General features: G+C 49.2%; 3 protein-coding genes across 3 annotated transcripts; all 3 read left to right on the plus strand.

The window, feature by feature from the left end:
- Nucleotides 1-3,722: 3,722 nt before the first annotated feature.
- On the plus strand, nucleotides 3,723-29,317 carry LOC116487534 (very low-density lipoprotein receptor-like). The gene is made up of 5 exons (XM_032184532.1): nucleotides 3,723-3,832; nucleotides 3,994-4,146; nucleotides 20,298-20,517; nucleotides 21,614-22,885; nucleotides 29,270-29,317. Exons 1-5 carry the CDS (start codon nucleotides 3,723-3,725, stop codon nucleotides 29,315-29,317), a joined length of 1,803 nt encoding a protein of 600 aa, XP_032040423.1.
- Nucleotides 29,318-31,848: 2,531 nt separating this feature from the next.
- LOC116487536 (interferon-induced very large GTPase 1-like) lies at nucleotides 31,849-39,156 on the plus strand. Its single transcript, XM_032184533.1, has one exon. The coding sequence runs from the start codon at nucleotides 31,849-31,851 to the stop codon at nucleotides 39,154-39,156; it is 7,308 nt and encodes a 2,435-aa protein (XP_032040424.1).
- A 9,879-nt stretch (nucleotides 39,157-49,035) lies between these two features.
- LOC116487537 (interferon-induced very large GTPase 1-like) lies at nucleotides 49,036-55,551 on the plus strand. Its single transcript, XM_032184534.1, has one exon. It carries the CDS (start codon nucleotides 49,036-49,038, stop codon nucleotides 55,549-55,551), a length of 6,516 nt encoding a protein of 2,171 aa, XP_032040425.1.
- Nucleotides 55,552-71,079: the final 15,528 nt, after the last annotated feature.

Here is a 71,079-nt window from a genome sequence, read left to right on the forward strand (position 1 = left end):
CCTATTCTTCGGGGTGCACTGACCCTGAGCATGGAAGTGCTGCTTAAATGTAGCCCAGCTGTCACAAGCACCCTTGCCTTCTAGCAACCTATCCCATGAGATACTCCCAAGCAGGTCCCGGAAGAGGTCAAAGTTGGTTCTTCGAAAGTCCAGGGTAGCAATCCTGCTTTTAGCCTTACTTCCTTTGCCTAGTTCCATCTGGAACTCCACCATCTCCTGGTGACTGAATTCCAAGCTGCCCCAACCTTCACATCCCTAACAAGGCCATCCCTGTTGGTAAGAACGAGGTCCAGGAGCACCCCCTGCCTTGTCGGCTCCTCCACCACCTGCATCAGAAAATTGTCCTCAACACATTGTAGGAACCCTTTGGACTGCTCGTGCCTGGCCGAGTTGCTTACCCAGCAGATGTCTGGGTAATTGAAGTCCCCCATGAGGACCAGCGCTCGTGATCGTGAGGCTACTAGCAGCTGCTCGTAGAAGGCCTCATTGACTTCCTCCTCCTGATCTGGAGACCTGTAGTAGACCCCCACCACCGTATCTCCCATACCAGCCCACCCCTTAATTCTCACCCACAAGCTCTCCACTTGTCCTTCACTCTCCCCCATCTGGATCTGGGTACGCTCTAATTGCTCCCTCACATAAAGGGCAACCCCACCCCCTTGCTTCCCCAGCCTGTCTTTCCTAAAGAGGACATAGCCCTCCATGACTGCGTTCCAGTCATGCGAGCTGTCCTACCACGTCTCAGTGATCGCACCGAGATCGTGGCCCCGCTACCAAACACAGATCTCGAGCTCATCCTGTTTGTTTCCCATGCTCCGTGCATTGGTGTACAGGCACTTTAGGGAAGCAGCAGGTGCAGTTACTCCTGGGGGGATGCAAGAAGAAGATACTGGACAGGGGATCGGGAACGCTACCTTCTCTGAGGAGCCCTCAGACAATCCTATGGGAGAGCTCAGAATTTTTTCCCTGTCTTCAACAGTGACAGCAGTGATGACTTACCTTACCTTCTCTGTCACCTTTAGCTCCCCTCCCTTCCCCCATCAAACCTAGTTTAAAGCCCTGGTAATCAGACAAGAGAGCTTGCTCCCCAACACACTTGCGCCCCACTTGCTCAATTGGTGTCTGTCCATAGCCCACATACCCAACCTCTCAAAGGACGGCCCAAGATTAAAATACGCAAATCCCTTGTCCAGACACCACCCCCTCAGCCAGTCATTTATCTGTAAAAGCCTTGCAGGTGCCAAGGTCAGTGTAGAAGGAGGGAGAGAGGTGCTCCAGGTGTCGGAGCAGAAGTCCCCTGTGGCCTGTGGTGAGGACCATGGTGAAGCAGGCTGTCCCCCTGCAGCCCATGGAGTACCACGGTGCAGCAGGGTTCCACGCTGCAGCCCGTGGAGGAGACCACGGTGGAGCAGGTGGCCCTGCACCGATGGAGGCTGCTGCCTGTGGAAGACTCCTGCTGGAGCAGATTCCAGGCCGGACCTGTAGCCCGTGGAGAGGAGCCCACGCAGGAGCAGGTGACCTGGCAGGAGATGCTGCCCGTGGGGGACCCAGGTTGGAGCAGTTTGCTCCTGAGGGACGGACCCCGTGGTACGGACCCATATCTGGAGCAGCTCTGGAAGAGCTGCTGCCTGTGGGAAGCCCACGCCGGATCAGTTCATCAAGGACTGTATCCCGTGGGTGGGACCCCACAGCACAGGGGAAGAGAGTGACCGAGAAGGAGCGGCAGAGAAAAATGCTATAGATTGACCATAACCCCCATTCCCCCATTCCTCTGAACTGCTTGGGGGGAGGAAGTGGAAGAGGGTGAATGGGGGGGGAAGGTGCTTTTGGTTTCTTTCCTTTGTTTCTCGCTTCTCTAGCTTGTTAGTAATACGCAATAAATCTTACTGTCTCCCTATGCTGAGTCTGTTTTCCCCTCACAAATAATTACTGTGTGATCTTCTTGTCCTTATCTCAACTTTTGAGCCCTTTTCATCGTACTTTCTCCCCATTCCTCTTTGAGGAGGGGGAGTGAGAGAGCGTCTGTGGTGGAGCTCGGCTGCCCACTCGAGCAGAACCACCACAATGATCTATAATATGTCTTCCATCTCAAACCATTCTAGGATTCTTTAGGATTTGGAGCCTTGGTTTCTCATGGTCGAGTAGATGACCTGGCAATGTACAGAATATGCCTCTGGGGCTGTTTTCAGAGCATGATGCAGGGAGCAGTCAATGCTTGCCCAGGGCCATGGTGGAAGGGCCCTGGGGGAGCTGCCAGAGGAGCATGAAGCCCACTGGGGTGGTGTTGGAGGATGTTGTGGTTTAACCAGGCAGGCAGCAAAACACCACACAGCCATTCACTGGCTCCCCCCACCCCCACAGCAGGATGGGGGAGGGAACTGAAGAAAAAAAAAGTTAAAGGGAAAAAAATATCCAGATCATCTCAGAAGCTCATCTAAGCGCACTTGTTGAGTGATCTCCCTGTCCTTATCTCAACCCATGAGCCCTTTTCATTGCATTTTCTTCCACTTTTCCTATGAGGATGGGGAGAGAGAGAGCAGTTGTGGTGGAGTTCAGCTGCCCAGCAGAACAATACCACCACAGTCCCTTCCAATCCAAACCATCTTGGGATACTATGAAGTGCTAAAAACCTGTGTGTTGAGAAGAAGACAGTTTAATAGGACAGGAAAGGAAGGGATAATGATGATGATGGTGATAATAATAAACCAACAAATATCCAAAGCAAGTGATACACGGTGCAATTGGTCACCAACCACTGACTGAAGCCTAACCCTCGCTTTAGCGGCGGCTGCCCCCCACCACAGCCAACTCGCCTAGATTTTATTGCTGAGCAGTACGCCCTCTGGGATGGGACATCCCTTTGGTTCCTTGGGGCAGCTGTCCTGCTTCTCTGTCCCCTACCCCTGAGCAGAGCCCATTTCCCCTGAGCAAAAAGCCCTGTTGCCCTCCTGGCATCTCGCAGCCCAGCAGGAGATGGGTGAAACAGCAAGCAGGAGGCCAAGGTGTCTCCACATGTGGCCCCTACCCTGCCCAGTGCATGTCAGCAGGGACCTACTTGCCCTCCCTGGTGCTCTGCAGCTCCAGTAGCATCTCAGCCCAGCTCCTGCACCATCTCAGCGAAGCCCCTGCACAGCCTCAGCCCACCCCTGACCCCACTCTTTACAGAGCCACAGTTTATTGGTTGCACGGCAGGGAGATATTTTTTGCTTTCCTGGAAGTCAGACTGTTATCTTTCAGGCAGTGCCAGAAAGTGAAACTTGACAGTTGCTGGCTGTGCTGGGGCTGAGTCAGGCTGCTGGGGTAACCACATCCCCAGGCACTCCTCCAAGGAAGGCAAGGGGAAGTGGAAGAAGCAGGCAGCTTTAAAGCAGAGCCATCACAGAAATGGGAGGGAGAAGAGACAGAAATCATAGCAGAGTCAGAATCCACATGAACCCTATCCCTGAGAGAGGTGCAAGGTAGCAAAAGGATTTCAACTGTCACTTATGTGAGCACATTCTCACCTGGCTGCTCTGATGCTGGGATACTGGGGCTGGTAGCTAGGAATCAAGAGGCAAGGAAGCCAAGTAGCTGCAATCCCTCTCTAGGAAAAGGGTCCTTGCAAAGTGATTGGGAAAGGGCACAAGTCCTCAGCATCTGGGGATGTCCCACGTCAGGTGTGAAGTAAAGGTATCCATCCCCTCAAGGAAGGTACTGTACATCAGCCAGGCAAGTCGACCACCATGGAGAAAGGTCTCCAGTACCTGAGGGAATCAGCTGTGCTCGAGACGGTTTATGGTGATCTGAACGATGACCAGGTACCCAAAGATCCAGATGAAATTTGTTCCACATGGTGGAAGTTTATACAGAGCACCACTGTTGTGTGCCAGCATGCTGGCAGTGATGAACTGGATTGATGGGATGGGACCAACAGTGTTTAGTGTCCGGCTAACTCCAGAATTATGAAGACAGTGGACTAATGGCATGCAGGCCCCTGTTTGCTTTCCCTTGCAGGGGCGTCCAGTCCACCTGGAATCGATTGCCCCAGGGGTGGAAACGCAGCCCCACTGTTTGCCTGGGACTGATCCAGGCTGCACTGGAACAGGGGGAAGCTCCTGGGCACCTGCAATACCTCAATGCCACCACTGTGTGGGGTAACACAGCAGAGTAAGTGTTTGAGAAAGGGAAGAAAATAAACCAAATTCTTCTGTAAGCTGGTTCTGCTATAAAGCAAAGCAAGGTCAAAGGACTCACACACGAGATCCAGTTCTTGTGAGTAAAATGGCAGGGTGGATGTGATCAATTAGATAACAGCTATGTCCCCACCAACTAACAAGAGAGAAACACAAGCTTTCCTAGGCCTTGTGGGATTCTGGAGAATGCATGCTCAGTCAGTTTGTGACTCTATATTAAGAGACTCGCAAGAGGGACTGTGATGAGTGCAGCCCTGAGCATCAACAAGCTTTTTTGAATGGACTAAAGAGGAAACTGCTCGTGCAGCAGCTCTTGGGGCTGTCTGTGCGAGGCCAGCTATGCAAAACCTGCTTTACACTATACCTAGGGAGCAAAGTGTGATGGTTCTACCCCGCAGGGCTGCTGAGCTCCACCACAGTCGCTCTCTCTCTCCCTCTCTTCAAAGAAAAAAGGGGCAAAAATATGATGGAAAGGGCTCGAGGGCTGAGATAAGGACAGGGAGATCAGCCAATAATTATTGTCACGGGCAAAACAATCTCAGCACAAGGAGGTAAATACAATTTATTGACCTAGCAGACTGCAGCGCTGAGAAACTAAAAGGAAACTATGGACACCTTCCTCCCACCCACCCTCTTCTGTCTTCTCCTCCCAAGTGGTGCAGGGGACACGGGAATGGGGGCTGCAGTCAGTCCCTGATGTTTTGTCCCCGCTGCTGCTTCACGGTCCCCCTCTGCCCCTTTCCTCAAATTTCCCCCTTTCCTGCTTTTCCCCCTTTCCTCAATCTGTTCTCACAGCATTGCTCACTGGATTGGCTCTGGACAGCAGCGGGTTCCTTTGGAGCCATCTGGAGCTCACATAAAACATAATACAGTGAGTATTAGCAGAACAATAACCAGGTGAAACATCTTGTTGAAGATTCCTGTGACAGCTGGTGACCATCCAAACAAAATGTCCCACCAACGGTGTCTCTCATCTCTCTTTACTCTTTCCATCACTTGATGTATTTCTTGTCTTTTGTCCATTTTCTCGAATTTGTGTCATCAGCCGCTTCAGGTCCTCATGTACCAGCAATTTCTTCACCAAGGTGAGGTTCATTCCAATAGGAGTAGGCAGCAGTTCATGAAGCAGAATATAAGAAGCAGAATTTTAGGTTGGATCTTAGGAAGAACTTCTTTACCGAAAGGGTTGTTAGACATTGGAACAGGCTGCCTAGAGAAGTGGTGGAGTCACCATCCCTGGAAGTCTTCAAAAGATGTTTAGACGTAGAGCTTAGGGATATGGTTTAGTGGGGACTGCTAGTGTTAGGTCAGAAGTTGGACTCGATGATCTTGAGGTCTCTTCCAACCTAGAAATTCTGAGAAATTCTGTGATAATTAGATGCAATAAGTTGATAAGAAGTGGCAGGAGCTGAGTATTTAAAATCACATCCTAGAATTTTGGTAAAATTGCAAACACAAACATTAGAGTGATTACTGGTATTTACCATTGTATTATCTATGACTATAGAATTCCAATGAGTTCTCATGCAAACACAACCTTTCCCAATATATACAAGTACAGTTTCAAGGCTTTCATTAGGATGTATCTCAAAGTGGCAAATATTTTGCTCAGTGTCAAGACAAATGTCTTGGGCACAGATGAAACCTTTTTGCTCACGCACAGCACATGCATTTACATCAATTGTTTGCCACTTTCCTCCCTTTTGATGGGCCCATACTTTATGCTTTATCCTAAGGAGCATGGTTCCATTACGATTGAGTCCTAATGCAATGATCGGATATACATTGTATACGGTGGCATTACTTATGGTAAGTATAAAGGCATAATGGGTAAAGTTGACTAATTGCCACCATGCTTGAAACTCTTTTTCAAATTCTGAAGCATTATCCCAAATCAATTTTCGAATTTCAGTGGGCAAAGTTTTTCCTTCTCCCTCTCTACTAATAGCTGCTGCTACAGATTTTATCCATAACTGAGCTTGGATGCAGCTCAAGGCAAGGGAGGTATTGCCTTGGGTTTTTCCAAGGGCATTTACAATTAATTGATGATAATTTTCCACAATTTGTTCCCAATGGGGCAAAACGTCTGATAGAAGCCATTGATTTGCTCCTAAAGCCAATAAGGATGATTTTATTGGTGGTTCCAGTTTCCTTAGGTCATCTGTAGTAGCAGTTATTCTGTTCATTAGGACCTCAGCATCAATGCTATTTAATATACCTAATCCTTTTCCCAATAACCCAGTTGCATCCCATGGCATGCGCTGAGATTGTTTCAGAGAACGTCCATGTAACCATGCTAACCAGCCGCTGTAGACAGTTCTCAAAAAGGTGGTACATTGTACTGGGTCTGGCTGGAATGTTAACTTTCCCGGCAGCAGCCCATACAGTGCTGTACTCTGCACTTGTAGCTAGAACGGCAGTGTTATCACCCCAGTGTTGTTTCTACTGCTGAGCAGCAGTGGCACAGCATTGGGCCTTTCTCTAACCCTCCTAGGGGGTGGGCAAAAAGTGAGGAGAGAAACATCACTAGGGCAGCTGACCTAAACCAATCAAAGGGATATTCCATACCATGTGATGTCACACTCAGCAATAAAAGGTGGAAACAGGAAGAAGAGGGGAGGGGTGGGCTCTCGTTGAGAAGACGTCGGTCCTCCTCTCGAACACCGGCTGCGTGCGTTGAGGCCTTGCTTCAAGGACGTGGTCAATCATTGCTCATTTGTGGAAGTAGAGAGTAATTTCTTTCCTCTGCACTTTCATATAGCTTTCATTTTTTTTTGTTTGTTTGTTTTCCTCCTTTTTTTTTTTTATTTTTCCTTTTCCCCTCCTTTTTCCCCTTTCCCTTTTTTTTCCCCTTAGTTAAATTGTTTAGTTCATGGTAGTCTTTATTTAATTATTATAATTATTTCCCTTTAATTAAATTATCCTTATCTCAGCCCGTGAGTTGTTCTTTGCTTTACTTCTCCCCCTCCTCATCTAAAGGAGGGGGAGTGAGAGAGCGGTTGTGGGGTTTAGCTGCCCAGCACGGTAAAACCACCACATACATTTTGAGTTGATTTCAGAAATTTTAATGTGCAGCGCTAGCTCTACCCTTTTTAGGGACCAACTAAGGTTAAAGAGAATTTGTTGTTGCCCCACATTTTTAATTATGTAAGGAGCTGTGTTGAAGATGGAAGGAGTTAAACTAATGGGAGGCTGAGTTGGTTCGTTTTCAAGTATCTGCGGAGGCAGAGGCTTCTTACCCTTTGTACTCGATGATGTTTCTGTATTAACCATGAATTCAAATAGTAATTCTGTGCCTCTGTAACCCCAAAGACAGTACACAATTATAAGTTTGGTGAAATTACCAGCAATCAAAATTTGGTTCAGTTATTTTGGTATTTCAGTCGGCCGATTATAAGTGGATCCATTAGTTATTCGGCAACCAATTTGTATTGTCTGGCCAGACGTGGCTTCAAGTTCAGCCATTCTTAGAGAATCGTTCCAACTCCATTCATCTTTTGAAAATATTTTGTTTCCACGTAGAACTAAAGTAGAGAGATTTAGGTCCTTTCTGTTTTGAGATGTTCCAGTGACTGTGCTATACTGTGACAATACATGGTTAGATGCCACGGTGAAACACCTCAGCTCCATGCACAAACACAGTAGCTAAGTTTCCTTTAAGGCCTGTAATTGCATCAAGGTCAGGGTAAAGCATAGCATTATTAATCCAAACTGTTGATTCGTCATCCTCCAGCTGTCCATATACAGTTCGCTCAGGGTTCCTGTGAACACAAAAGAAAGTAGAATATGCTCGGTTGTATTCAACTGGCAGGGTTAGAAAGAGGGTGAAATAGCAATCTTTGTTTTCCCATGCATAGAGATATTTGGGAGTAGTTAGCACTTTTACTACTGTTAGATAATCCACTGTAAAATGCCATTGCCTGGTTGGTTTCTTTACTGGCCACACCAGTGAATTGTAAGGTGAATAAGTCCTTTCAATAATGCCTCTTTCTTCCAATTCTGTTACCACCCCGTCAATCCCCATAAGTGCTGCTGCTGACAACAGATATTGCCGAACATTAATGATTTTAGCGGGGAATAAGGATATGGATGTTTGTAACAGGCTCAGTCTCACAGTGCCTGAATCCTTTTGATGTGCCGCGAAACTCCACACAGTTCCATCAGGGAGTTTCCACATACGACCATGCAGTATGTCAAATCCTAAAATATTAGTGTATGCAACACCAACTAATACTTCTACCCTGGTTAATTTTTGTTCCTCTGGCAACCAGAGTGAAATTTTCGCAGTGGGGCATTGTTTTTCCACACCATTGATTCCTGTGAATTTAACCCTGTGTTGACCAGGTGTTATGCTCAGGGTTTGTGCCGTCTCATGTGTAATTACTGACATTTGGGTCCTGGTATCAATAAGAAAATTTGCCAATATTTTTGGGGGTTCAACAGGAATGGCAATGATAGGGTCAGAGTGTTCATAGAGAGCCATTGAATTGCTAATACCCGGCGAGTAGGGTGGATCACTGCCCTCCCCGGGCATAGGAGTTTTTTTGCTGACACCACAACTCACTCCGTTCCCTATTAGGTTTGAACCTCTCTTTGAATTTGGGGTATCTGGGATTTTGAGTGTGGATTTGGTGGACTCGCCGAGAGTGGTCTTGGGATTTAATACTGGCTGAACTTATCCAGCCCATTCGGACAAATTCACTACAGGCGGGAATGGGGGAGTTCAGATTTCGCCTACAGCCACTATCATCATCCCTACGAGCAGCTTGTATGCGATCTTGGGTGTTTGCTACAAACATCTTAAGACAATCAGTGAGTCGACAGATGAGAGGGGTTAATTGAACTGGGTCAATAGGAGCTAACATCGGGGATTTCGTTAATTCATCTTTCATATATCGCCTGAATGCAGGCTGCTTTCTGTACTGCTACAGTCAGGTCAGCTCCTGGTGTGGTGGTTAAAAATACTCCAGGTCTCCAAAAGCCTCCTACCTCTTCCTCACTCAACATCATTCGACCTCCTCCTTTAAGAGAAACTCGACACACATACTCAACTTCCGATTCCCCTGACCGCCTTGAGAACTTCTCTTGTATTTTAACCAACTCTGCCGGTGACCACGGAATCATTCGCACAGTAGTATGGATTTCATCATTATCATCAACAGCAGTCTCAGTCTTAACCAAAGGCCTCAAGGAAATCAGTTGAGGTTCAGAATCAGAAATCTCTTCAACACCATCATCACTGTCAGACCAGAAATCACTATCCCAGCTTTCAGGCTATGCACTATGCAGCAATCTACGAATCTGCTTGACTGTAGTGCAAGGCTGTACTTTATTTAACAGATGACTAACTGTCGTGGTTCCGCTCGAGTGGGCAGCCGAGCTCCACCACAGCTGCTCTCTCACTCCCCCTCCTCAAAGAGGAACGGGGAGAAAATATGTGAAAAGGGCTCAAGGGTTGAGATAAGGACAAGAAAGTCACGCAATAATTATTGTAACGGGCAAAACAGACTCAGCATAAGAAGATAGTAAGATTTATTTGTACTGGGTCTGGCTGGAATGTTAACTTTCCCGGCAGCAGCCCATACAGTGCTGTACTCTGCACTTGTAGTTGGAACAGCAGTGTTATCACCCCAGTGTTGTTTCTACTGCTGAGCAGCAGTGGCACAGCATTGGGCCTTTCTCTAACCCTCCTAGGGGGTGGGCAAAAAGTGAGGAGAGAAACATCACTAGGGCAGCTGACCTAAACCAATCAAAGGGATATTCCATACCATGTGATGTCACACTCAGCAATAAAAGGTGGAAACAGGAAGAAGAGGGGAGGGGTGGGCTCTCGTTGAGAAGACGTCGGTCCTCCTCTCGAACACCGGCTGCGTGCGTTGAGGCCTTGCTTCAAGGACATGGTCAATCATCGCTCATTTGTGGGAAGTAGAGTGTAATTTCTTTCCTCTGCACTTCCATATAGCTTTCATTTATTTTGTTTGTTTGTTTTCCTCCCTTTTTCCCCTTTCCCTTTTTTTTCCCCTTAGTTAAATTGTTTAGTTCATGGTAGTCTTTATTTAATTATTATAATTATTTCCCTTTAATTAAATTATCCTTATCTCAGCCCGTGAGTTGTTCTTTGCTTTACTTCTCCCCCTCCTCATCTAAAGGAGGGGGAGTGAGAGAGTGGTTGCGGGGTTTAGCTGCTCAGCATGGTAAAACCACCACAGTCCTTTTTGGCGCCCAACGTGGGGCTCGAAGGGTTGAGATAACAATAGAATTGATTAAACGCATACAACTAACACACTTGCTTGCTAGTAACCATGTTCATTGCCCTGTTAATAATAATAGCTTTGTTCATATGTCATGCAATCCGTGTCATATTCTCCTTTCTCCTATATATCCGATCCGACAAAGTGCTACAATCTGTGCTCACTGTTTTTAATTCGCTGTGCTGCCAAGCACTGACCTTGGTTTTAATCTGGAATTCAGGCTCTGCGCTGTTATCATTTGGGTCCCATGGAAACTATCTTTCAGAGAATATTCAGAACTACACTGCCTTCCTTTTCTCATCTGGACACCAGTTTATTAATAATATCAGGAATGGTACCTTTCCCTTCTTTCACAGTGGGCTAATTACAACAGTTTGGGAGTATTTTGAAGATCCATCTGTAACCCATGTACTGCTATTTCTAATTCTGAATAACAGGTTTCATTTTCTCTCTAAGATTAGTCGATTGTTTAGAAAACTTATTTGGGAACCTGTCCCGAAACAGTCTTGTGGTGAGTGGCACGGTGTGTGGGATGATGTTAGCAGATACCTGTCACGAGTGTCTCCTCCAATAGCTTTGAACTTCACCCCTGAGCAAGTGCTAAATCCTAAAAACTTGGTAGAATGTTTGAGAGTTGTATGTCCTGACCCTGATAATGCTGGAGAACAACAGCTTGCAGCATTGTGCTGGGTCCTGGTTTATTCCTATCAAACACTGTTTAACATCATCCAGCAACTTGAAGAGCGGGAGGAAGTCTCTGAATCTGATGACCAAGTAACACACACTGTGGCTGACCCAGAGGACCAACCAACTATGGTATCAGTCGCCCCCATAGTCAAGTCAAAACAATGGAAACGGAGGTCAGCTCGTTTAGTAAGGGAAGAAGGCTCTCCTAAGAAGGAGGGAGAAGGGGAATTGGCAGGCACCTCTAAAGCAGAGCCATCACAAAAACAGCAGGAAGACGAGACGGAAATCATAAAGGAATCAGAAATCACTCGATCCTTATCCCTGAGTGAGATGCGAGAAATACGAAAGGATTATGGTCGACGCCCAGGTGAACACATCCTCACTTGGCTGCTCTGATGCTGGGATGCTGGGGCCAATAGCCTACAATTAGAAGGCAATGAAGCCAAGCAGCTGGGATCCCTCTCTAGAGAAAGGGTAATCGACAAAGTAATCGGGAGAGGAGCACAGGCCCTCAGCCTCTGGAGACGACTCCTGGCAGCTATGAGAGAAAGATATCCCCATAAGGAAGATATTGTATATCACATAGGCAAGTGGACCACTATGGATAAAGGTCTCCAGCATCTGCGGGAATTAGCCGTGCGGGAGATGATTTATAGTGATTTGGACAATGCCCAGACACCTCAAGACCCCGATGAAGTCCAGTGCACAACATCCATGTGGCATAAATTTGTGCGGAGTGCACCATCAGCACATGCCAGTACCCTAGCAGCAATTCGCTGGGACGAGGGAATGGGACCAACAATGTATGAGGTGTCCTGCCAGCTTCAACAATATGAAGACAATCTCTCTGCTCCGCTACAGTCCTGTGTCTCAGCTGTGGAGAAACTGTCTAAAGGACTTGACAAGCTCGTGGAACAAGTATATTCCCCCTCATTTAGACAGAGTGATACTTCAGCCACTAAGAATCAGCATTCGCCTGCTCAAGAGAGAGAGTACCCAAGACGTACACCATGTGGCACCTTGTGGTTTTATCTGTGTGACCATGGGGAAGATATGAGGAAATGGGATGGTGTACCTACTTCAACCCTAGCTGCTCGGGTACGTGAACTGAAAGGAAATACAGCAGCAAAAAGAGGGGCTCCTAAGAGAAATGCTGCTCCAGTTTCTATTGGGCAGTACCCCAGAGGCAGTAGAAGAGCTGATGTTATTCTTGACCCTGATGAAGGGACCTCTACCTCTCATTTGCAAGAATTAAGTGGCAGACGCTCCAGCCAGGACTAAAGGGGCCCTGCCTCTGGCCAGGTAGAGGAGAGGGATAACCGGATTTATTGGACTGTGTGGATCCGATGGCCTGGCACATCAGAACCACAAGAATACAAAGCTTTAGTGGACACTGGCGCACAATGTACCTTAATGCCATCAGGCTACCAAGGGACAGAACTCACCTGTATCTCTGGAGTGACAGGGGGATCCCAACAACTATCTGTACTGGAAGCTGAAGTGAGTCTAACTGGGAACGAGTGGCAAAAGCATTCCATTGTGACTGGCCCAGAGGCTCCGTGTATCCTTGGCATAGACTATCTCAAAAGAGGGTACTTCAAGGATCCAAAAGGATACCGGTGGGCTTTTGGCATAGCTGCTTTGAGCACAGAGAAGATTAGGCAGCTGTCTACCCTGCCTGGCCTTTCAGAAGACCCTTCTGTTGTAGGATTGCTGAAGGTTGAAGAACAACAGGTACCAATTGCTACTACAATGGTGCACCGACTGCAATATCGCACCAACCAAGACTCCCTTATTCCCATCCATGAGTTGGTTCACCGACTGGAGAGTCAGGGAGTAATCAGCAAGACTCGCTCACCCTTTAATAGTCCTATATGGCCAGTATGAAAGTCTAATGGCGAGTGGAGGCTAACAGTGGACTATCGAGGCCTGAATGAAGTCACGCCACCACTGAGTGCTGCAGTGCCGGACATGCTAGAACTTCAGTACGAACTAGAGTCAAAGGCAGCCAAGTGGTACGCCACAATTGATATTGCTAATGCATTTTTCTCCATCCCTTTGGCAGCAGCATGCAGGCCGCAGTTTGCTTTCACTTGGAGGGGCATCCAATACACCTGGAATCGGCTGCCCCGGGGTGGAAACACAGCCCTACCATTTGCCATGGACTGATCCAGTCTGCACTGGAGCAAGGGGGAGCTCCTGAGCACCTTCATTATATTGACGACATCCTCGTGTGGGGCAACACAGCAGAAGAGGTTTTTGAGAAAGGGAAGAAAATAATCCAAATTCTCCTGAAAGCTGGTTTTGCCATTAAACAGAGCAAGGTCAAGGGGCCTGCACAGGAAATCCAGTTCTTGGGGGTAAAATGGCAGGATGGACGTCGTCATATTCCAATGGATGTGATCAACAAAATAACAGCAATGTCTCTGCCAACTAGCAAAAAAGAAACGCAAGCTTTCCTAGGCCTCGTGGGATTCTGGAGAATGCATGTGCCAGGCTATAGTCAGCTTGTGAGTCCTCTATATCGAGTGACTCGAAAGAGAAACTATTTTGAGTGGGGCCCTGAGCAACAGCAGGCATTTGAACAAATCAAACAAGAAATAGCTCATGCAGTAGCCCTTGGGCCTGTCCGTACTGGACCAGCTGTGCAAAATATGCTGTGCAAAGTATACTGTACACTGCAGCTGGGGAGCATGGCCTCACCTGGAGCCTTTGGCAGAAAACCCCAGAAGAAACTCGAGGTCGACCTCTGGGCTTCTGGAGTTGGGGCTATCGAGGATCAGAAGCCAATTACACCCCAACTGAAAAAGAAACACTCACAGTGTATGGGGGTGTTCGAGCTGCTTCAGAAGTTGTGGGTACAGAGGCACAGCTCCTCTTGGCACCGCGGCTACCTGTGTTACATTGGATGTTCAAAGAGAAAATTCCCACTACACACCATGCAACTGATGCTACATGGAGTAAGTGGAAAGCGTTAATTACACAGCGGGCTCGAATGGGAAAACCCAATCGCCCAGGAATCCTGGAAGAGATTATGGACTGGCCGGAAGGCAGAGATTTCGGAGTGCCAACAGAAGAGGTAACCCATGCTGAAGAGGCACCACCATACAATGAGTTGCCAGAAGACAGAAAGCAGTATGCGTTGTTTACTGACGGATCCTGCCATGTGATAGGGAGCCATCGGAAATGGAAAGCTGCTGTGTGGAATCCCATACGACGAGTTGTGGAGGCCATGGAAGGGGAAGGTGAGTCGAGTCAGTATGCAGAAGTAAAAGCCATACAACTAGCCCTAGATATCACCGAAAGAGAAAATTGGCCAGTATTGTATCTTTATACTGACTCATGGATGGTGGCAAATGCTCTGTGGGGGTGGCTGCAGCAATGGAAAGAGAGCAACTGGCAGCGCAGAGGTAAACCTATCTGGGCTGCTACCCTGTGGCAAGATATTGCTGCCGGATAGAAAACCTGGATGTTAAAGTACGTCATGTAGATGCCCGCATGCCCAAGAGTCGCGCTACTGTAGAACAACAGAACAACGAAGAAGTAGATCAAGCTTCGAAAATTGAAGTGGCTCAGGTGGACCTAAACTGGGAACATAAGGGTGAGCTGTTTGTAGCTCGATGGGCCCATGAAACATCAGGACATCTAGGGAGGGATGCCACTTATAGATGGGCTCGTGATCGAGGGGTGGACTTGACCATTGAGGCCATCACACAGGTTACCCAGGAGTGTGAGACCTGTGCTGAAATCAAGAAAGCCATGAAGGTAAAATCTCCCTGGAACAGGGGGAGATGGCTAGGGTTTCAATATGGTGAGGCCTGGCAAATTGACTATATCGGACCACTTCCAAAAACCCGCCAAGGCAAACGGTATATACTCACCATGGTAGAAGCAACTACTGGGTGGCTGGAAACATACCCTGTAAACCATGCCATGGCCCGAAACACTATCTTGGGCCTGGAAAGACAAGTATTGTGGCGTCATGGTACACCAGAGAGAATTGAGTCTGACAATGGGAGTCATTTCCGAAACAATCTTGTTACCTCCTGGGCAAAGAGACATGGTATTGAGTGGGTGTACCACATCCCTTATCACCCACAAGCCTCTGGGAAGGTTGAGAGGTACAATGGACTGTTAAAGACTATGTTATGAGCATTAGGTGCTGGGACGTGGAAACAATGGGACACAAATCTACCAGAAGCCACTTGGCTAGTTAACAATAGGGGGTCTGACAGCCATGCTGGTCCTGCCGAAACAAAACCCCTACACACTGTGAAAGGAGCTAAAGTTCCCGTAGTGCATGTAGGAAGGTGGATGGGGAAGGCAGTGTGGGTTGCTCCTGCCTCGGGAAAAGGCAAACCCACTCGTGGGATTGTCTTCGCCCAAGGACCAGGGTATACCTGGTGGGTTATGCAAAATAATGGGGATATCAAGTGTGTGCCTCAAGGAGATTTGACATTGAGAGAAAACTAATCTGTAATCTAAGTTATATGTTGTAGGAAGATGCTGTAGGATCAACGACAGGTCAACGTTACAAGGAGCCGGGCAGTGCAACAAGGACTTGAGCTAAGCTGGTGCTCGTGTCCAGACATCCGACTCTGCCTGCCTTGAGTGGCCACTTTGGCAGATGAAGACCTAATCATCAACAGTTCTTATGAACATTTTCCAAGAAAGACCTATGGAATGAAAAGATACACCTGCCTATTAATCCTGTCCTGTTAAATCCTTGTCCTGTTAAAGGACAAGGAATAATGATAAGAACGCTAGTATGCTGAAGTATGGGGATCTGAGTGTGACACAAATGTTATGGAATAAGGGGTGGAGGTTGTACTGGGTCTGGCTGGAATGTTAACTTTCCCGGCAGCAGCCCATACAGTGCCGTACTCTGCACTTGTAGCTAGAACAGCAGTGTTATCACCCCAGTGTTGTGTCTACTGCTGAGCAGCAGTGGCACAGCATTGGGCCTTTCTCTAACCCTCCTAGGGGGTGGGCAAAAAGTGAGGAGAGAAACATCACTAGGGCAGCTGACCTAAACCAATCAAAGGGATATTCCATACCATGTGATGTCACACTCAGCAATAAAAGGTGGAAACAGGAAGAAGAGGGGAGGGGTGGGCTCTCGTTGAGAAGACGTCGGTCCTCCTCTCGAACACCGGCTGCGTGCGTTGAGGCCTTGCTTCAAGGACATGGTCAATCATCGCTCATTTGTGGGAAGTAGAGTAATTTCTTTCCTCTGCACTTCCATATAGCTTTCATTTATTTTGTTTGTTTTTTTTTTTCCTCCCTTCTTTTTATTTTTCCTTTTCCCCTCCCTTTTCCCCTTTCCCTTTTTTTTCCCCTTAGTTAAATTGTTTAGTTCATGGTAGTCTTTATTTAATTATTATAATTATTTCCCTTTAATTAAATTATCCTTATCTCAACCCTTGAGTTGTTCTTTGCTTTACTTCTCCCCCTCCTCATCTAAAGGAGGGGGAGTGAGAGAGCGGTTGTGGGGTTTAGCTGCCCAACACGGTAAAACCACCACACATTAACCTCAGTTGATGTTCCTGCCCCGCCCCCCCCCCCCCCTCCCGACACAGAGAAACTTGCTCTGTTTATAGGTTGTGCCCCTGCACAACCAAGGTAAACGACCTGATGTGGTCTTCTTGGACTTCAGCAAAGCTTTTGACACATTTGGATGTAGGAGTAGAAGGTGTTTGGAGCAAATTTGCTGGCGACACCAAGCTTGGAGGAGTTGTGGACTTTGTTGAGGGTGGAAAGGCCTTGCAGAGAGACCTGGACAGAATGGAGAGCTGGGTGATCACCAGCCACATGAAGTTTAAGAAGCGCAAGTGCCAGGTCCTGCTCCTGGGACGGGGCAACCCTGGCTATACGTACAGACTGGGGGATGAAACGCTGGAGAGCAGCCCCACTGTCCTGGTTTCAGTTAGAACAGAATTAATTTTCTTCCTAGTAGCTGGTGGAATGCTGTGTTTTGGCTTAGGATGAGAAGAGTGCTGATAACGCCCCGATGTTTTAATTGTTGCAGAGCAGTGCTTATACCAAGCCAAGGACATCTCAGCCTTTTGCTCTGTGCTGCCAACAGGCAGGCTGGGGGTGCAGTAAGAGCTGGGAGGAGACAGACCCAGGACAGGTGACCCAGACTAGCCAAAGGGGTATTCCATACCATCTGACGTCATGCTAAACAATATCTAGGGGTGGCTAGCCGGGGGGAGGGGGCCAGACTGCTCGGGGTTAGGCTGGGCATCGGTCAGCGGGTGGTGAGCAATTGCATTGTGCATCACTTGTTTGTACATATTATTAGTAGTAGTACTATTATCATCATTGTATTATTATTATTATTATTATTGTTATTATTATTTTCCTGTCTTATTAAATTGTCTTTATCTCAACTCACGGGCTTCACTTTCCATTTCTCTGCCCCGTCCCAGAGAGGGAGGGGGGAGGGTGAGCGAACGGCTGCGTGGTGTTTAGCTGCCGGCCGGGTTAAACCACGACAGTCTTTTTGGCGCCCAACATGGGGTTCAAAAGGTTGAGATAACGGCAGATCTGACCAGAGTGTGTTAAACTAAAATTGGTATAAGTATTAGACCTGCTTAATAGTCACTTGTCATAATGCTGATTTCTTTAATCTCAGCTCTGCTGTGTCTGTTTTCCAAATTGAGTATTATAGCACGTTATTTTCCGTATGTGCTCTCTGTCATGTTGTTTATCCTCTCCAGGCCCTGGTTTCAGACCATTATGGTACTGTGTGTTGTATCAGTGGCTTATGAGATGATGAAATATCTGGCCATGACTCTAACCTGGTATTTGTACTCAGTAACATCTTCGACTCTATACTTTGGAAACTGTATTTTGGAAACTATTAGCAATTATATCTGTTGCCTTTTTTCATTAGGGAGTCAATCTGTGGAGGGGAAAGGGGAAGATATTTTTTCTTGATCACTCTCCCTTTCTCCTTCACCACCCCTGTATCCTCCTTGATCACTCTCCCTTCCTCCTTCACCACCCTCTTATCCTCCGAGCTTATTACAATAGCTCTCCAAGATATTGAATATCCTTGGGATACTCAGACCAGCATAGTCTTGTTTTCCTGCCTCCCGAATGCGCTTCAGATTCTGCTTAAAGTTAAACAACTACTTAGGAAGCTCATCCGGAGATCTGCCCGGAGGCAGTATAGTTGTGGGTGGCAGGGAGTATGGGAAGATATGGGCAGGCATCTAGAGCAGTTGGCATCCCCAGTGTTTTGGAAATTCACCCCTGAACAACTGCAAAATCCTCAAAAACTGGCAGAATGCTTGAAAAAAAGGAGTCACGATTCTGGAAGTTCCAAAGTAACACAAATCATTGTAACATGCTGGGGCCTGGCTCATGCCTATCGAGCTGCCATGGATACTGCTATCAACTTAGTGACAGACCCTGTGGCCACTCCAAGTCCCGTGACAGATCCAACGGCCACTGTGACCCCTACGGTGGACTCTGCAGCTGCTCCAGTCCCAGCTTCTGCAGATGCTCCAATCCCAGCTCCTGCAGCCACTCCAGTTCCAGTTCCTGAAGCTGCTCCAGTTCCAGTTCCTGAAGCTGCTCCAGTCCCAGCTCCTGCAGCCGCTCCAGTTCCGGTTCCTGCAGCCGCTCCAGTCCCAGCTCCTGCAGCCGCTCCAGTCCCAGCTCCTGCAGCCGCTGCAGTCCCAGTTCCTGCAGCTGCTCCAGCTCCGGTTCCTGCAGCCGCTCCAGCTCCTGTGACTGTGTCAGAGAAACAAGCTGTAGCAGTGCAAGTTGACCCTGCAGAGGGTATTCCAACCTCTGTGGCAGACCCTGTAACAAGGTCAGAGAAACGAGCAGTAGCAGTGCAAGCTGGCCCTGTAGAGAAGGTGAAAAAATGGTATAGAGATTCAGGTCGTTTAGAACGCAGAGAGTCTTCTGCCAAATCTAGGTATAGAGACGATGGAGAGGACGACGACGACGCTGGGCCATCAAGGATTCAGGAGGAGGAAGATGAGGATGCCGAAAAATCAACAGTAACTACCCGAAGCCTAAACGAGCGTGAGTTACAAGATGTGCGAAAAGATTTTGGTCGCTGTATAGGTGAGCAGCTTGTCACCTGGCTGCTCCGACGCTGGGACACTGGAGCCAATTGTGTGGAATTAGACGGCAGGGAAGCCAAGCGACTGGGATCCCTTGCTAGAGACGCAGGCATTGACAAAGCAATTGCAGATGGAGCACAATCTCACAGCCTCTGGAGGCGTCTCTTCTCAGCTGTGAGGGAAAGGTATCCCTTCAAGGAAGAACTTTTATGTCTACCAGGCAAGTGGACCACTATGGAGAAGGGAATCCAGTACCTGAGAGAATTGGCCGTACGGGAAGTGATTTATGAGGATCCAGACCTCAGACAAACATCCAAAGATTCAGATGAAGTCAGGTGTACACGACCCATGTGGCGGAAGTTTGTACGGAGTGCACCATCATCATATGCCAGCTCATTGGCAATAATGGCCTGGAAAGAGGATGAGGAACCCACAGTGGATGAAGTGGCTAAACAACTCTGGCAGTATGAAGAAAGTCTCTCCTCTTCCTTACAGGCCTGCGTCTCAGCTGTGGAGAAACTTTCTGAAGAGTTCCACCAACTTAAAGAGAATCTATCTTCCCCCCCACCTGAACCAACAAGTGTCCACCGACCAAAAGAGAACACTGTGGAGAAACTTTCTGAAAAGGTTCACCAACTTGAAGAGAGATTATTCTCCTCCGCACCTGTACAAAGCAGTGTCTCAGCTATCAGGGGTAGTCGTTCATTGTTGAGGGATTTCTTGAAACAGCAAAAATCCCATGGCTTGCTGTAGCTGAGCAAACCAAGCTACCAGGGCAACTATGAGAAGTTCCCATGACAGTGTTCCCACATCGCCCAATTGAGGAATTCAGGAAAATATTGTTACCAGTAGCTGGCCTCAAGGACAAGGTCTATGTGACTGCTAATCACAAGGGGGTTGTTTTCTTGCAGGTGGGGTTGTTTTCTTGTAGCTGTTTGTCTGAGTGCTTTTGACCAATAATCTTGTGTGAAACACTGTCCACCCCTGTTAAGTTCTCTATAAAAGTTAGGCTATTCGGGCAATAAAATGGAGCATGATCTGACTCTACGGTGTGTCTGTCGTGCTTTCGACCGTGCTTCCTGCAACATATGGCGCCCGAACAGGCTGAGACCTGAACAGGACCCGAACGGAACATCGCAGCTTCGCCGGGACAAACATCGCAGCGCAGCGGGACACCAGCGGCGCCGGCACATCCGAACGCAGGTAGACCAGGAGACCAGCGGCGCCGGGACCAGCGGCGCCGCGACCTCGCCACGCCGTCGGGACTTCGGAGCGCCCATCCGACCGGCGCTTGAGCGGACCGGACACCGGCCCAGAAACACGGTACACAGGACTCACGGTGAGGCGTGGTATTCCCGCTGAGACACGCGGAAAACCGCAGGGAACGGGGTTTTGCGGCGGGACGTGGAATTGCGGAGGGCCGCGGGAATTAGAGTTGCGGCGGGACGTGGAATTTGCGGAGGGCCGCGGGAAACGGAGTTGCGGCGGGACGTGGAATTTGCGGAGGGCCGCGGGAATTAGAGTTGCGGCGGGACGTGGAATTTGCGGAGGGCCGCGGGAAACGGAGTTGCGGCGGGACGTGGAATTTGCGGAGGGCCGCGGGAATTAGAGTTGCGGCGGGACGTGGAATTTGCGGAGGGCCGCGGGAATTAGAGTTGCGGCGGGACGTGGAATTTGCGGAGGGCCGCGGGAAACGGAGTTGCGGCGGGACGTGGAATCGCGGAGAGACGCGGAAAAAGGAATCGCGGAGAGACGCGGAATCGCGGTGAGACGCGGAATCGCGGAGAGACGCGGAAAAGGGAATTGCGGTGAGACGCGGAATCGCGGAGAGACGCGGAATCGCGGTGCGATACGGGCCATCCGAGATCGAGTTGCTACGGGAGACCAGAGGCGTCAGTGGACAACGGTAGTCGACTCTCACCGTGTGGCGAGTCGGCACAGAGCAGAGGGACGGACATCAGGACCCTGCAGCCTGTCTGACGTAACCATGGAGGCAGCAGCGGCTGTGCTGCTTCTCTCTAGCATTCCTTTTCTAAGAGGTTTACCTTGCAATTGAAAAAAGACTATTCGTCCCCAGATCGGTGTTATAACTATGTTTCTGGATAACATTCCGTGGGGTTGCCACATTCTACAGACTATTAATGACGAATTAGCTCTATTGCGGGGCAGGAGGGCAGAGACGCAGATTACCCTGCCAAATGGCCACCGGCAGGCTGTTTCACAAACAGCTTCTAAGGTTGCAGCCGGCACTGCCTGCAGCCGTATAGCAGACGTTACACTCTCTTTCCTAACTAGTAATCATGTGTCTCATCCATTTGTGGTGAATGGTCAGTGGCAAAAAGAAAAGGGGGAGAGTAAGGGGCAACAAAGACAGAAACGGTACCAGGAGGATGCCACTGACACTAACAGTACGGGTAATAGGAGTAGTATAAGTGACACAGGTGCGGGGCAGCAGCGGGCGCTGCCGCGCTGCGGGGCACTCTGCCTGCTGCTTGCCCTCACCTGCCTGTGCACTGCTGCCGACGGTGCTAGAGCAAAATGTGAAGACTGCTCAGATGGCAGTGATGAGAGTGCTTGTGTGAAGAAGACGTGTGCTGAATCTGACTTTGTGTGCAACAGTGGTCAGTGTGTGCCAAATAGATGGCAGTGTGATGGGGATCCGGACTGTGAAAATGGGTCTGATGAGAGTGCTGAGCTGTGTCATACGAGAACATGCCGGGTAAATGAAATCAGGTGTGGTCCTCAGTCAACCCAGTGTATCCCAGTGTCCTGGAAATGTGATGGTGAAAAGGACTGCGACAGTGGAGAAGATGAAGAGAGTTGTGGCATTGTGACTTGTAGTGCAGCAGAATTCACATGCAGTAGTGGGCAATGTATTTCCAAAAGCTTTGTCTGCAATGTTCAAGATGACTGCAGTGATGGTAGCGATGAGTTGGAGTGTGCACCTCCTACCTGTGGTGTTCATGAGTTTCAGTGCAAGAGTTCTACCTGCATCCCTATCAGCTGGGTGTGTGATGATGATGCTGACTGCTCCAACCACTCGGATGAATCTTTGGAGCAGTGTGGCCGCCAGCCTGCACCTCCAGTGAAGTGTGCTACGAGTGAGGTGCAGTGCGGCTCAGGTGAATGTATCCACAAGAAGCGGCGATGTGATGGAGATCCTGATTGCAAGGATGGAAGTGATGAAATTAACTGCCCTTCTCGGACCTGCAGGCCAGACCATTTCAGATGTGAAGACGGGAACTGTGTCCATGGGAGTAGGCAGTGCAGTGGTGTGAGAGACTGTCTGTATGGCACTGATGAAGCAAACTGTAACAATGTTATTCAGTGTTCTGGACCTGGCAAATTCAAGTGCAGAAGTGGAGAATGCATAGATATCAATAAAGTGTGTAACCAGCAGAGAGACTGCAAGGACTGGGGTGATGAGCCCCTGAAGGAATGCATCATAAATGAATGTGACTGTCCAGCTGGGTTTGAGTTTATAGACAAGAGAAACTGTGGAGACATTGATGAATGTCAAAACCTTGGTATCTGTAGTCAAATGTGTATCAACCTGAAAGGTGGCTACAAAAGTGAACGTAGCCGTGGATATCAGATGATTCCTGCTACAGGAACCTGGAAAAGGTCATACTGGTACAAAGACACAAATAACACCTGTGATTGCAATGACGCTGCTAAGCAGGGTTTAGGGGTTTGTAGCATGGAGACAAGGGGTAACAACTACAGTGTTTGGAACAATTGTACAGCTTTGGCCTTACCTCCTGATGTGCTTCTGATTTGTGGGGATGGGGCCTGGCAAGGTATCCCTGCAAATGCTATCAGATGTCCATGTTACATAGATAAACTCATTATATTTGCTCCTAGCTTGTTACAGTTGCGTGAGATCACCAGACATAAATGGACATTGCTTGCATTGGATTGCAATGATAATGTTGAATTGTGTGGGGTTGCAGCTAGAGCGGCATTAGCAATTTCAGTGCCTGGAGTGGCATCTGCGGCCGCATGTAACAACTTAGAAAAATTGGTATGCTGGGCCGAGAGGCAAGCCTATGCCACGACAGAGATACTTGAGGAGATGTTACCAGATCAAAATAGTCTGCAACATCTGCTTTTACAGGATCAAGCTGCTATTGACATCTTGCTTTTGGCTCAAAGGAATGGGTGTGAGGACTTTAAGGGAATGTACTGTTTAAACCTTTTTGATCATAATGTGTCAATTCACAAATCCATTACTTTCCTGAAAGAGCACATGAGAAAGATTCAATATGGTATCAATCCTTTCAATCAATGGTTCACTGACTTGTTTGAAACAAAGTGTAGATGGTTGCTGGGTTTAATCACAAGGGGATTAAGGATTTGGTTTATGGTGGTGGTAATCATCGTTGTGTGTTGTAAGTATAGCTAAAGAGTTACTTGTAAAACTGCTGTGTCAGGCTTGGTTTGCTCAAAAGAAGAAGGGGGAATTGTTGAGGGATTTCTTGAAACAGCAAAAATCCCATGGCTTGCTGTAGCTGAGCAAACCAAGCTACCAGGGCAACTATGAGAAGTTCCCATGACAGTGTTCCCACATCGCCCAATTGAGGAATTCAGGAAAATATTGTTACCAGTAGCTGGCCTCAAGGACAAGGTCTATGTGACTGCTAATCACAAGGGGGTTGTTTTCTTGCAGGTGGGGTTGTTTTCTTGTAGCTGTTTGTCTGAGTGCTTTTGACCAATAATCTTGTGTGAAACACTGTCCACCCCTGTTAAGTTCTCTATAAAAGTTAGGCTATTCGGGCAATAAAATGGAGCATGATCTGACTCTACGGTGTGTCTGTCGTGCTTTCGACCGTGCTTCCTGCAACAGTTCATCCACACAAGGAAGACGATATGGTGGGTACTCACCCTGTGCCACCCTGTGGTTTTACTTACGAGACCATGGAGAGGACATGAGAAAATGGGATGGAAAATCTACCGCGACCCTAGAGGCACGGGTATGTGAGTTGCAAAAGAAAACAATCAGGAAAAAGGGGTTCTCTGAAAAGTTTGCTGCTCCAACTTCCAGCAGACAGTCCTTCAAACACAGAAACGAAGAAGATTCCGACCAGGATTAGGGAGTCCCTGCCTCCAGCCAGGGGGAGGAAAGGGATAATCGAGTTTATTGGACTGTGTAGATTCGATGGCCTGGCACATCAGACGCACAGAAGTATAAGGCTTTAGTAGACACGGGTGCACAATGTACTATAATGCCATCGAGCTATAAAGGACCAGAGCCCATCTGTATTTGTGGAGTGACAGGGGGATCTTAGCAGTTGACTGTATTGGAGGCTGAAGTGAGTCTGACTGGGAATGAGTGGGAAAAGCACCGTATTGTGACTGGCCCGGATGCTCCATGTATCCTTGGCATAGACTATCTTAGAAGAGGATATTGCAAGGACCCAAAAGGGTTCCGGTAGGCTTTTGGTATAGCTGCCTTAGAGACAGAGGGCATTAAACAATTATCTACCTTGCCTGGTCTCTCAGAGGACCCCTCTGTTGTGGGGTTGCTGAGGGTCAAAGAACAGCAAGTGCCAATCGCTACCACAACTGTGCACTGGCGGCAATATTGCACTAACCGAGACTCCCTGATTCCCATCCATAAGCTAATTCGTCAATTGGAGGGCCAAGGAGTGATCAGCAAGACTCATTCACCTTTCAATAGTCCCATATGGCCAGTGTGAAAGTCTAATGGCTAGTGGAGACTAACAGTGGACTATCGTGGCCTGAACGAAGTGACGCCACCACTGAGTGCTGCAGTGCCGGACATGCTGGAACTTCAGTACGAACTTGAATTGAAGGCAGCCAAGTGGTACGCCACAATTGATATCGCTAATGCATTTTTCTCCATCCCTCTAGCAGCAGAGTGCAGGCCACAGTTTGCTTTCACTTGGAGGGGAGTCCAATATACTTGGAATCGGCTGCCCCAGGGGTGGAAACACAGCCCTACCATTTGCCATGGACTGATCCAGTCTGCGCTAGAGCAGGGGGAAGCTCCTGAACACCTGCAGTACATCGATGACATTATTGTGTGGGGTGACACAGCAGAGGAAGTTTTCGAGAAAGGGAAGAAAATAGTCCAAATCCTTCTGAAAGCCGGTTTTGCCATAAAACAAAATAAAGTCAAAGGACCTGCATGAGAGATCCAGTTTTTAGGAATAAAATGGCAAGATGGAAGTCGTCAAATCCCAATGGATGTGATCAACAAAATAACAGCTATGTCTCCACCAACTAACAAAAAAGAAACACAGACTTTCCAAGGTATTGTGGGGTTTTGGAGAATGCACATCCCAAATTACAGTCTGATTGTAAGCCCGCTCTACCAAGTAACCCGTAAGAAGAATGAGTTTGAATGGGGCCCTGAACAACGACAAGCCTTTGAACAAATCAAGCAGGAAATAGTCCATGCAGTAGCCCTTGGGCCAGTTTGAACAGGACCAGATGTAAAGAATGTGCTCTACACTGCAGCCGGGGAGAACGGCCCCACCTGGAGCCTCTGGCAGAAAGAACCTGGGGAAACTCCAGGTCGGCCCCTGGGGTTTTGGAGCCGGGGATACAGAGGGTCTGAGGCCCGCTATACTCCAACCGAAAAGGAGATATTGGCAGCATATGAAGGAGTTCGATCTGCTTCGGAGGTGGTCGGTACTGAAGCGCAGCTCCTCCTAGCGCCCCGATTGCCGGTACTAGGCTGGATGTTCAAGGGAAGGGTCCCCTCTACGCATCATGCAACTGATGCTACATGGAGCAAGTGGGTTGCACTGATTACTCAGCGGGCTCGAATAGGAAACCCCAGTCGCCCAGGAATATTGGAAGTGATTATGGACTGGCCAGAAGGCAAATACTTTGGGATATCATCAGAGGAGGAGGTGGGTCGTGCTGAAGAAGCCCCAGTGTACAACCAGTTACCAGAGAATGAAAAGAAATATGCCCTGTTCACTGATGGGTCCTGTCGTATTGTGGGGAAGCATCGGAGATGGAAGGCTGCTGTATGGAGTCCTACACGACGAGTTGCAGAAGCTGCTGAGGAAGAAGGTGAATCGAGTCAGTTTGCAGAAGTGAAGGCCATTCAGCTGGCTTTAGACATTGCTGAACGAGAAAAATGGCCAGTTCTCTATCTCTACACCGATTCATGGATGGTAGCAAATGCCCTGTGGGGATGGTTACAGCAATGGAAGCAAAACAACTGGCAGCATAGGGGCAAACCCATCTGGGCTGCTGCATTGTGGCAAGATATTGCTGCTCGGGTAAAGAACCTGGCTGTGAAAGTACGTCACGTAGATGCTCGTGTGCCCAAGAATCGGGCTACTGAAGAACATCAAAACAACCAGCAGGTGGATCAGGCTGCTAAGATTGAAGTAGCTCAGGTGGACCTGGATTGGCAGCATAAAGGTGAATTATTTATAGCCCGATGGGCCCATGACACCTCAGGCCATCAAGGTAGAGATGCAACATATAGATGGGCTCGTGATCGAGGGGTGGACCTGACCATGGACGCTATAGCACAGGTTATTCATGACTGTGAAACATGTGCTGCAATCAAGCAAGCCAAACGGTCAAAGCCTTTTTGGTATGGAGGACGATGGCTGAAATATAAATATGGAGAGGCCTGGAAGATTGATTACATCACACTCCCTCAAACTCGCAATGGCAAGCGCCACGTACTTACAATGGTTGAAGCAACCACCGGATGGCTGGAAACATATCCTGTGCCTCATGCCACCGCCCGGAACACTATCCTGGGCCTTGAAAAGCAAGTCCTATGGCGACATGGTACCCCAGAAAGAATAGAGTCAGACAATGGAACTCATTTCCGAAACAACCTTATAGACACTTGGGCCAAAGAACATGGTATTGAGTGGGTGTATCACATCCCCTATCATGCACCAGCCTCCGGGAAAGTTGAACAATATAATGGACTGTTAAAGACTACATTGAAAGCAATGGGCGCTGGGACATTCAAAAATTGGGATACGCATTTGGCAAAGGCCACCTGGTTAGTCAATACTAGGGGATCTGCCAACCGAGCTGGACCTGCCCAATCAAACCTGTTACGTACTGTAGATGGGGATAAAGTTCCTGTAGTGCATGTAAAAAATATGCTGGGTAAAACAGTCTGGGCTACTCCTGCCTCAGGAAAAGGCAAACCTATTTGTGGAATTGTTTTCGCTCAGGGACCCAGATACACTTGGTGGGTGATGGAAAAGAATGGAGAGGTCCGGTGTGTACCTCAAGGAGATTTAATACTGGGTGAGAATAGCCCATGAACTGAATTGTACCATGTTAATTACTATATAATACCGTATGTTATCACTACCATGACTACTATAGGTGACTAATTAGAATGTATGGAAAAAAGTGTAACCTGAGCATGACATAAATGGTATGGAATAAGGGGTGGATAGATGTCCTGGTTTCAGTTAGAACAGAATTAATTTTCTTCCTAGTAGCTGGTGGAATGCTGTGTTTTGGCTTAGGATGAGAAGACTGCTGGTAACACCCCGATGTTTTAATTGTTGCAGAGCAGTGCTTATACCAAGCCAAGGACATCTCAGCCTTTTGCTCTGTGCTGCCAACAGGCAGGCTGGGGGTGCAGTAAGAGCTGGGAGGGGACAGACCCAGGACAGGTGACCCAAACTAGCCAAAGGGGTATTCCATACCATCTGACGTCATGCTAAACAATATCTAGGGGTGGCTAGCCGGGGGGAGGGGGCCGGACTGCTCGGGGTTAGGCTGGGCATCGGTCAGCGGGTGGTGAGCAATTGCATTGTGCATCACTTGTTTGTACATATTATTAGTAGTAGTACTATTATCATCATTGTATTATTATTATTATTATTATTATTATTGTTGTTGTTATTGTTATTGTTATTTTTATTTTCCTGTCTTATTAAACTGTCTTTATCTCAACTCACAGGCTTCACTTTCCATTTCTCTCCCCCGTCCCAGAGAGGGAGGGTGGAGGGTGAGTGAACGGCTGCGTGGTGTTTAGCTGCCGGCCGGGTTAAACCACGACACCCACAGAGAGGGGTCTGGGGGTTGTGGTTGACAGCAAGTTGAATATGAGCCAGCAGTGTGCCCTGGCAGCCAGGAGGGCCAACCGTACTCTGGGGTGCATCAGGCACGGCATCGCTAGTTGGTCAAGGGAAGTGATTGTCCTGCTCTATTCTGCGCTGGTGCGGCCTCACCTCGAGTACTGGGTGCAGTTCTGGGCACCACAGTACAAGAAGGACATTAAACTGTTGGAGAGTGTCCAGGGGAGGGCGATGAAGACGGTGAAGGGCCTAGAGGGGCAGATGTATGAGGAATGGCTGAGGGCACTTGGCCTGTTCAGCCTCGAAAGAGGAGGCTGAGGGGGGACCTCATCGTAGAACAGCTTCCTCACTAGGGGGAGCGGAGGAGCAGGCGCCAATCTGTTCTCCTTAATCACCAGTGATAGCACCTGTGGGAATTTTGTCAAGCTGAGGCAGGGGAGGTTTAGGCTAAACATCAGGAAGAGGTTCCTTACTGAGAGGGTGGTCGCACACTGGAACAGGCTCCCCAGGGACGTAGTCACTGCACCAAGCCTGTTGGAATTTAAGAAGCACTTGGACTGTGCGCTTAGTCCCATGGTCTAAAATTTTGGGTAGACCTCTGTGGTGCCAGGAGTTGGACTTGATGATCCTTACGGGTCCCTTCCAACTCAGGATATTCTATGATTCTATGATTCTGTGCATAATCCCAAAGTCAGGGCAGCATACAATTGGTGGCCCTGGCCTCACAGAGCACTTGGCAATCCTTGATAGGCTACTGCGATAACGCACAGCCACGTGCCCAGGGCGTGCTGTGCTGATGGCAGTATTTTTTCAATCCAGATGACTTGCAGCCTGGTGCTATAGTGCTGAACAAGCAATATGTACTATCAAAGGTTAGAGTTCTGCCTTGCTACTTTCACAGCAATCCCTGTTTCACATTGGACCAACCTAACTGTTTAGTTCTAACACATACCCGTCCATTGGGATTTATTTCTTTTTCATCATTCTCTGTAAATAAATTCATTGAGACTGTTATTCTTTTTTCACAGGTCTTCAACTGCAATCCTAATTTGACTATTCAATCTCCCCCTAATTAATCCGTTCCTGCTTCAGGTACATGTAACAATTGCCAGGTGACCCTTTTAGTCTCCCAGTTTAATTCAGTAGACGCAAAAAGTGACACCAACATTCCAGACCTCTCTCCCTCCTTCTTCACTGACCTTGGCGTGCTCAGGGGAAGGGTCTTCACCTGGGCTAGGGTCATCCCAAGCTGTGGGTGTGTTGTTGAGCATTACAATGACATTACAACGAGCAAAGCATACCTTCACACAATACCATTCCTCTCCTTTTGCCAACTCGGCCCTATTCCCCTTGGCATGTCGATTACCAAATCCATGTTCCTTATATTCCATACCGTATGATGTCACACAGTAATAAAAAAAAGGGAGGAGAATAAAATAGGAAATAAAAAAGGTAAAATAAAAAAGGGAGAAGAGGGGAAGGAGAGGGGGCCTCTCATTATGAACACTTCTGTCCTCCCAAACAACCGCTATATGCATTGAGGCCCTGCATCCTGCGATTTAGCTGAACGTCATTCATTGATGGGAAGTACACAGGAATTTCTTTTCTGTCTCCCTGTGCTTCCGTGCAGCCTTCGCTTGTGTTTATTTTTCTGCTTGTTTTGTTTTTTCCTTCTTTTCTTTTTCCTCTTCCTTTCCCCATTAATTAAATTAGACTAAATTAAATTGAATAAAATTAGATTACATTAGATTAAATTAAATTCACTATCTCAGTCCATGAGTTTTTTTGGTTTTGTTTTTGTTTTCTTTTTTGTTTTTTTCCACATCTTCTTCAAAGGAGGGGGAGTGAGAGCACATTGTGGTGGAGTTCAGCTGCCCAGCAAAGTAAAACCACCATACCCCCCTGGCTGGGGCTTGGGATGCAGATGCCCCAGCAGCCTGGCTCAGCCCCAGCACAACCAGCAGCTGCCAAATTTCACTTTCAGGTGCTGTATCATCTAATGGCCTGACTTCCAAGAAAGAAGAAAGCCTCTCCCTGCTGTGTAAACAGAAAGCTTCAACCAGTGCAGAGGCCTGGGGCTCTGTAAGGGGTGGGGTAAGAGCTGGACTTTGGCAGTGCAAGAACTGGGCTGAGGCGGTGCAGCAGCTGGGCTGAGAGGCTGCTGGAGCTGGGCTGAGGAGGTGCAGAAGCTGCAGAGCACCAGGGTGGGCAGGTAGGTCCCCGCTGACTTGCTCTGGGCAGGGCAGGGGCCACACAGGGAGCCCCCTTTTCCCCCTGGGCCTCCGGTGCCCAACGACCATCTTGGTAAAGAACCTTTTCCTGATATCCAGCCTGACCGTCCCCTGTCCCAGCTCCATGGCGTTCCCTTGGGTCCTAATGCTGGTCACCAGAAAGCAATGCCTGGCCCTCTGCTCCCCTCGTGAGGAAGTTGGAGGCCACCATGAGGCCTCCCCTCAGTCTCCTCTTCTCCAGGCTGAACAATCCAAGTGACTTCAGCCGCTCCTCATATGTCTTCCCCTCTAGAAAATTTACCATCGTTGTTCCCTTAGTTAGTAGTTTTGCATGACAAAAGTGTAAGGGTATGTGGATGGCGAGAGTGTTGGCTTCATTAAGGTTATCCAGTCTCCAGTTGCTACTTGATGGGCCAGAGATTGCCTCTCTCCAGGCAATCCCTTTCTCTACCTCGTGTGGGCGAGTGCTGTAAGGATGAGGAGCCAGTGTGAGACCATTCCTGCTAGGTTATATATGGGTGCTGTTGAAGGCAGCGCCTTGTCCATGTGTCCTGGTTTCAGTTAGAACAGAATTAATTTTCTTCCTAGTAGCTGGTGGAATGCTGTGTTTTGGCTTAGGATGAGAAGAGTGCTGGTAACGCCCCGATGTTTTAATTGTTGCAGAGCAGTGCTTATACCAAGCCAAGGACATCTCAGCCTTTTGCTCTGTCCTGCCAACAGGCAGGCTGGGGGTGCATTAAGAGCTGGGAGGGGACAGACCCAGGACAGGTGACCCAAACTAGCCAAAGGGGTATTCCATACCATCTGACGTCATGCTAAACAATATCTAGGGGTGGCTAGCCGGGGGGAGGGGGCCGGACTGCTTGGGGTTAGGCTGGGCATCGGTCAGCGGGTGGTGAGCAATTGCATTGTGCATCACTTGTTTGTACATATTATTATTACTTTCCTATTATCACCATTGTATTCTTCTTATTATTATTGTTATTATTATTTTTGTTATTATTATTGTTGTTATAATTATTGTTGTTATTATTATTTTCCTGTCTTATTAAACTGTCTTTATCTCAACTCACGGGCTTCACTTTCCATTTCTCTGCCCCGTCCCAGAGAGGGAGGGTGGAGGGGGAGTGAACGGCTGCGTGGTGTTTAGCTGCCGGCCGGGTTAAACCACGACACCATGGCTATTTGTGCAGCCGTTCCAGTGGTTGCGTGTGTCTGTCTGGCTGTGTCTGCCTATCTCAGGGGTGCCCGAGGCTGGGTTCCAGCAGCAGGGCAGAAGAAATCCGTGGGCCAGGAACTATGGAGAGGCCTCTTCTAAGGGGTGGTGGCCTCCTCTAACCTGATGTAACAAAAGTCTCTTTTCCCCTTCCACAGCCATGGAGTCACAGGAGGAGAGAGCAGCTGCTGGGGAAAAGGCACGAATTGCTAAGCAATTGCTGGCAGAAGCATTTGAGAAGGAAGGACTTGATGAAGAATACTGGCTCCCCAAACTGTCAGAGATATTGGGTGTTAAGTCAATAAATGCTTTGAAACATCTGCAATATGAAGACTGCCTTAAACTGGAGTGCGAAGTGCAGTACCCCTGGGAGACCAAGGCACTCCAAAGGCTCCTAGGAATCACAGACAACAAAACAGCTGTTGATGAAGTACAGAAGCAGCGCTTGGAGATGATGAAGCAGAGAAAAGAAGCAGCCAAGTCAATCCTACAGGAGCTGGAAGAAATGCAGAAGAGCCGCAGCCACAGCAAGGAAATGATAAGACAGAAAGAGGAGGCCCTACAGCAAGCCATGGACATTCCCAAGGAGTACTGGGCACCTCCAGAGAAGGCATTGCTGGATGAGCTGGTGAGCATCCAGAAGCAACTGGAGCAGCAGGAGAAGTCCATGGGGAAGAGGGAGAACGTCTCTGACGAGGAGGTCCTGAGGCGGGCATCGGGAGGCCTGGCTCTGCAGGGGATTTACCAAACCAAGAGCCTGGAGGATGTGCTGGCAAAGCGAGAGCAACTCATCAGGGTCCCTGATGGCTTCATGCTCACTGGTCCAGTGCAAGGGTCACTGCTTGAGATGAAGGAGTTCTCCTCCTCTGCAGCAGAAGCCACTTTCACCAAGTCCATGGAGCAGCTGGGGTTCAGCATCAATGCTTCTGTCAAAGCTGGGTTCTGGGGGTTCAGTGTTGAAACAGGTGTAGATTCCGGCAAGTCCTCACAGTCAGAGGACTCCCATCGGTCAAGCTCGGAGCAGGCGTACATTTGCACCACCAAGTACCAATACATCCCTCTGGCCTCCTGCTACTTCCAAAAGGACCAGCTTCGCCTCTCAGATGCAGCCCTGCGAGAGCTGCAAGACATCGAACAGCTTCTGAGCATCACAAAGGAGGCAGACAGGTTCCACCTACTGAAGAGCAGGTGCGCCAGCTTCTTCAGCAGGTTTGGGTCTCACGTGAACCAGGGACCCATCCACTTTGGGGGAATATTCTGGTGGAAAGCATCTGCTGAAGCTTTCAGAGAAGAGCAATGGGATGAGATGAAACAACAAACATCTGAAGCACTGAACAACTACGTCGGGGCTAGCTTCAGCGGCTTCAGTACCAAGTGGGGAGTGAAGGGGGATGCTTCAAACTCCAGCTCACAGGCATCATTTCAGGGAAGAGACAGAAGCAGCACCCACAGAGCAGTTCAGCTCCACGTGACCAAAACAGGGGGCCCAGCAGAGACAGATTCCCTTCCCGAGTGGAAATGCGGGCTTGTGGCCAATAACACAACCTGGTGTGTGATCGACCGGGGCTTTCAGCTGATCCCAGTGTGGGACATAATCCTGTCCAACCACAGCAGCGATTTTAAAGCCTCCCATCAAATGAGCAGCAGCCTCAGGGCTGTCTACGAAGAGCTAACGAATCGCAGCACTGGTGTGATCTTTGGAGAGGAACTGGCCAGTGCCGTAGAAGAGGCCAGAGCTTTCCTGGAGCAAGTGAAGACCTGGGAGCGGAAAGTTGATGAAAAGAAACTGCTCATGTTGCTAGATTTTAAACAGGGCCTGAATAACAGAACAAAGAATCACAGTGTCTGGATCAACATATGTCTGTCAGACAAAGCATTGCAGGAGTTCCTGGTGAACACTGTTTCTTTTTGCCAGAAGTCTTCTCCAGAAAACATCACCTACATCAAATCTCTGCTGCAGTGCCTGCTGGATCCTCACATCTACTCTGTCAGGGACTTCCCCAGGGCTTCCGACATTATGCAGTGGGTCTTCCAGAAGGAGCACATGCTTCCCAAATCTTCCAGTATTTCCAGTCTTGAAGATCTCAATACTACACTGCTGCAAATGAAGGAGTACATCCAGGAAGTCACCTACGAACCGGCAACTTCTGCATCTGCCATTCATGAGGCAAAGATCAAAGCCACCTTCACTGTAAGCCAGTCTGTTTATTCCTTGCTCCAGTCTCTGCGGCAAAGGGCACAGGAAGACATAGAACTCTTAGTGCTCTTAGTTACTACCAGCACAGGATACCAAGTAGAAAGCAGCACTTTTCAGTACCTTCTTGGGTGTCCAGAAATTAATTTCATGATAAAGGAAATGGACATGGCACATAATGAGTATCAGAGCCTGAAGGAACAGGATCTTTGCAGAGCTCAGGCCTTCCTGCTGCTGACGGGGCTCACCATAACATCCGAAAACAAGAAGGTGACCCCTGAGCAGAAGCATGGCCGCTTACTTTTCATGAAAGAAAAGATGAAAAACACATGGTCCACAGAGATGAAAGCTCTCCTCGAAAAGCACAATGCATTCAAAGATTGGGAGATGCTGGAAAGAGATTTGCAATCCTTCATCGATGGGCAACTGGAGGACACATCTGGCAACCTGAACAAAGACAGTATAACCAGACACCTGGAAGATGCTTTTCAAGGCATGCAGCCTCCCAGTCAGTGCAAACCCAAATCAGACAGCAGCAAATCCAAAGCAAGTCAAGCCACTGCAAGCCCAGAATTCCTCAACTTACTTAAGCGCCTCGGGCTGGAAAGGTACTATCCAAGAAAAATGGGCACAGAAGATTTCCACATAATAAACCAGATATCTGTACACAACAGCAAGCCCAGCAAGGACAGCGAGCTACCATTTTACTTCCTGCAAAGGCTCCTGACTGTGGATTACCGGGTCAGGTACCTGACTTGCAAGGAGGCGAGTAAGCCGGGAGTCGCGCCCACACCAAACACCTCAGCGGAGGAGCACGAGCCCTCTGATTCCTTTGATGACTTTCTCAGTGACTTGGACAAAGGAGCCCCTGAATCTGCAAGCAGGGAGAGTCATGTGCACCCCATGGACCTCCAGATGGCAATTTTTCATTGTGCTGATGATTTCATGAGACAGTACCTTTCATCAAAGCTCGCTTTCTGCCAGTTTGCACTACCCCTCCTGGTACCAAACCCGGGCACTTCACAGATAGAGTTCCCTCTCTGGTCCCTCAGCCAAATCAAGAAGAGCTGGAAAGGGACGGTGAAATCGGGAGAGCAGACGAGGACTAGCACTCACTACAACAAACTCATTTATCAGGCAGAGATGCCCATCGTGTCCTTCCTCCGCATCGGCAGCTCTCCTTCCTCTTCCAAGTCTCAGCTCCTGAATGCCCTGCTGAGCAGGAAGAAACACGACACTTTTTTCCATCGCCATTGCGAAGGCAGCACCAAAGACTGCTTCCTGATGAAAGGTGTTGTGGAGATCTCCTGGTACCTTCCCCGTGGTAGCGACGACGACAGCTTTAACGACCCTGTTGCTTTCTGTAACCTGCACGGAGATGCGAGAGATTACGAACCCCAGCTGCAGTTTTTACAGGAGATCTCTGCCATGAACGTGGTTCTTGTTTCTGAGTTTGATCAGAGCAACGAGAAAGGCAGGAAAATTTTACATGATCTGTGGCAGTCTCAGAGGCCTTTGGTTTGCCTTTTCACTGAGAAAGAGAGCATTGCAGCTGGCCGATCTAGCCAAAACATAAGAATAGGGATCAAGAACAGAAATGAAGCAGAATTAGTGGGTGAGCTGACAAAAACCATCCGAGACCTAGTGGAAGGGTCAAGCACGCTTGTTAGCCTCAATGCATGCCTGAGCACAGCTCGCCAGCACGGCTTCTTAGTCGATGAAGATGCAGAAGCGTGCGTGACAGCCAAAGAAACAGCAATCATGCTGGTGAATCTGTTGAAGAAAGAGAATTTGTCTGAGATCAAATCACAGCTACTGCCTCTTCAGGGAAAACTGTGGTACCTGTGGTGTAAAAAGGACAAAGAACTCACTCGCTTGCAGGAAAAGAGGAACAAGAGCATAGAGCATCATCGGAGCCAAATTGAATTGGAGAAGTCTGCAATACGAAGAAAGCAACTAGGCAAAGCGTTTCCCCTCAATCAGCTGATGAAAACAGTCCTTCGCTTTCTCCAGTCACAGCCAGACAATACCAAGAAATTCTTTCTGCAGTGGATGAAGATCTTCATGAACGACATCTCCTCTGATCACCTTGATGAGCTGAAGAGTGAGTACGATCAGTTATGGTCTCAAATCCTGGCATTAAAGAAAAACAATGAAAATAACGACCTGAAAACTCAGTTGAGTAATGAGTTAGATGCCCTTTCTGATGAAATCAATGATTCGTCCATTGGCCTTGAGCATATTTTGAGAGAGGTGGGGCAGATTTATGAGGCACTGGAATCAACAACCTCCAAAGAAAAATGGTATGTCAAACTACCTGAAATTGCTGCCAGTCTGATGGTTTTAGGGTATCCCATTGAGCTGATGGATGGTGATGCTTCTTACATACCACTGCAATGGATTGGAGCTGTCTTTGACAGGTTAATTGAGAAGCTAGGGGACAAGCGAGTATTTGTGCTTTCCGTGCTTGGCATCCAGAGCACAGGGAAGTCAACCCTGCTGAATGCCATGTTTGGTCTCCAGTTTAACGTCAGCGCAGGAAGGTGCACCCGGGGAGCGTTTATGCAGCTCATTAAAGTGGACGAGAAGCTCCAACAGGATTTGAACTTTGATTACCTGCTCGTTGTTGACACAGAAGGACTTCGTGCCATAGAGATGGCCAATAAGCAGTCACATAACCATGACAATGAGCTGGCCACCTTTGTCATTGGCATCGGCAACATGACTCTGATCAACATCTTTGGAGAAAATCCTTCAGAAATGCAAGACGTCCTTCAGATTGCTGTGCAGGCTTTCCTGAGGATGAAGCAAGTTAATCTTTCCCCAGGCTGCCTCTTTGTGCACCAAAACGTGGGCGAAATATCCGCAAAGGAACAGAACATGGAAGGACAAAGACGTCTGCAGGAAAAGCTGGATGAAATGACCGTGACCGCGGCCCAGCAGGAATTCTGTGACATCACCTGCTTCAGCGACGTCATCCGCTTTGACGTGAAAACCCACATTCATTACTTTGCTCACCTGTGGGAAGGAAACCCACCGATGGCACCGCCCAACCCCACCTACAGCCAGAACGTCCAGGAATTAAAGAGCAAAATTCTCCAAGCTGCCAAGAAGGAATCGCACAGCAGCGTTTTGAGGCTCTCCAGCTTGAAAGTTCGTATTAGTGACCTGTGGAATGCCTTGCTGAATGAAAACTTCGTTTTCAGCTTCAAGAATTCAGTGGAGATTGCTGCCTACAAGAAACTGGAAACTGCATTTAGTCAGTGGACCTGGCAGCTGAGAAGTCACATCTTAGACTTGCAAATGAAACTGGAAAACAAGGTGCGGAATGGGGAGTTGGGCAAGATCACCATGGAAAACCTTGAAAAACTGGTGCAAGAGAGAAGTGATGCCATCATCAAGGACATGGAAACATTCTTTGGTGAAGACAGAGACCATGAAATACTGATCCAGTGGAAATGCAGCACAGAACTGAAGCTGAAAGAACTGAGAGAGTCCCTTCTTGTTGAAATGCAAAGGAAGTGTGAGAAACTTACAGAACTAAAGAAGAGCCAGAGTAAACTGGATGAGAGGAAGTCTGAATACGAAACTGAGCTCCTGAGAAAGAGCAGAGAGTTGGCCCTGTCTCTAAAAGGCCAGAAATTAAGTGAAAGTGAACTGAGAAACTGGTTCAATTCACTCTGGATGCAGTGGGTTGCTGAAGTGTCCTCTGCTACTCCCCCTCTAGAACAGGTGGACATCGATGTGGACATAGAAAATGTTCTTCTAGACCACTTTAAGGAGCCTAATGTAGTTAAACAAATATTGAATTTATGCCAAAAGTCTGCTTTTTCTCTTGACATACAAAAACACGTGTCTAAGAAAAAAGGCTTCCGCATCTTTTCTAAGAGTTTGGACAAAGCCAATGAGAACAACATGCACCGCATTACAAAGAGCATCATAAAGCGTGTGAAGGCAAACATTGAGAAGAAGGAAAAGGACAAAATGGATTACAGTCAAACTTTTATTCATGAAATATTAAATGAAGTGGAGAAAGGTATGAACTCTGTTCCTAAGACGGCAAAATATAGTTTTAATAAAGATTACAAAATGGAATTATCACTGTACCTGTGCAAAATGGCAGCAGAAAGGTTTAAAGACATGCATGCAGCATTCAGGAAAGCAAATGATCCAGTCGTCTACCTGGAGAGCAAGAGAGAAGACTTCTTTAAATGTTTCCAGATTTCCTGCCAAGGAGCCTCTTGTATCACAACATTTGCTGATTTCCTGTGCAGCAAGATTGCCCCAGCTCTTCGACACGCCATCTATGAGAAGACAGCTCTTGACATAGCTCGAGACGTGAAGGATAAAATTCCTGATTTCAGAGGCAATAGATCCACTCTGGAATATTACATGCTGAAATACCTAGCAGAAGAAGAAAATTTTGAAAATTTCATGTATTATCTTAATGCCCCAGGAGACTTTTTAAATAATTACATTAAGACAAAAGTTGAGACGTACTGTTTAGACAAGAACAGAAGGCTGGAGATGTTTTTAAGAGACTCCCTCTCTCGTTACTCTGAAAACATTCAGTCAGCTGTTTTTGCATCAACCAGGGTTGTCAAAGACAGAAAAGACAGAAAGGATAAAATCTCTCTTTGGCTGGATGAATTCTGCAGAGCACTTGGAGATGTGCTAAGCTTGTCCAGGAGTGACCTGAAGGGCATTGAACATCAGGAGATAACAGACGTAGAGTTCCTGAATAATGCCATGACAGAAGCACTGTCTCCTGTTATTGATGATCTCAGGAAAGAGTTTGAAGAACCTCGTATGAGCTCCTTTGAAAGGCAGCCTCACACAATAGTGACTGAGCAGTTTGCAGGGTGCCCGGAGCAGTGTCCATTTTGTGGGGCTGTTTGCACTAACACTATGCCAAACCATGATGGAGACCACCGGGTTGTCTTCCATCGTCCACAAGTTTTGTCAGGCTACAAATGGCATAAAACAGACAACCTAGTCATTGATATTTGTTCTAGCCTTGTTTCAAGTGACTGCACATTCAAGACTGGTAAATGGATCCCCTTCAAGAAATACCGCAATGCAGGACATCCATATTCCACTTGGAGCATTCTTCCTGATCCATCCATGCAAGCATACTGGAAATGGTTTGTGTCTTCTTTCAGGACACAGCTAGAACATCACTATAATGGGAAATTTCATGGCAAAGGAGAAATCCCTGCTTCATGGCACACAGTTACAAAAAGGAATGCACTCGCTGAACTGGAGAAATATTAGGCTAAGTTGGTATGAAGGAAAAACCGCAAGTGCTTTGCATTTTAGAAGAACATAATACGAGGATGACCACAAAATCTTGTTGAAAAGATTGTGACCTTAAACCATGCCAAGAAAACTAACTGCAACTGCTACAACTTTGGGTAAACTAAGGAGTGCTTCTTATGCCGCTGCTCAGCGATTCCCTTGCTGTGTGATAAAGTCAAAGTCCTCTTCCTTTCTTGCCATAAATATTTACATCAGCTTTGTCTTAAAGCAAACTAGAAAAATATTCCAGTAGCAAGCAGTCATACCGCCGAGATCAAGACCAAGTGCCAGATGAAGAGCGAAGGCAGAATTAGAAAGTACCAGTTTTATCAGCTGCTATGGAAAAGAAATGACACTGGCAAAAGAACAGTTTCCCTGCAGCAATACTTGTCACACTTGCAGAAAGGACAGCGGGGTCTGTGAGCAGGTGAAAATTTGTGGGAACCTCAGCTAATTTGTTTTTTGGGATTATTATTTGCATTCATACACTTAGTACTATGGTGCAGTTATCTTTATGATGCCATTAAAGCAATTAACACAGCAGCCTATGTGGATTTAGACAGTGATTTTAACTCTGTGGTTATTAGGTGTATGTGCTAGGTTAAGATGTGTCCCCACTTCCATGAGCCACTCCTATTCATGAGCCTAAGCCTGGCAAAGGTCCCTCCAGATCCTAGCCACCCCGACTGCTTTTGCCCAGCACTTCTGTGTTGGGTAAAAGCCCTTTATAACCAATGTAGAGAATTAGACAGCTTTGCAGCTTCCTCAGCACCTGTCAGCAGTGCGTGAGCTTAGCGTTTGTGCTGTCAAGACAGGCAGGTGGCTACTGAACAAAAAGGGCCTGGAGAACATGGAAGTGTCTCTGCCTGCACCAGTGCAGTGGGAGGGGGTGTTTACTGTGCACTTTTCCTGCAATCCTGCTGCAAACCCAATGACCAGAGTCTCCTGAAGAGCTGTCAAGAGTGGTGATTCATTATAATTCTTTGTAGTCTTTGCTAATAAACTGATTGAGTTGGACTGGACTGGTTTCTCCGTGCTTCATTTCAAGGTGAGCCACAATTCTCCCAGAATCATAAAATCAGAATGGTTTGGGTTGGAAAGGACTTTGAAGATCATCTAGTTCCAACCCCCCTGCTATGGGCAGGGCCACCTCCCACTAGGTCAGGTTGCTCAAAGCCCCATCCAGCCTGGCCTTGAACACCTCCAGGGATGGGGCATCCACAGCATCTCCAGGAAACCTGTGCCAGTGCCTCACTGCTGTCATATTAAAGTTTTTCTTCCTTGTTTCTAAGCTAAATCTCCCCTCTTTTAGTTTAAAGCCATTATCCCTTGTCCTATTGTTACACGTCCTGATAAAGAGTCCCACCCCAGCTTTCCTGTAGAATCCTAGAATCATGAAGGTTAGAAAAGCCCTCCAAGATCATCTGGTCCAACCATCACCCGATCACCAATGTCACCCACCAAACCATGTCCCCAAGCACCACGTCCAACCTCTCCTTGAACACCCCCCAGGGATGGTGACTCCACCACCTCCCTGGGCAACCATCTCAATGCCTGACTGCTCGTTCTGAGCAGAAATGTCTCCTCATTTCCAGCATGAACCTCCCCTGGCACTACTTGGGCCCATTCCCTTCTTATCGATGGGTGTCACATTTGCAAGTCTCCAGTCATCTGCGACATCTCCAGTTGACTAGGCCCGCTGATAGATGATGGAAAGTGGCTCAGCAATCACATCTGCTAGTTCCCTCAGCACCCTCAGGTGGATCCCATCTGGCCCCATGGACTTGTGACAGTCCAGGTGGAGCAGCAGGTCTCTTACTCTTTCCACCTGAACTGTGGAGGGGTTATTCTGCTCTGTGGTGTAATTGCCTGAAGTAACTAGGAAAATAAAACTAACTCATAGAAGAATTACACAGTAGTTTTGTAGCCATGCCACCCCCGCACACTGGGTTCCTGCTATCATTCATCTTCAGTTGCTTGCTTAATTCTTCTCATTCCTTCACTGGTACCAACTGGGAATGATCGTACAACACATAGCCTCAAAGTCCTCACAACTGTGACCATGGACAAGTAACAAAAATCAATCGCAGTTCTATTTTGTAGCATAGCATGCCTTATTAAATTTAGGTCAAGCAGCAAGCCAGATAGTGCAGCCCTAGCGGCATTGCTAAATTTCCTTAGCCAGCACCTTAGGTGATTCAGGGTGGTTAACGCTCAAGCACTAGCCACGCCAGGTTTCATACTATTCATCCACAAGGAAACTAAGTCATTTTCCATGCATACGTGAAAAATGTGCAATAGGTGACTGACAACGAGCCCAGGAAGCTCAATCCTTGGGACAGGAGGCTTGGTGTCTCCCCAGCTCTGGATAACCAACCATTCCAGGAGTCACTCCAGGTTTTGCAGATTGACGCTCAGGACACGTATTGGTCACAAAAGTGGCTACCCATTGCTTTCCCAATGGGTTTCCAACCAGACAGGTGGAAAAAGGTTCTGCGATGTACCAAGACTCAGGCACGTAGTATCTCAGCCTGGGGCATTAGCCCGGGTTACCATATGTTCTGTTGAGGGAATGCGACAACCATGGCCGACCAGAAAAACAGCCGGGGGGATCAGGGGTGAAAGACAGCAGCTGGGAGAGAAACAGAAGTGATAAACACCCTTACAGACACTAAGGTCAGTGAAGAAGGAGGGGGAGGAAGTGTTCCAGGTGTCAGAGCTGAAGTCCCCTGCGGCCTGTGGTGAGGACCATGGTGAAGCAGGCTGTCCGCCTGCAGACCATGGAGTACCACGGTGGAGCAGGGTTCCACGCTGCAGCCCGTGGAGGAGACCACGCAGGAGCAGGTGGACCTCCACAGAATGAGACTGCCGCCTGTGGAGGATCCCCACTGGAGCAGATTCCAGGCCGGACCTGTAGCCCGTGGAGAGGAGCCCACGCAGGAGCAGGTGACCTGGCAGGAGATGCTACCCATGGGGGAGCCAGGTTGGAGCAGTTTTCTCCTGAGGGTTGGACCCCATGCTACGGACCCATATCTGGAGCAGTTCTGGAAGAGCTGCTGCCTGTGAGAAGCCCACACAGGATCAGTTTGGGAAGGATGGAAACCCGTGGGAGGGACCCCGTGTGGAGCAGGGACAGAGAGTGACCAAGAAGGAGCGGCGGAGACGAAGTGCCATAGACCGACCACAACTCCCATTCCCCCATTCCCCTGCATCTTGTGGGGGAAGGACGTGGAGGAGGGTGGATGGGGAGAAGGCGTTTTTGGTTTCTTTCCTTTGTTTCTCACTTCTCTAGCCTGTTCTTTTGCCTGTAATAGGCAAAAAAAAATTATCTCCCTACTCTGACTCTGTTTTGCCCATCACAGCAATTGTTGAGCAATCTCCTCATCCTTATCTCAAGCCTTGAGCCCTTTGTATCATATTTTCTCCCCTTTTTCCTTTGAGGAGGAGGAGTGAGAGTGGCTGAGGTGGAGCTCGGCTGCCCATTCGAGTAAAACTACCACACATAACTACCTCGGTAGCAACTAGAATGTGAGCCTCCTCCGCTATTTTTCCTACCCGGACTGCTTGCATTTGTAACTTGAGTTTCATGAGTTTCCCCGTGACTGGTTGCTCCCCTCGACCCCGCACCAGGGTTAAAGTTCTTTTATGTTTTCCTGGGTTGCCATGTATAATACTGACCTCTGCCCCAGCATCCACTAACGCCCTAATCAGTTGCTTGTTTATTTGGGTCCACCATGTAGTACAAAGGATAAACAGCTGTGGGTGCTGTCCAGTTACGTAATTGCCCATAAGTTCTGGGGTGATTAGGGTCCCAGTGGGGGTCTGTCAGGGGAACACAAAGAATTTATTAATGAGTTAGCTTGTTAACATACCGACCCCAGGGTGATGACAAGGGTACTGATGTGCACAATGCTTTTCCCAGTCATTGGTGTCATAGATACTTAGCCAGGTCGTGGTCGGCATCCCGTTGGTGCGGTAGGCATCAATGTCTTGCAGGTGTCCCTGTGGAGGTAACATTAACCTCGGCTGATGTTCCTGCCCCCCCCCCCCAACACAGAGCGACTTGCTCTGTTTATAGGTTGTGCCCCTGCACAACCAAGGTAAACGACCTGATGTGATCTTCTTGGACTTTAGCAAAGCTTTTGACACAGTTTCCCATAGGATCCTACTGGACAAAATGTCCACCATAGAGCAAAAACAAAAAATCATACGATGGGTGAGCAATTGGCTGATGAGCAGGGCTCAGAGGGTTGTGGTAAATGGGGCCACTTCTGGCTGGCAGATGGTCGCTAGTGGGGTCCCCCAAGGCTCCACTTGAGGGAGTCAGTCCTCTTCAATCTTTTTATAAACAATTTGGATGTAGGAGAAGAAGGTGTTTGGAGCAAATTTGCTGACGACATGTAGTGGGTTTACGTGGCAAGGTTTTGGTAGCAGGGAGCCATAGGGGTGGTTTCTGTGAGAAAGATCTAGAAGCTGCCCCATGTTTGGGAAGGGCCCCATTGTTTTCCAGAGCTGAGCCAATAAGCGATGTTGTTTTGCGCCTCTGTGAGAGCATATTTAAGACAGGGAAAAAAAACACTGTGCCACACAGCAGCTGGGAGAGTGAAGGGAGTGAGGAACGGCACCAAGGTCAGTGAGGAAGGAGGGGGAGAGGTGCTCAAGGCACCGGAGCAGAAGTCCCCTGCGGCCTGTGGTGAGGACCATGGTGAAGCAGGCTGTCCCCCTGCAGCCCATGGAGTGCCACGGTGGAGCAGGGTTCCACGCTGCAGCCCGTGGAGGAGACCACGCAGGAGCAGGTGGACCTCCACAGAACGAGACTGCCGCCTGTGGAGGATCCCCACCGGAGCAGATTCCAGGCCGGACCTGTAGCCCGTGGAGAGAAACCCAGGCAGGAGCAGGTGACCTGGCAGGAGATGCTACCCATGGGGGACCCAGGTTGGAGCAGTTTGCTCCTGAGGGATGGACCCTGTGGTACAGACCCATATCTGGAGCAGTTCTGGAAGAGCTGCTGCCTGTGGGCAGCCCACGCTGGATCAGTTCATCAAGGACTGTATCCCGTGGGAGGGACCCCACAGCACAGGGGACGAGAGTGACCGAGAAGGAGCGACAGAGAAGAAGCGCTGTAGACTGACCATAACTCCCATTCTCCCGTTCCCCTGCACCGCTCGGGGGGAGGAGGTGGAAGAGGCTGGCTGGGGGGAAAGGTGCTTTTGGGTTCTTTCCTGTGTTTCTCAATTCTCTAGCTTGTTAGTAATGAGCTATTAACTATTTTCTTATGCTGTGTCTGTTTTGCCCGTTACAATAATTATTGCGTGATTTTCTTGTCCTTATCTCAACCCTTGAGCCCTTTTCACATATTTTCTTCCCATTCCTCTTTGAGGAGGGGGAGTGAGAGAGCGGCTGTGGTGGAGCTCGGCTGCCCACTCGAGCGGAACCACGACACGACACCAAGCTTGGAGGAGTTGTGGACTTTGTTGAGGGTGGAAAGGCCTTGCAGAGAGACCTGGACAGACTGGAGAGCTGGACAATCACCAACCACATGAAGTTTAACAAGAGCAAGTGCCAGGTCCTGCTCCTGGGACGGGGCGACCCTGGCTATACATACAGACTCGGTGATGAGACACTGGAAAGCAGCCCCGCAGAGAGGGGTCTGGGGGTTGTGGTTGACAGCAAGTTGAATATGAGCCAGCAGTGTGCCCTGGCAGTCAGGAGGGCCAACCGTACCCTGGGGTGCATCAAGCATGACATCTGTAGTTGATCGAGGGAAGTGATTGTCCTGCTCTGCTCTGCGCTGGTGCGGCCTCTCCTCGAGTACTGGGTGCAGTTCTGGGCACCACAGTACAAGAAGGACAGTAAACTGCTGGAGAGTGTCCAGAGGAGGGCGACGAAGATGTTCAGGGGCCTAGAGGGGAAGATGTATGAGGAGTGGCTGAGGGCACTTGGCCTGTTCAGCCTCGAAAGAGGAGGCTGAGGGGGGACCTCATCGTAGAACAGCTTCCTCACTAGGGGGAGTGGAGGAGCAGGCGCCAATCTGTTCTCCTTAATCACCAGTGATAGCACCTGTGGGAATTTTGTCACGCTGAGGCAGGGGAGGTTTAGGCTAAACATCAGGAAGAGGTTCCTTACTGAGAGGGTGGTCGCACACTGGAACAGGCTCCCCAGGGACGTAGTCACTGCACCAAGCCTGTTGGAATTTAAGAAGCACTTGGACTGTGCGCTTAGTCCCATGGTCTAAAATTTTGGGTAGACCTCTGTGGTGCCAGGAGTTGGACTTGATGATCCTTACGGGTCCCTTCCAACTCAGGATATTCTATGATTCTATGATTCTGTGCATAATCCCAAAGTCAGGGCAGCACACAATTGGTGGCCCTGGCCTCACAGAGCACTTGGCAATCCTTGATAGGCTACTGCGATAACGCACAGCCACGTGCCCAGGGCGTGCTGTGCTGATGGCAGTAATTTTTCAATCCAGATGACTTGCAGCCTGGTGCTATAGTGCTGAACAAGCAATATGTACTATCAAAGGTTAGAGTTCTGCCCTGCTACTTTCACAGCAATCCCTGTTTCACATTGGACCAACCTAACTGTTTAGTTCTAACACATACCCGTCCATTGGGATTTATTTCTTTTTCATCATTCTCTGTAAATAAATTCATTGAGACTGTTATTCTTTTTTCACAGGTCTTCAACTGCAATCCTAATTTGACTATTCAATCTCCCCCTAATTAATCTGTTCCTGCTTCAGGTACATGTAACAATTGCCAGGTGACCCTTTTAGTCTCCCAGCTTAATTCAGTAGACACAAAAAGTGACACCAACATTCCAGACCTGTCTACCCCTGTTACTCTTAAGGTATTACTAGTCAAATTAAGTCTGGTATCTTATAAGCTAAGGATGATTTGGCTGCCCCAAATTCTATCTACTAAGAATACAGACTCCTTATTAGGCCCCACCTCCAAATTTATCAAGGGGTCTTGGTGGGACGACTCTTCAGAGAACCTCTGACTGCCCTGTTCTGAGTTTTTGATAGTGAACAATCTCTCTTCCCTTTTCAGTTCAGGGCAGTCTCCTTTAAAATGACCGATCTGCCCGCATTTCAAACATCTTCTCTGTACCTGTCCCTGCTGTGGCCGGGGAGCAGGTGGCCACTTTGATTTTCCATTCCTGTTTCCTTTTTCTTCTTGATTCTTCTTCCAGAAGTGCAGATTTCTTATTAACATATAAATTTAAGTCTTTCTCAGGCCTATATGCTGGCCAAACTACTGCAGGAGGCATTGTGGAACTGCAGGAGGCTCTTACTGACCCATTTCTCCAGGCTGGCCGGATCCCTCGGGTCAGCTGCAGCACCCTCTGGTGTATCCCCTGCTCCTGTCAGCTTTGTGCCATCTGCAGACCTGGTAAGGGCTCCCTCTGCGCCATCACCCACATCATCAATGAGGATTAAAGTCAAACTGAACCAGACCCGCTACTGACCCTAGGGTACTCTGCTGGTTACTGGCCTCCAGCTAAACCAGGCCGTGGCCTTGCAGCCAGTTTTTGATCCACCTCATGCTGCCCATCCAGCCCAAACGCCGTCTGCTTGTCTATGAGGATCTGAGGGGAGCCAGGGTCAAAGTGCTGTCTGATAAAGTGTTCGCATTTCTTATGCAGTGTGCAATACTCCAGATACACACAATAAGTCGTGATACTGGTTTTTACAGCATTTCACAAATCTGAGTTCCAAGTGGTTTTTCCACAAAGCTGGCCCGACTCTGGACTTTCCCTGTTGATTTTTATAAAATTCTACACAGTAGAATTTTAAACTTATAAACTCCCTTTTACCAAAGTATGTTTGTTGAGTCTACTTCTGTGGTGGTTTTACTTGTGTGGGCAGCCGAGCTCCGCCACAGCCACTCTCTCACTCCCCCTCCTAAGAGGGGAGCAGGGAGAAAATACGATGAAATGGGCTCAAAGGTTGAGATAAGAACAAGGATATCACACAGTAATTATTGTGACGGGCAAAACAGACTAAGCATAGGGAGATAGTAAGATTTATTGCTTATTACTAACAAGCTGGAGAAGTGAGAAACAAAGGAGAAAACCCAAAAGAACCTTCCCCCCATCCACCCTCTTCCAACTCCTTCCCCCAAGCAGCGCAGGGGAATGGGGGAATGGGAGTTGTGGTCGGTCTTTGGCACTTTGTCTCTGCTGCTTCTTCTCGGTCACTCTCTGTCCCTGCTCCACGTGGGGTCCCTCCCACGGGTTGCCATCCTTCCCAAACTGAGCCTACAGGGGCTGCCCACAGGCAGCAGCTCTTCCAGAACTGCTCCAGATATGGGTCCGTACCACGGGGTCCATCCCCAAGAGGGGAAGAAGAGGGGAAGGAGAGGGGGGGCTCTCATTATGAACTCTTCTGTCCCCCCAAACAACCACTATATGTATGGAGGCCCTGCATCCTGGGATTTAGCTGAACGTCATTCATTGATGGGAAGTACACAGGAATTTCTTTTCTCTCTCCCTGTGCTTCCGCACAGCCTTCACTTCTGTTTATTTTTTCTGCTTGTTTTGTTTTTTCCTTCTTTTCCTTTTTTCCCCATTAATTAAATTAGATTAAATTAAATTTAATTTAATTTAATTAGATTCAATTAAATTAATTTAAATTCACTTATATCAGTTCATGAGTTTTTTGGTTTTGGTTTTCTTTTAAGCTTACTTTCTTCTCCACATCTTCTTCAAAGGAGGGAGAGTGAGAGCACATTGTAGTGGAGTTCAGCTGCCCAGCAAAGTAAAACCACCATACCCCCCTGGCTGGGGCTTGGGATGCAGATGCCCCAGCAGCCTGGCTCAGCCCCAGCACAACCAGCAGCTGCCAAATTTCACTTTCAGGTGCTGTATCATCTAATGGCCTGACTTCCAAGAAAGAAGAAAGCCTCTCCCTGCTGTGTAAACAGAAAGCTTCAACCAGTGCAGAGGCCTGGGGCTCTGTAAGGGGTGGGGTAAGAGCTGGACTTTGGCAGTGCAAGAACTGGGCTGAGGCGGTGCAGCAGCTGGGCTGAGAGGCTGCTGGAGCTGGGCTGAGGAGGTGCAGAAGCTGCAGAGCACCAGGGTGGGCAGGTAGGTCCCCGCTGACTTGCTCTGGGCAGGGCAGGGGCCACACAGGGAGCCCCCTTTTCCCCCTGGGCCTCCGGTGCCCAACCACCCTCTTGGTGAAGAACCTTTTCCTGATATCCAGCCTGACCCTCCCCTGTCCCAGCTCCATGCCGTTCCCTTGGGTCCTATTGCTGGTCGCCAGAGAGCAGCACCTGCCCCTCCGCTCCCCTCGTGAGGAAGTTGGAGGCCAACATGAGGCCTCCCCTTAGTCTCCTCTTCTCCAGGCTGAACAATCCAAGTGACTTCAGCTGCTCCTCATATGCCCTCCCCTCTAGAAAATTTACCATCGTTGTTCAATTAGTTAGTAGTTTTGCATGACAAAAGTGTAAGGGTATGTGGATGGCGAGAGTGTTGGCTTCATTAAGGTTATCCAGTCTCCAGTCGCTACTTGATGGGCCAGAGATTGCCTCTCTCCAGGCAATCCCTTTCTCTACCTCGTATAGGCGAGTGCTGTAAGGATGAGGAGCCAGGGTGAGACCATTCCTGCTAGGTTATACATGGGTGCTGTTGAAGGCAGCGCCTTGTCCATGGCTATTTGTGCAGCCGTGCCAGTGGTTGCGTGTGTCTGTCTGTCTGTGTCTCCCTATCTCGGGGGAGCCCTAGGCTGGGTTCCAGCAGCAGGGCAGAAGAAATGCGTGGGCCGGGAACTATGGAGAGGCCTCTTCTAAGAGGTGGTTTCCTCCTCTAACCTAACGTAACAAAAGTCTCTTTCCCCCTTCCACAGCCATGGAGTCACAGGAGGAGAGAGCAGCTGCTGGGGAAAAGGCACGAATTGCTAAGCAATTGCTGGCAGAAGCATTTGAGAAGGAAGGACTTGATGAAGAATACTGGCTCCCCAAACTGTCAGAGATATTGGGTGTTAAGTCAATAAATGCTTTGAAACATCTGCAATATGAAGACTGCCTTAAACTGGAGTGCGAAGTACGGTACCCCTGGGAGACCAAGGCACTCCAAAGGCTCCTAGGAATCACAGACAACAAAACAGCTGTTGATGAAGTACAGAAGCAGCGCTTGGAGATGATGAAGCAGAGAAAAGAAGCAGCCAAGTCAATCCTACAGGAGCTGGAAGAAATGCAGAAGAGCCGCAGCCACAGCAAGGAAATGATAAGACAGAAAGAGGAGGCCCTACAGCAAGCCATGGACATTCCCAAGGAGTACTGGGCACCTCCAGGGAAGGCATTGCTGGATGAGCTGGTGAGCATCCAGAAGAAACAGGAGCAGTGGGAGAAGTCCATGAGGGAGGGAGAGAATATCTCCGAAAAGGAGGTTCTGAAGCGAGTATACAGAGGTCTGGCTCTGCAGGGTATTAACTGCTTCTTTAGCAGGTTTGGGTCTCACGTGAACCAGGGACACGTCCACTTTGGGGGAATATTCTGGTGGAAAGCATCTGCCGAAGGTTTCGGGGCAGAGCAATGGGATGAGATGAAACAACAAACATCTGAAGCACTGAACAACTACGTCAGGGCTAGCTTCAGCGGCTTCGGTACCAAGTGGGGAGTGAAGGGGGATGCTTCAAACTCCAGCTCAAAGGCATCATTTCAGGGAAGAGACAGAAGCAGCACCCACACAGCAGTTCAGCTCCACGTGACCAAAACAGTGGGCCCAGCAGAGACAGATTCCCTTCCCGAGTGGAAATGCGGGCTTGTGGCCAATAACACAACCTGGTGTGTGATTGACCGGGGCTTTCAGCTGATCCCAATGTGGGACATAATCCTGTCCAACCACAGCAGCGATTTTAAAGCCTCCCATCAAATGAGCAGCAGCCTCAGGACTGTCTACGAAGAGCTAAAGAATCACAGCAACGGTGTGATCTTTGGAGAGGAACTGGCCAGTGCCGTAGAAGAGGCCAGAGCTTTCCTGGAGCAAGTAAAGACCTGGGAGGGGACAGTGAATGAAAAGAAACTACTCATGTTGCTAGATTTTAAACACGGTCTGAGTAAGAGAACAAAGAATCACAGTGTCTGGATCAACATATGTCTGTCAGACAAAGCATTGCAGGAGTTCCTGGTGAATACCATTTCTTTTTGCTATAAATCTTCCCCAGAAACAACCACGAATATCAAATCTCTGCTGCAGTGCCTGCTGGATCCTCACATCTATTCTGCCAGGAACTTGCCCAGGGCTTCCTTCACTATGAAATGGGTCTTCCAGAAGGAGCACACACTTCCCAAAACTCCCTGTATTTCCATTCTGCTGATGACAGGGCTCACCATAACATCCGAAAACAAGAAGGTGACCCCTGAGCAGAAGAATGACCGCTTACTTTTCATGAAAGAAAAGATGAAAAACACATGGTCCACAGAGATGAAAGCTCTCCTCGAAAAGCACAATGCATTCAAAGACTGGGAGAGGCTGGAAAGAGATTTGCAATCCTTCATCGATGGGCAACTGGAGGACACATCTGGCAACCTGAACAAAGACAGTATAATCAGAGACCTGGAAGATGCTTTTCAAGGCATGCAGCCTCCCAGTCAGTGCAAACCCAAATCAGACAGCAGCAAATCCAAAGCAAGGCAAGCCACTGCAAACCCAGAGTTCCTCAACTTACTTAAGCGCCTCGGGCTGGAAAGGTACTATCCAAGAAAAATGGGCACAGAAGATTTCCACATAATAAACCAGACATCTGTACACAAAAGCCAGCCCAGCAAGGACAGCGAGCTACCATTTTACTTCCTGCAAAGGCTCCTGACTGTGGATTACCGGGTCAGGTACCTGACTTGCAAGGAGGCAAATAAACCAGGAGTCACGCACACACCAAACACCTCAGGGGAGGAGTATGAGCCCTCTGATTCCTTTGATGACTTTCTCAGTGACTTGGACAAAGGAGCCCCTGAATCTGCAAGCAGGGAGAGTCATGTGCACCCCATGGACCTCCAGATGGCAATTTTTCATTGTGCTGATGATTTCATGAGACAGTACCTTTCATCAAAGCTCGCTTTCTGCCAGTTTGCACTACCCCTCCTGGTACCACACCCAGGCACTTCACAGATAGAGTTCCCTCTCTGGTCCCTCAGCCAAATCAAGAAGAGTTGGAAAGGGACGGTGAAATCGGGAGAGCAGACGAGGATTAGCAGTCACAACAACAAACTCATTTATCAGGCAGAGATGCCCATCGTGTCCTTCCTCCGCATCGGCAGCTCTCCTTCCTCTTCCAAGTCTCAGCTCCTGAATGCCCTGCTGAGCAGGAAGAAACACGACACTTTTTTCCATCGCCATTGCGAAGGCAGCACCAAAGACTGCTTCCTGATGAAAGGTGTTGTGGAGATCTCCTGGTACCTTCCCCGTGGTAGCGACGACGACAGCTTTAATGACCCTGTTGCTTTCTGTAACCTGCATGGAGATGCGAGAGATCACGAACCCCAGCTACAGTTTTTACAGGAGATCTCTGCCGTGAACGTGGTTCTTGTTTCTGAGTTGGATCAGAGCAACGAGAAAGGCAGGAAAATTTTACATGATCTGTGGCAGTCTCAGAGGCCTTTGGTTTGCCTTTTCACTGAGAAAGAGAGCATTGCAGCTGGCCGATCTAGCCAAAACATAAGAATAGGGATCAAGAACAGAAATGAAGCAGAATTAGTGGGTGAGCTGACAAAAACCATCCGAGACCTAGTGGAAGGGTCAAGCACGCTTGTTAGCCTCAATGCATGCCTGAGCACAGCTCGCCAGCACGGCTTCTTAGTCGATGAAGATGCAGAAGCGTGTGTGACAGCCAAAGAAACAGCAATCATGCTGGTGAATCTGTTGAAGAAAGAGAATTTGTCTGAGATCAAATCACAGCTACTGCCTCTTCAGGGAAAACTGTGGTACCTGTGGTGTAAAAAGGACAAAGAACTCACTCGCTTGCAGGAAAAGAGGAACAAGAGCATAGAGCATCATCGGAGCCAAATTGAATTGGAGAAGTCTGCAATACGAAGAAAGCAACTAGGCAAAGCGTTTCCCCTCAATCAGCTGATGAAAACAGTCCTTCGCTTTCTCCAGTCACAGCCAGACAATACCAAGAAATTCTTTCTGCAGTGGATGAAGATCTTCATGGACGACATCTCCTCTGATCGCCTTGATGAGCTGAAGTGTGAGTACCATCAGAAATGGTATCAAATCCTGGCATTAAAGAAAAAAAATGAAAAAACTGACCGAAAAACTCAGTTGAGTAATGAGTTAGATGCCCTTTCTGATGAAATCAATGATTCGTCCATTGGCCTTGAGCATATTTTGAGAGAGGTGGGGCAGATTTATGAGGCACTGGAATCAACAACCTCCAAAGAAAAATGGTATGTCAAACTACCTGAAATTGCTGCCAGTCTGATGGTTTTAGGGTATCCCATTGAGCTGATGGATGGTGATGCTTCTTACATACCACTGCAATGGATTGGAGCTGTCTTTGACAGGTTAATTGAGAAGCTAGGGGACAAGCGAGTATTTGTGCTTTCCGTGCTTGGCATCCAGAGCACAGGGAAGTCAACCCTGCTGAATGCCATGTTTGGTCTCCAGTTTAATGTCAGCGCAGGAAGGTGCACCCGGGGAGCGTTTATGCAGCTCATTAAAGTGGACGAGAAGCTCCAACAGGATTTGAACTTTGATTACCTGATTGTTGTTGACACAGAAGGACTTCGTGCCATAGAGATGGCCAATAAGCAGTCACTTAATCACAACAGTGAGCTGGCCACCTTTGTCATTGGCATCGGCAACATGACTCTGATCAACATCTTTGGAGAAAATCCTTCGGAAATGCAAGACGTCCTTCAGATTGCTGTGCAGGCTTTCCTGAGGATGAAGCAAGTTAATCTTTCCCCAGGCTGCCTCTTTGTGCACCAAAACGTGGGCGAAATAACCGCAAAGGAACAGAACATGGAAGGACAAAGACGTCTGCAGGAAAAGCTGGATGAAATGACCGTGATTGCGGCCCAGCAGGAATTCTGTGACATCACCTGCTTCAGCGATGTCATCCGCTTTGACGTGAAAACCCACATTCATTACTTTGCTCACCTGTGGGAAGGAAACCCACCGATGGCACCGCCCAACCCCACCTACAGCCAGAACGTCCAGGAATTAAAGAGCAAAATTCTCCAAGCTGCCAAGAAGGAATCGCACAGCAGCGTTTTGAGGCTCTCCAGTTTGAAACTTCGTATTAGTGACCTGTGGAATGCCTTGCTGAATGAAAACTTCGTTTTCAGCTTCAAGAATTCAGTGGAGATTGCTGCCTACAAGAAACTGGAAACTGCATTTAGTCAGTGGACCTGGCAGCTGAGAAGTCACATCTTAGACTTGCAAATGAAACTGGAAAACAAGGTGCGGAACGGGGAGTTCGACAAGGTCACCACTGAACACCTCGAAAAAGTGGTGCAAGAGACAAGTGATGCCATCACCAAGAACATGAAAACATTCTTCAGTGAAGACAGAGACCGTGAAATACTGATCCAGTGGAAATGCAGCACAGAACTGAAGCTGAAAGAACTGAGAGAGTCCCTTCTTGTTGAAACGCAAAGGAAGTGTGAGAAACTTATAGAAGTAAAGAAGAGCCAGAGTAAACTGGATGAGAGGAAGTCTGAATATGAAAACGAGCTCCTGAGAAAGAGCAGAGAGTTGGCCCTGTCTCTAAAAGGCCAGAAATTAAGTGAAAGTGAACTGAGAAACTGGTTCAATTCTATCTGGATGCAGTGGGTTACTGAAGTGTCCTCTGCTACTCCCCCTCTGGAACAGGTGGACATCGATGTGGACATCAGAAATTTCCTTCTAGAGCAATTTGAGGACGCTAATATAGATGAATATTTCAGGAAGTTTTCCCAAAAGCCTGCCTTTTCTCTTGACGTACAGAAACATGTGTCTAAGAAAAAAGGCTTCCGCATGTTTCCTAATTATTCTGATGATGCCAATGTGAGCATCTTGCAGCACATTACAGATAGCATCATAATGCGTGTGATGGCAAACATTGAGAAGAAGAAAAAGGACAAAATGGATTACAGTCAAACTTTTATTCATGAAATATTAAATGAAGTGGAGGAAGGTATGAACTCTGTCCCTACCACTGCAAATTACAGTTTCAATAAAGATTACAGAATAGATTTATCACTGTACCTGTGCAGAATGGCAGCAGAAAGATTTAAAGACATACATGCAGCATTCAGGAAAGCAAATGATCCAGTCGTCTACCTGGAGAGCAAGAGAGAAGACTTCTTCAAATGTTTCCAGATTTCCTGCCAAGGAGCCTCTTGCATCACAACATTTGCTGATTTCTTGTGCAGCAAGATTGCCCCAGCTCTTCGACACACCATCTATGAGAAGACAGCTCTTGACATAGCTCGAGACATGAAGGATAAAATTCCTGATTTCAGAGGCAATAGATCCACTCTGGAATATTACATGCTGAAATACCTAGCAGAAGAAGAAAATTTTGAAAATTTCATGTATTATCTTAATGCCCCAGGAGACTTTTTAAATAATTACATTAAGACAAAAGTTGAGACGTACTGTTTAGACAAGAACAGAAGGCTGGAGATGTTTTTAAGAGACTCCCTCTCTCGTTACTCTGAAAACATTCAGTCAGCTGTTTTTGCATCAACCAGGGTTGTCAAAGACAGAAAAGACAGAAAGGATAAAATCTCTCTTTGGCTGGATGAATTCTGCAGAGCACTTGGAGATGTGCTAAGCTTGTCCAGGAGTGACCTGAAGGGCATTGAACATCAGGAGATAACAGACGTAGAGTTCCTGAATAATGCCATGACAGAAGCACTGTCTCCTGTTATTGATGATCTCAGGAAAGAGTTTGAAGAACCTCGTATGAGCTCCTTTGAAAGGCAGCCTCACACAATAGTGACTGAGCAGTTTGCAGGGTGCCCGGAGCAGTGTCCATTTTGTGGGGCTGTTTGCACTAACACTATGCCAAACCATGATGGAGACCACCGAGTTGTCTTCCATCGTCCACAAGTTTTGAGAGGATACAGATGGCATAAAACAGACAACCTAGTCATTGATATTTGTTCTAGCCTTGTTTCAAGTGGCAACTACTTCTTGATTAGTGAAAACACACATATCCCCTTCAAGAAATACCAGGATGCAGGGCATCCGTATTCCACCTGGAGCATTCCTCCTGATCCATCCGTGCAAGCATACTGGAAATGGTTTGTGTCTTCTTTCAGGACACAGCTAGAACATCACTACAATGGGAAATTTCATGGCAAAGGAGAAATCCCTGCTTCATGGCACACAGTTACAAAACAGAATGCACTCTCTGAACTGGAGAAATGTTAGGTTAAGTTGGTATGAAGGAAAAACCGCAAGTGCTTTGCATTTTAGAGGATCATATTATGAAGATAACCACAAAATCTTGTTGTAATGATTATGACTTAAACCTTGTCAATAAAACTAAATGTAATTGCTGCAACGTTGGGTGAACTAAGGAGTAGTTCTTATGCCGCTGCTCAGCGATTCCCTTGCTGTGTGATAAAGTCAAAGTCCTCTTCCTTTCTTGCCTTAAATATTTACATCAGCTTTGTCTCAAAGCAAACTAGAAAAATATTCCAGTAGCAAGCAGTCATACCGCCGAGATCAAGACCAAGTTCCAGATGAAGAGCAAAGGCAGAATTAGAAAGTACCAGTTTTATCAGCTGCTATGGGAAAAGAAATGACACTGGCAAAAGAACAGTTTCCCTGCAGCAATACTTGTCACACTTGCAGAAAGGACAGCGGGGTCTGCGAGCAGGTGAACATTTGTGGGGAACTCAGCTATTTTGGTTTTTGGGATTATTCTTTGCATTCATAAACTCAGTACTCAGGTTCTGTTCTTTTTCTGATGCCATTAAAGCAATTAACGCAGCAGCCTATGTGGATTTCGAAAGTGATTTTTAACGCTGTGGTTATTAGGTGTATGTCCTAGGTTAAGATGTGCCCCCACTTCCATGAGCCATTCCTACTCATGAGCCTGGGCCTGGCAAAGTTCCCTCCAGCTCCCAGCCACCCCAACTGCTTTTGCCCAGCACTTCTGTGTTGGGTAAAAGCCCTTTATAACCAATGTAGAGAATTAGACAGCTTTGCAGCTTCCTCAGCACCTGTCAGCAGTGCGTGAGCTTAGCGTTTGTGCTGTCAAGACAGGCAGGTGGCTACTGAACAAAAAGAGTCTGGAGAACATGGAAGTGGCTCTGCCTGCACCAGTGCAGTGGGAGGGGGTGTTTACTGTGCACTTTTTTCCTGCAATCTTTCTGCAAACCCAGTGACCAGAGTCTCCTGAAGAGCTGTCAAGAGTGGTGATTCATTATAATGCTTTGCAGTCTTTGCTAATAAACTGAGTTGGACTGGACTGGTTTCTCCGTGCTTCATTTCAAGGTGAGCCACAATTCTCCCAGAATCATAAAATCAGAATGGTTTGGGTTGGAAAGGACTTTGAAGATCATCTAGTTCCAATCCCCCTGCTATGGGCAGGGCCACCTCCCACTAGATCAAGGTTGCTCAAAGCCCCATCCAGCCTGGCCTTGAACACCTCCAGGGATGGGGCATCCACAGCATCTCTAGGAAACCTGTGCCAGTGCCTCACTGCTGTCATATTCAAGATTTTCTTCCTAATTTCTAATCTAAAGCTCCCCTCTTTTAGTTTAAAGCCATTATCCCTTGTCCTATTGTTACACGTCCTGATAAAGAGTCCCACCCCAGCTTTCCTGTAGAATCCTAGAATTATGAAGGTTGGAAAAGCCCTCCAAGGTCATCTGGTCCAACCATCACCCATCACCAATGTCTCCCACCAAACCACGTCCCCAAGCACCACGTCCAACCTCTCCTTGAACACCCCCAGGGATGGTGATGCCACTGCCTCCCTGGGCAACCCGTCCCAATGCCTGACTGCTCTTTCTGAGCAGAAATGTCTCCTCATTTCCAGCATGAACCTCCCCTGGCACTACTTGGGCCCATTCCCTTCTTATCGATGGGTGTCACATTTGCAAGTCTCCAGACATCTGCAACATCTCCAGTTGACTAGGTCCGCTGATACATGATGGAAATTGGCTCAGCAATCACATCTGCTAGTTCCCTCAGCACCCTCAGGTGGATCCCATCTGGCCCCATGGACTTGTGACAGTCCAGGTGGAGCAGCAGATCTCTTACTCTTTCCACCTGAACTGTGGAGGGGTTATTCTGCTCTCCGTCCCAGACTTCCAGGTCAGGAGTCTGAGCCCCTGAGGATGAGACCTGAGGATAACTGGTCTGACTGCTGAAGACAGATGTAAAGAAGGCATTGAGAATCTCAGCCTTTTCCTTATCCTCCGTAGTCATGTTCCAGTAAAAGATGGAGATTCTCCTCGGGCCTGCTCTTATATATATCAATATATATATTTATATTTAAATTATATATTACACATTATATACATACATATTTATCTTATATATCATTATATATTATTATTGTGTATATTATAATATAATGTAATATAATATATTATTATATGTATAAAATAAAATAAATATATGTATATAATATATATGTGTGTGTAATTATATTTTATAATATATATATACAGTATATAATATTATATTATATATATTTCTCTGCCAGGCAGAGAAATGGTTCAGTAAGAGCTTCTTGCAGTTGCACAAGGACAAGCACAGGGTCCTGCCCCTGGGATGGAGCAAGCCCAGCACCACCACGTGCTGGGGGCAGCCGGCTGGAAGCAGCCTGGCAGAGAAGGGCCTGGGGTCCTGGTGGGCACCGAGCTGAACAGGAGCCAGCAAAGGGCCCTGGCCACAAAGAGGGCTGCTGCTCTGTTGGGCTGCACTGGGCAAAGTGCTGCCAGCAGGGCAAGGGAGGGGATCCTTCCTCAGCACTGGTGAGACCCCGTCTGCAGTACTGGGACCAGGTCTGGGCTCCCCAGGATGAGAGAGACCTGGACGTACTGGAAAGAGGCCATGAAGACACTGCATTCCTAATTCATCTAACAGTCCAGCCAACAAATTCATCTCTCTCCAAGACTGTTCTTTCCAAGGCCATTTCCAAAACCATCAACAATCGTCTCAGAGTTTGTGCAGGATGGGAAAAGCCCCCGCGCTGAAGCAGGCCAAGAGCAGCTGCTCCTGGCAGGAGGACCAGGGGCGAACAGGGACTCACAAGCCCCCCCGGTCCTAATTCATCTAATAGTCCAGTACATCTCGCACACCAGCGTAAATCATTAAACAATCATTTTATACGCCCCCCGGGTTAATAAGCTGATAAAAAATACAACCAGCATGCATTTGTCAAGACCAAATGCTATCTTGCCAATCTAATTCCCTTCCCTGATGGGTTAATTGGCCTCGAGGATAGGGAGACCAGGCTGAGCCTCACTATGACCAACTCCCAGGGCAGGATGAGGCCTTGGTGATGCAGCTTGGGGAAGGGTCTGCAAACCCCCAATCCCAACCTGCTTCCTAAATGCAAGGCTAGGTGGCAGCCAGCCTGGGGCTCTGGGAACATGTGTCAGCTGTGCAAGGCTGCTCCAGAAGGGTAATACCTCTAATTTTGAGGTGGACGTGGTGGGAGCATTGTGGGGGAGGACAGAGCAAAGGCAGCAGTCCCTGGGCAGGACTCTGTACGATTTTACATTTGCATCCCACTAGGCCGGGGTGCAGGCCAGCACAGGCAGGCAGCAGAAAAAACAACAGACCCACAGCTGAAACACAAAGAGTAAAGTTATTTTCATTACAGAATCACAGAATAGTCTAGTTTGGAAGAGACCTCCAAGATCACCTAGTCCAACCTCTGACCTAACACTAACCAGTCCTGCACTAAACCATACCACCAAGCTCTACATCTAAACGTCTTTTCAAGACCTCCAGGGATGGTGACTTAACCACTTCCCTGGGCAGCCCGTTCCAATGCCTAACAACCCTTTTGGTAAAGAAGTTTTCCCTAATATCCAACCTAAACCTCCCCTGGCACAACTTCAGCCCATTCCCTCTCATCCTATCATTGGTGTGTGTATATTTGCTGCCATACTTCTGATGCAGCAACTGTTGATAAAATCACAGAATCCTGGAGCGGTTTGGGCTGGCAGGGCCCTCAGAGCCCCCCCAGTGCCACCCCCTGCAAGGTCTTAACACCCTTTGGTACATGTGTGTGATGTCGGTCTCTGACAGAAGATCTGCATCTGGTAAGGGGCCTCTCAGCCTCCAGCAGTGTCCTGGGGAGCTGTCCCTGATCGTGGGGTGGCTGCCACCACGCGGCCTGCTGCTGTGCAGGGAAAGCCCCCAAAAGCTCATGCAGCCATATTTATGGAATAAAGCGGTTGGCTTGTAGTCAGACTACAAAAAATGGGAAAGGCAAGCACAACACTCCTTGCACCCACGACTTCTTTTACTCCCTGATAAATTAGTCTTGGAAGAACCTCCTGCTATTTGCTTGTTAATCACATGATGATGAAATGGCCTCAAGTTGCACCAGGGGACGTTTAGGTTGGATATTAGGGAAAATTTGTTCACTAAAAGGTTGCGAGGCATTGGAAGAGGATGCCCAGGGAAGTGGTTGGGCCACCATCCCTGGAGGTGTTCAAAAGGCGTGTAGAGGTGGCGCTTAGGGACATGGTGTAGTGGTAGACTGCTCAGTGCTAGGTTAACAGATGGACGTGGTGGTCTTGGAGGTCTGTGCCAACCTAAGAGATTCCGTGGTCCTGTGAAATGGTTTCCAGGCTGATGAACATCAAAGCACACCACACAACCTGATTCAGGGGGGTTCAAAAGAACAGGCAGGAATCAAGGAAGTTCGTGGCCTGGTCAGGGCCTAGGCCTTTCTTTCTTGGGAGCCCAAGCCAAGCTGCTGTGGTCTTGGTCAAGGAGTTGAGTGCATCCATCGCAGTTAACTGTAGGTATTCTTGTTAGTGGTGGTTGGCAGTAATCTGTAATCAGGTAGAGAAGCTTAAGGAATAAAGCCTCGGTGTCCTCGTGTATCATGGACTCCTGTGAACCCCCAGCTGCAATTTCCATGCACCCAAGGGTGACACAGAAAAGGTGTTGGGTAGCAGTGCCTGCAGGGTGGTAGGGGACATCCCTTGGCACAGATGTCCCTCCAGACATCTTCCAGTGCTTGTTTTACCACCTCTACCAGGGTGCACTTCCCCAGTTTGGTGCCGCTCAGCCCCAGTTTGGACCTGTTTGCCCTTTGGAGGATGCAGGCCTGAGCAGCTCCAAGGGGCAGGAGAAGGACAGCAGCTCAGCTCTGTGCTGATGTCCCAGGATCCCAGGACAGGAACAGCAGGACAGACTGCCACAATGCCCAGGACATCCCAAATCAACAGCCCCAGGAGGTCATACAGCAGCCAAGAAGAGGAAGTATTGAGTGAGCATCCTCTTGTGCATCCCTCTGGAGCCCATGGTGCTGCAGGAGGTTACCAGCGTGAAGGCAGGGGAGGCAAAGGAAGGGATGGGCAGCAGCTGGGGCATACCAGGAGATGTGCTGAAGAAATCCAGATTCTGAAGGAGCAGGGGCAACAGGACAGGGGACACACAGAGAGTGTCATCTGCCTGGATGTCCAGAACAGCACCAACAGGATCCCTCACCACAATGGCTTAGAAAGGTAAGGCTGGGATAAGAGAGAGGGTCCTAACATGGAAAAGCAGTTACTGAAAAGGGAGAAAGAACAAATGGTGAATTGTCGCTGTGGAGGGAAGCCTCCGGGGAACACCCCCTGAACGCTCAAGAGAAGATGGGAGCTGTGGTGGTGGCACTGACTGGTAGTAAGGGGCTGCAAACACCGCGCACGGCTGTCACAGGATGGAAGGAGACCGGCTGCTGAAAGGGCAGACTGCTCTGCAAAGTGATGCACACCCAAAAAGCAGGCTCAGCCTCATGCTTCCAGGGATGAATATGACGCCAGCTCCCCAGGCGAGACCTTGGGGTTGTAACAAGCAGGTCCACAATGGCAAAGATATTCGAGACAGGGAACTGGGAAGAAATGTGTCTGCGGGACAGGGGAAAATGTGCACGTGGCAAGGGTTTGCTGGGCCAGGAGCACGCTTGCTGGAAGCATCCTGCTTTGTGAAGCCTGGAGCAGACGGAGCTTTCTCCCACCTGAGTGTGGGAGCAGAAAGGAGCCACCAGCACAAGGAGCTCCTGCCCCTGCAGCACCCCCACCACCAGCAGGAGCACTGATTCCCACTCTGGGCACTCACATCTTCAACACGCGCTGCTATATTGGCTGTGTCCTCTGCTGGGGTCTGCTGCCCTCAGACTTTGTTTATGCAACTTCTATTATGTTATTTCTATGCAAAAACCCGCTGGGCCCCAGCACCGCTGCTTACTCCTTGGGATCAGACACGTGGGTTTCATCCGGACTGCAGCCCACGGCTCCTTCAGAACAGCAAGCAATAAAACACACACCACACTTTGCTCCATTGCTGAGGGCATCCAGATGCTTTTTAAAGCCATAATTTCACCTGTCTTGTCTGTCTTTCTTTCTTTCTTTCTTTCTTTCTTTCTTTCTTTCTTTCTTTCTTTCTTTCTTTTTCCCCCTTTTTTTTTAAGTGTATTAAAAGAGCCTCAATTAGATGACAAAACTGCAGGATATGCCAGTGGGCAGGGTTCGGTCTTGATGCTCCCCCAGCTCTCTCCTGTGGCTTTGCAGCCCCATACCCAAAATCTGGCCCTGGTGCTGCAGAGGTCACCTAGCACTGCAGGAAACAAACATGCACACATCGCTGTGAGTTTTGTCTTAAAAAGACATCATCCTTCCAGCTCCCAAGGAAAACAGGAATAGAAAAAAGAAAGAGATGAACAGAAGGGGAGGGAAAGGAAAACCACTACAAGCTGCAGCTCAGCTGGCTCAAATTGAAACTGGGGCCCTTAATCCACAAAGAAACATCTATACGCAAATCCCCCTGCTGCTGTTTTTGCCTTCCTAAAACTAGTGTTAGCCCTAGAGTTGGCAGAGCCATTAGTCATTAAATAAGCAACCGGCTGCTGTGGCCACAGGGGTGTTTCAAGCAGCCTTCTGGCAGGGTGCTGCAGACCAGCAGGGACACGGTGGGGTGGCAGTGAATGGGGACAGGGATTGGGACACCCTTGGGCACCCATGCTCCAGCACAGCCTCCGTTACCATTGCCAGGCTGCTGCTCACAAGTCAAAGTGGTGAGCAGGTGAATTTGTTCCCCAGTAGTATTTCTGGAGCAGAAGAGAAAAATATCAGTCTTATAAATAAACCCAATAAATGCTCCGAGTTGTGCAAAGACATCAAAGGTGCTCCCAACAAGAAACTCACAGTGAGAGCCCCCAGCTCCCGAGTGCCCTGAAGCTCCTGGAGTTTCCAGGGCTCAGGCAGCCCCATGGATGCTCAGAAAAATCCAGGGGTGCTTGAGCAGCCCCAGGGATGCGTGGGCAGTCCTGGTGAAGCTCAGGCAGTCGTAGGGATGCTCCAGAATGCTCCAGCAGCCCCCAGACGATGCTTGGACACAGGCTGCTTGGTGATGCTCAGGCAAATCCAGTGATGCTCAGGCAGCCTCTGGGATGCTCAGGAGCTCTGAGTGTTTGGGCAGCCGGAGAGAAGTGGGCACAGGCACGAGGGGAGCGCCCTGCTGCGGTACCATGCATGCAGACAGCACAGCTGGTGTTGCCTCTGCACGTCCTCCCAGGCTGTGCTCTCCAGCAGTTTCTGCGTTCTCCACCCTTCCACGGTGACGAAATCCACATTGCAGGGCAGCAGGGCTGTCCCCAGGCCAGGCAGACCCTCGGGGACATGCGGCCACCCTGCAGCTGCAGCACTGCCCTGGTCGCTCCCATTGCTGCGAAAAGGAGCTGCCAGAGCCCCAAAACTGCAACTGCTGAGTTTGGGGCTTCTCCTGGGGGGGAGACAGCCCCTAAGGGAGCCTGGTGCTGCCCCCTGGTGAGATTTGGGATTAGGGGAGGTGAGGTTTGGGATTAGGGGAGGTGAGGTTTGGGATTAGGGAGGTGAGATTTGGGATTTGGGGAGCCATGCCAGCAGGGACTACAGGAATAAAAGTACAAACGGGTGCAAAACCAGATGGCACAGCATGAAACAAGCTGTGGTCCACACAGGGGAGCAGCAGGACCTGGCCCCAGCCAGTGCTCCACTGCCCTATAAACTCGGGGTCCCCAGCCCCCTGCAAGCCCCAGCCCCCTGCAAGCCCCGGCCCCCTACAAGCCCCAGACCCTGCTCCTTGCAAAACAGAATGGGCAAATTGGGAGCAAGCCCCCATCACCCAGTAACTCCCCTGTCACCCACCACGCTGGCACCCTCAGGCTGCCCTGGCTGTGCCCCAGACCCCCGGGTGATCTGGGCACATGAGGGGTGCCAGGACCCCATACATAGCTGGGCTGCCGTGCGTGGGTACAACAGGCTCCCAGCAAGGAGTGGGGACCCTTCTACCTCGTGCCCACAGCCAAGGCTGCCTCTCCTCGCTGTCTGGGAGGCAGCAGGTCCCTCAAGCACAGCCACTCCGGTGGTTTCACGGCTTCAGACACGTTTATTGAGGCCCTCAGCCCTGCCCTGCTGCTTTGCACACCCTGCCAGCCCCGGAGTTGGAGGCAGAGGATGCCCCGGCACCTCCTTCGTGGGCTCCCCCATCAATGCGCTGCTCCTGGGCACAGCCAAGGAAGGTGTCACACCTCCGTGTCCCCTCTCTGTATCCCTCACACCCTGGGCTTGCAGCAGGATCTGGTGGCTGAGTTATTGCCACGGGGCTCCCCACACCCTGCAGGGCGCAGTGGCACCTTGTGGGACCCGGTGTCACCCGGCAGCGGGTGGCTCAGGGGGTGAGGGGCGAGGGCAGGCTCCTTCTCCTCGCACAGCCCTGCCTCTCCAGCCAGGTTTGGGTTTTTCTGGGGGACACGGTGGCCTCGGGACTCCTTCCAGCACCGCTTCCATGTCGTGTGCTTAATTCCAGCCGCCGCTTTGTCATCCCATGGCATCGCCTCCCTGCTCGCAAGCTCCTGTCCGCGTCACTCTGAGGACAGAGGTGACCACAGTCCACCTGGAGGCACCCCCGGCATCCTCACGGCCGGTGCCCCCCGTGGATGCGCTAAGGGGGATGCTCACCCCCGGCGATGCTCAGCAGCTCCTCCAGCTCCTGCTGCAGCCGCAGCCCCAGCAGCTCCCGCAGCAGCTCCCGGCGCCGGCTGCGGGGGGCGACCCCCATGCGCCGCAGGGTCCCCTCGGTCATTTGCAGCAGGGCCCGGCCGCTGACCCCGTGCTCGGCCGCCAGCTGCACCAGGTCCCCGTCCCCGCACCGCGCATCCAGCCAGGCGCACACCTCCGGCACCGACCACTGTGCTGGGGGCCCCTCCGAGACCTGCACCGGGAAGAGAGGGGTGAGATGGGGTGCCCCCTCGCACCCCCAGCCCGTCCCTCCAGCCCCGTGGGGGATACGGGGTCAGGCTGGCTGCTCCATGCCCAAATTCCACCCCTCCCCAAAATGGGACCCTTCTGCCATCCCCGTGCCCATGCTGGTGCCGGTGCTCACATCCCCTTGGGGTCTCCCGTTCGCCCCCGGGGACATTCTCCCAGCCCCCAGCCCCTGCCCTCACTCACCTCGGCCAGCGAACATCCCTCTGACAGAGCCTCAGCACCATCCTGCACCTCGGCACCATCCTGCGCCTCGGTGTCCATGTGGGGGTCCGGCAGGGCGCGGGGACAGCTGGGGCTCCCTACAGAGGGGGCTGCAAAAGCTGGGGTGAGCACAGCCCCCTGAACGCCTATTCCACACCATCCCCTGGGGTGTGGTGGCTGCCCTCCGCCAGTGCAGCCCCCTCCTGCCCACCCAATTCCCGTCCCCCCAGTTGGAACTGGGACAAGGCCCCAGCACCCATCCTGCCGCGTGGGCGCACGGAGCCGGGCACACCCAGGAAGCGAGACCAGCCCCAGCTCCCCACCACCTCCGCAAGCCCCGGGGGGCTCCGGCGTGCCCTGGCACCCCCAAGCCAGCCCGGACCCGTTCCCCAGCCCAACGTCCTCCTCCCCACCACCCTGCAGCTCACAGCTCTGCCCTGGGTCGAGCAGGAACCCACCGCACGGGAAGCAGGAGAGCAAAAGGAACCTTTGCCCGGGCGCTCCCTCTGCAGGCACCCCAACAGCACCCAGGGCTGCCAGGGGCGCGGCGGCTGCTCTGCGAGCTCCAATCGTGCTCCCCCTTCCTCTTTGCCCTACCCCAGCCCTGGCCTCACCCTCCCCACACAGCTCCAGGGGTTGGGGAGACCCCGGCCAGAGCCAGACACGAGGTTTTTCCAGGGGTTGGAGGAGGGCAGAGCGGGGCAGCATCCTTACCACAACCAGGTGCAGGAGCTCTGCAAAGGCTCCCCCCTCTCCCGTCCCCGTTAGGTGCAGAAGGGGCCCATCGCAGCCCGTCCCACGGGGTAAAAGCCCCCACGCAGATCGACGCGGGGCGCACCGCAGCAGCCTCACCTCCAGCGCGAGCGCCAGAACAGGGCGAGCCCCGAGGATGAGTCACATCCCGAAGGGCTGCAGCCCTGCCCCTACCTGCAACAGCCCCCGCTGCCCGTGCCCCCCTTCCACACAGCCCCGGGGGGGTCCTGGGGCCAGCTCAGTGCCCACGCAGGCAGCTCCAGGCTTCGTAGCAAAGCGAGCACCCAGACATCGCTGTCGGGTGGCAAAATATCTTTAAAGGCTGCTGAACCCAACACATCCCGCAAAGTAGGAGTGCACCAAGCTATTAAGCAACTTCCAGAGGTGGGGAGAAAAAAGAAAAAAAAAGTCTTGTGCATCCAGGTAGACGCAGAGCTGGCAGGATGTTGACGGAGCCCTGGGAACGTGCTCCTACGTGTGTGGGAACGCCGGGGATTTCAGTGGTCCGCTTCACACCGTCCTACCCCAATGGGCTGGGAGGCACGGAAAGGAGGGTGGGGATCAGTGCCTGGTCTCCTGTCGTGGTTTAACCCAGCTGGCAGCTAAACACCACGCAGCCGTTCGCTCACCCTCCCCCCTCCCTCTCTGGGACGGGGGAGAGAAATGGAAAGTGAAGCCCGTGAGTTGAGATAAAGACAGTTTAATAAGACAGGAAAATAATAATAATAATAATAATAATACAATGATGATAATAGTACTACTACTAATAATATGTACAAACGAGTGATGCACAATGCAATTGCTCACCACCCGCTGACCGATGCCCAGCTTAACCCCAAGCAGTCCGGCCCCCTCCCCCGGCTAGCCACCCCTATATATTGTTTAGCATGACGTCAGATGGTATGGAATACCCCTTTGGCTAGTTCGGGTCACCTGTCCTGGGTCTGTCCCCTCCCAGCTCTTACTGCACCCTCAGCCTGCCTGTTGGCAGGACAGAGCAAAAGTCTGAGGTGTCCTTGGCTTGGTATAAGCACTGCTCTGCAACAATTAAAACATCGGGGTGTTATCAGCACTCTTCTCATCCTAAGCCAAAACACAGCATTCCACCAGCTACTAGGAAGAAAATCAATTCTGTTCTAACTGAAACCAGGACATCTATCCACCCCTTATTCCATACCATTTATGTCATGCTCAGGTTACACTCTTTTCCATACATTCTAATTAGTCACCTATAGTAGTCATGGTAGTGGTAACATACAGTATTATATAGCAATTAACATGGTACAATTCAGTTCATGGGCTATTCTCACCCAGTATTAAATCTCCTTGAGGTACACACCGGACCTCTCCATTCTTTTGCATCACCCACCAAGTGTATCCAGGTCCCTGAGCGAAAACAATTCCACGAATGGGTTTGCCTTTTCCTGAGGCAGGAGTAGCCCAGACTGTTTTACCCAGCATATTTTTTACATGCACTACAGGAACTTTATCCCCATCTACAGTACGTAAAAGGTTTGATTGGGCAGGTCCAGCTCGGTTGGCAGATCCCCTAGTATTGACTAGCCAGGTGGCCTTTGCCAAATGCGTATCCCAGTTTTTGAATGTCCCAGCGCCCATTGCTTTCAATGTAGTCTTTAACAGTCCATTGTATCGTTCAACTTTCCCGGAGGCTGGTGCATGATAGGGGATGTGATACACCCACTCAATACCATGTTCTTTGGCCCAAGTGTCTATAAGGTTGTTTCGGAAATGAGTTCCATTGTCTGACTCTATTCTTTCTGGGGTACCATGTCGCCATAGGACTTGCTTTTCAAGGCCCAGGATAGTGTTCCGGGCGGTGGCATGAGGCACAGGGTATGTTTCCAGCCATCCGGTGGTTGCTTCAACCATTGTAAGTACGTGGCGCTTGCCATTGCGAGTTTGAGGGAGTGTGATGTAATCAATCTGCCAGGCCTCTCCATATTTATATTTCAGCCATCATCCTCCATACCAAAGAGGCTTTGACCGTTTGGCTTGCTTGATTGCAGCACATGTTTCACAGTCATGAATAACCTGTGCTATAGCGTCCATGGTCAGGTCCACCCCTCGATCACGAGCCCATCTGTATGTTGCATCTCTACCTTGATGCCCTGAGGTGTCATGGGCCCATTGGGCTACAAATAATTCACCTTTATGCTGCCAATCCAGATCCACCTGAGCTACTTCAATCTTAGCAGCCTGATCCACCTGCTGGTTGTTCTGATGTTCTTCAGTAGCCCGATTCTTGGGCACATGAGCATCTATGTGACGTACTTTCACAGCCAGGTTCTCTACCCGAGCAGCAATATCTTGCCACAATGCAGCAGCCCAGATGGGCTTGCCCCTACGCTGCCAGTTGTTTTGCTTCCATTGCTGTAACCATCCCCACAGGGCATTTGCTACCATCCATGAATCGGTGTAGAGATAGAGAACTGGCCATTTTTCTCGTTCAGCAATGTCTAAAGCCAGCTGAATGGCCTTCACTTCTGCAAACTGACTCGATTCACCTTCTCCCTCAGCAGCTTCTGCAACTCGTCGTGTAGGACTCCATACAGCAGCCTTCCATCTTCGATGCTTCCCCACAATACGACAGGACCCATCAGTGAACAGGGCATATTTCTTTTCATTTTCTGGTAACTGGTTGTACAGTGGGGCTTCTTCAGCACGACCCACCTCCTCCTCTGATGATATCCCAAAGTATTTGCCTTCTGGCCAGTCCATAATCACTTCCAATATTCCTGGGCGACTGGGGTTTCCTATTCGAGCCCGCTGAGTAATTAGTGCAATCCACTTGCTCCATGTAGCATCAGTTGCATGATGTGTAGAAGGGACCGTTCCCTTGAACATCCAGCCTAGTACTGGCAATCGGGGTGCTAGGAGGAGCTGCGCTTCAGTACCGACCACCTCTGAAGCAGATCGAACTCCTTCATATGCTGCCAGTATCTCCTTTTCAGTTGGAGTATAGCGGGCCTCAGACCCTCTGTATCCCCGGCTCCAAAACCCCAGGGGCCGACCTCGAGTTTCCCCAGGTTCTTGCTGCCAGAGGCTCCAGGTGGGGCCGTTCCCCCCGGCTGCAGTGTAGAGCACATTCTTTACATCTGGTCCTGTTCGAACTGGCCCAAGGGCTACTGCATGGACTATTTCCTGCTTAATTTGTTCAAAGGCTTGTCGTTGTTCAGGGCCCCATTCAAATTCATTCTTCTTACGGGTTACTTGGTAGAGCGGGTTTACAATCAGACTGTAATTTGGGATGTGCATTCTCCAAAACCCCACAACACCTAGGAAAGTCTGTGTTTCTTTTTTGTTAGTTGGTGGAGACATAGCTGTTATTTTGTTGATCACATCCATTGGGATTTGATGACGTCCATCTTGCCATTTTATTCCTAAAAACTGGATCTCTCGTGCAGGTCCTTTGACTTTATTTTGTTTTATGGCAAAACCGGCTTTCAGAAGGATTTGGACTATTTTCTTCCCTTTCTCAAAAACTTCCTCTGCTGTGTCACCCCACACAATAATGCCATCGATGTACTGCAGGTGTTCAGGAGCTTCCCCCTGCTCTAGCGCAGACTGGATCAGTCCATGGCAAATGGTAGGGCTGTGTTTCCACCCCTGGGGCAGTCGATTCCAAGTATATTGGAATCCCCTCCAACTGAAAGCAAACTGTTGCCTGCACTCTGCTGCTAGAGGGATGGAGAAAAATGCATTAGCGATATCAATTGTGGCGTACCACTTGGCTGCCTTCGATTCAAGTTCGTACTGAAGTTCCAGCATGTCCGGCACTGCAGCACTCAGTGGTGGCGTCACTTCGTTCAGGCCACGATAGTCCACTGTTAGTCTCCACTCGCCATTAGACTTTCGCACTGGCCATATGGGACTATTGAAAGGTGAATGAGTCTTGCTGATCACTCCTTGGCTCTCCAATTGACGAATTAGCTTATGGATGGGAATCAGGGAGTCCCGGTTAGTGTGATATTGCCGCCGGTGCACAGTTGTGGTAGCGATTGGCACTTGCTGTTCTTCGACCCTCAGCAACCCCACAACAGAGGGGTCCTCTGAGAGACCAGGCAAGGTAGATAATTGTTTAATGCCCTCTGTCTCTAAGGCAGCTATACCAAAAGCCCACTGGAACCCTTTTGGGTCCTTGCAATATCCTCTTCTGAGATAGTCTATGCCAAGGATACATGGAGCATCCGGGCCAGTCACAATACGGTGCTTTTCCCACTCATTCCCAGTCAGACTCACTTCAGCCTCCAATACAGTCAACTGCTGAGATCCCCCTGTCACTCCACAAATATAGATGGGCTCTGGTCCTTTATAGCTTGATGGCATTATAGTGCATTGTGCACTGGTGTCTACTAAAGCCTTATACTTCTGTGTGTCTGATGTGCCAGGCCATCGAATCCACACAGTCCAATAAACTCGATTATCCCTTTCCTCCCCCTGGCTGGAGGCAGGGCCTCCCTAATCCTGGTCGGAATCTTCTTCGTTTCTGTGTTTGAAGGACTGTCTGCTGGAAGTTGGAGCAGCAAACTTTTCAGAGAACCCCTTTTTCCTGATTGTTTTCTTTTGCAACTCACGTACCCGTGCCTCTAGGGTCGCGGTAGATTTTCCATCCCATTTTCTCATGTCCTCTCCATGGTCTCGTAAGTAAAACCACAGGGTGGCACGGGGTGAGTACCCACCAGATCGTCTTCCTTGTGTGGATGAACGACTACCCCTGATAGCTGAGACACTGCTCTGTACAGGTACGGAGGAGAATAATCTCTCTTCAAGTTGGTGAACCTTTTCAGAAAGTTTCTCCACAGTGTTCTCTTTTGGTCGGTGGACACTGGTTGGTTCAGGTGGGGATGAAGATAGATTCTCTTTAAGTTGGTGGAACTCTTCAGAAAGTTTCTCCACAGCTGAGACGCAGGCCTGTAAGGAAGAGGAGAGACTTTCTTCGTACTGCCGGAGTTGTTTAGCCACTTCATCCACTGTGGGTTCCTCATCCTCTTTCCAGGCCATTATTGCCAATGAGCTGGCATATGATGATGGTGCACTCCGTACAAACTTCCGCCACATGGGTCGCGTACACCTGACTTCATCTGGATCTTTGGATGTTTGTCTGAGGTCTGGATCCTCATAAATCACTTCCTGTATGGCTAATTCCCTCAGGTACTGGATTCCCTTCTCCATAGTGGTCCACTTGCCTGGTAGACATAAAAGTTCTTCCTTGAAGGGATACCTTTCCCTCACAGCTGAGAGGAGACGCCTCCAGAGGCTGTGAGATTGTGCTCCATCTGCAATTGCTTTGTCAATGCCTGCGTCTCTAGCAAGGGATCCCAGTCGCCTGGCTTCCCTGCCGTCTAATTCCACACAATTGGCTCCAGTGTCCCAGCATCGGAGCAGCCAGGTGACAAGCTGCTCACCTATACAGCAACCAAAATCTTTTCGCACATCTCGTAACTCACGCTCGTTTAGGCTTCGGGTAGTTACTGTTGATTTTTCGGCATCC

Source organism: Aythya fuligula, chromosome 3, assembly GCF_009819795.1.
Source record: "Aythya fuligula isolate bAytFul2 chromosome 3, bAytFul2.pri, whole genome shotgun sequence".
Lineage (NCBI taxonomy): Eukaryota > Metazoa > Chordata > Aves > Anseriformes > Anatidae > Aythya > Aythya fuligula.

Bases quoted from the DNA above. Each gene is read 5' to 3' on its own strand.
- LOC116487534 (XM_032184532.1), top strand. From the start codon at position 3,723: ATGGAGAAAGGTCTCCAGTACCTGAGGGAATCAGCTGTGCTCGAGACG. The intron at 20,518-21,613 runs GTACACAGGACT...AGTACGGGTAAT, and splicing joins GACACCGGCCCAGAAACACG to AGGAGTAGTATAAGTGACAC. The intron at 22,886-29,269 runs GTTTGTAGCATG...CTTTTTTCACAG, and splicing joins CTGCTAAGCAGGGTTTAGGG to GTCTTCAACTGCAATCCTAA.
- LOC116487536 (XM_032184533.1), top strand. From the start codon at position 31,849: ATGGAGTCACAGGAGGAGAGAGCAGCTGCTGGGGAAAAGGCACGAATT.
- LOC116487537 (XM_032184534.1), top strand. From the start codon at position 49,036: ATGGAGTCACAGGAGGAGAGAGCAGCTGCTGGGGAAAAGGCACGAATT.